Source organism: Lycium barbarum, chromosome 12, assembly GCF_019175385.1.
Source record: "Lycium barbarum isolate Lr01 chromosome 12, ASM1917538v2, whole genome shotgun sequence".
In the NCBI taxonomy this organism is placed as follows: Eukaryota; Viridiplantae; Streptophyta; class Magnoliopsida; order Solanales; family Solanaceae; genus Lycium; species Lycium barbarum.
The window spans coordinates 92272823-92343936 of record NC_083348.1 but is presented as its reverse complement, the minus strand read 5'-3'; the positions used below and the strand labels follow the sequence as shown (position 1 = coordinate 92343936).

The 71114-nt window shown below is 36.8% G+C and overlaps 7 protein-coding genes across 11 annotated transcripts in view; 6 read left to right on the top strand and 1 right to left on the bottom strand.

The window, feature by feature from the left end:
* The first annotated feature begins 4799 nt into the window (after positions 1-4799).
* On the top strand, positions 4800-6808 carry LOC132624782 (peroxidase 49-like). The gene is made up of 4 exons (XM_060339506.1): positions 4800-5272; positions 5647-5838; positions 5930-6095; positions 6222-6808. Exons 1-4 carry the CDS (start codon positions 5048-5050, stop codon positions 6635-6637), a joined length of 999 nt encoding a protein of 332 aa, XP_060195489.1. The 5' UTR covers positions 4800-5047; the 3' UTR covers positions 6638-6808.
* Positions 6809-11596: 4788 nt separating this feature from the next.
* Positions 11597-13482, top strand: LOC132623830 (peroxidase 49-like). Its single transcript, XM_060338645.1, has 4 exons — positions 11597-11911; positions 12278-12469; positions 12563-12728; positions 12855-13482. Exons 1-4 carry the CDS (start codon positions 11687-11689, stop codon positions 13268-13270), a joined length of 999 nt encoding a protein of 332 aa, XP_060194628.1. The 5' UTR covers positions 11597-11686; the 3' UTR covers positions 13271-13482.
* A 15473-nt stretch (positions 13483-28955) lies between these two features.
* On the top strand, positions 28956-32039 carry LOC132624984 (uncharacterized). Of its 3 annotated transcripts, none has more exons than XM_060339752.1 (2): positions 28956-29741; positions 31668-32039. In XM_060339752.1, exon 1 carries the CDS (start codon positions 29132-29134, stop codon positions 29738-29740), a length of 609 nt encoding a protein of 202 aa, XP_060195735.1. In that variant the 5' UTR covers positions 28956-29131; the 3' UTR covers position 29741; positions 31668-32039. The 3 variants fall into 3 exon arrangements, with proteins under 3 accessions (XP_060195735.1, XP_060195736.1, XP_060195734.1); XM_060339753.1 differs by lacking the exon at positions 31668-32039 and adding an exon at positions 30294-31042; XM_060339751.1 differs by having other exon boundaries at positions 28957-29741; positions 31586-32039.
* A 1101-nt stretch (positions 32040-33140) lies between these two features.
* Positions 33141-39426, top strand: LOC132624983 (folate transporter 1, chloroplastic). Of its 3 annotated transcripts, none has more exons than XR_009576601.1 (11): positions 33141-33355; positions 33432-33508; positions 34322-34398; positions 35289-35379; positions 35968-36058; positions 36317-36390; positions 36599-36712; positions 38019-38090; positions 38276-38296; positions 38391-38490; positions 38978-39019. XR_009576601.1 is itself a non-coding variant. In XM_060339749.1 (11 exons), exons 1-11 carry the CDS (start codon positions 33229-33231, stop codon positions 39105-39107), a joined length of 942 nt encoding a protein of 313 aa, XP_060195732.1. In that variant the 5' UTR covers positions 33146-33228; the 3' UTR covers positions 39108-39426. The 3 variants fall into 3 exon arrangements, 2 of the variants coding, with proteins under 2 accessions (XP_060195732.1, XP_060195733.1); XM_060339749.1 differs by having other exon boundaries at positions 33146-33355; positions 38423-38490; positions 38978-39426; XM_060339750.1 differs by having other exon boundaries at positions 33147-33355; positions 36602-36712; positions 38423-38490; positions 38978-39426.
* A 935-nt stretch (positions 39427-40361) lies between these two features.
* LOC132622766 (probable ubiquitin-conjugating enzyme E2 18) lies at positions 40362-44874 on the bottom strand. Its single transcript, XM_060337429.1, has 6 exons — positions 44714-44874; positions 44507-44610; positions 44197-44299; positions 43601-43664; positions 40931-41019; positions 40362-40731 (listed from the first exon to the last, which is right to left on the bottom strand). Exons 1-6 carry the CDS (start codon positions 44741-44743, stop codon positions 40636-40638), a joined length of 486 nt encoding a protein of 161 aa, XP_060193412.1. The 5' UTR covers positions 44744-44874; the 3' UTR covers positions 40362-40635.
* A 13765-nt stretch (positions 44875-58639) lies between these two features.
* LOC132621146 (CDK5RAP1-like protein) lies at positions 58640-64199 on the top strand. The gene is made up of 3 exons (XM_060335299.1): positions 58640-59031; positions 61686-62743; positions 63421-64199. Exons 1-3 carry the CDS (start codon positions 58742-58744, stop codon positions 63927-63929), a joined length of 1857 nt encoding a protein of 618 aa, XP_060191282.1. The 5' UTR covers positions 58640-58741; the 3' UTR covers positions 63930-64199.
* Positions 64200-66383: 2184 nt separating this feature from the next.
* LOC132621147 (3-epi-6-deoxocathasterone 23-monooxygenase CYP90C1) overlaps positions 66384-71114 on the top strand; it is a 9642-nt gene continuing 4911 nt past the window's right edge. Inside the window, exons 1-4 of the mRNA XM_060335300.1 lie at positions 66384-66983; positions 68924-69251; positions 70022-70171; positions 70333-70599. Of these exons, the coding sequence (XP_060191283.1) occupies positions 66748-66983; positions 68924-69251; positions 70022-70171; positions 70333-70599 (981 nt within the window). The 5' untranslated portion in view covers positions 66384-66747. The remainder of the gene's footprint in view (positions 66984-68923; positions 69252-70021; positions 70172-70332; positions 70600-71114) is intronic.

Sequence of the window (71114 nt, the reverse complement as noted above, 5' to 3'; positions counted from 1 at the left end):
AATCTGGCTTAGCTGTTCAAATGATTGACTCGGAATGATTGCTTGAGTACTGGTTTAGACCATGTGAGGTTTTGACATAACTGTCCTTAAACTAAGAGTCTATGTGAAATGTTATTTGCTTGTGTGCACTCTTAAGGTGATCAGTGATGCTTGATGATTTAAAAGACCTCTGATGACTGTTGTGATAACCTTATTTAGAATCATAACAGCTCAAGTATTTTGACCATGGAGTTTTGGTGACACAGTTTAGATAAATTGAGGTGCTCATGAGGAAATTTGGTTTATAAGACTTTCTTCTCTTATTCTTAAATAATCTGATCTGAGATTTATATATTGTCTTAGTCTGAATCTGTCTACTGCATTTGTCATGTTGACTTGTATGAACTATTATTGAGCTGACTAAGGAAAGTTTGATTAGGCCAGATTTAGCAAAGTCTGAGGCCTGCTTGTAAAGTCTTGTAATGTGACTAGGTTGTTTGGATGTGATTAAATAAGGCTTAACTGGTTTCAAAGAACATATTAGTTTATCTTGGTGTGTCTGCATCTGAGCCTAATAAGGTGGAAAAGTCTCAAGGAGTTAAGACATCCTCCTAATATGTACCAGGTTTGAGCTTTTCTACTGAAATAGTGAAGAAAGGGAACCACTTAGGTTAATATGAACTTTGTATGCATTAGGTGATTGACAGAGTTTAACCCTGAGAATTTAAATCAAAATCTGGATGATTGACTTGGAACTTATATGTGAGCATGAACATCCAGTTGTCTCTTTATTTATATACTTATGTACTATTTTAGAACTCATATAATGTGGGTATTCTGCTTCTAAAAACCTGACCATACTAGACTGGAGTTTAAGGGGTCAGTATTGCAAAAAATTGAATGCATGATTAAGCATTTTTTTTACTGTTGTTCTGTGTGTGTTCCTCATAGAAGTAGCATCAGAACCTTACACGATTACTCTGTTTCCAGCCCCTTTAACTGAATGAATAAACCCCCCTCTGTCCTGCCCCTGTTTGTCGCGATATTTTGGAAACTTGACTTAGTGAAATATGGTGACAATTGTTGTTTGACAGAAATAGATGACGTTTGTTCATCATTACCTGGAAGTTGTGACCTGATATTTATGATAATTTTGAATCAAAAATACAAATTCACGCAGTAGTACTAGTTGAAAGTTTTAGATTTACCCCTGCATATACAGGTTATATTCAGTCATGCATACGTTTGAATATGTAAATTGGTATATCTGATTATATAGGGTATATCATTCCTTACTTGGCTGATTGATAAGCTGCCCTTGTTTAAATTTAGACCATGCTATCATCATGTCATGCCCTCGTCTTATCCTGTACCTTTTTTTTATATCTTACGTGGCTGTCCGTTGCAAATATACCATGTGATTATATATATATATATATATATATATATATATATATACATATATATACATATATATATATATATATATATGTCGTAGATGACTAGTATAATCTTGATTTGTTGAGTTTAAATTTTATATGTTTAAATCTCATTCGTGGATTATATGCTAATCCTTTCCCTTTTGTTCTTATGCATGAATATCGCGTACGAGTGCGAGGGGACTCGCCTTCTTCCGCATTCGGTATTGGGCTAAGAGCCCAACACGAAATTCTCTCCCTATCAACCCAATTCACAGCCAAAGAAGAAAAAAAAAAAAAAAGGGGGTCTGGGCCGAGGCCCAACAGATGGTCAACAAACCACAGCAGTTTTGGAAAGTGGGCTGAGCCCATTTATATTATAGCTACTCTTCCATTTTATTTTTTGTGTGTATTTAATGTGTATTGTATAACTAACATTTTTGTTTGTTAATTAAGATCGAACCTTAGGGACATTAAAGGGTTCAGTTTAGTAATGGGTAGTTAATTCCACAAATTACATTCATTTCTATTTTTTAAAACTATTTATAGTACCTATAACATTTATTAGAATAATTGATTTTTTAAAGATAGCATGATTACATCTTTGGCTAAAGGAATAATAATTTATGCTCACTATCATTAGAAACTTAAAACATCACCAATCCTACACTAACGATTAGCTTAATCTAAGGAATAAAAGGCAAACTAATTCAACGAATAACTCTTTCACTTTAGTTTCTTTCCAACACTTGAAATTCATATTTGTCTAAACAACCTTTAAAACTTTTATTAAATAACTCTTTTAAATTTTAGTCATTTTTCTCCATATATATATATAAACATCACTCATCCCATTTCTTTTGGTTTATGTATAATTAAACTCTTATCAAATCACTACGTTTTCTACAAGTATTATTTTAAACATTATTATTACACTTTCGTTAAAAATTAATAACATTTATAAGTCGTGTTTACAAAGTAACAATAGACATATTTTTTTTATACAACTTATTATTTTACATGTCTTATTTCTAATAACACTATTACCTTTTACTTTAAAAAACTTTCCCAAACATTTATAATACTATATTTATCCTTAGCCTAATTAATCATAAGTCCGGTCGGTTAACCATTGTTAATGGGTCTTAAAGGGTGCCTAATACCTTCCCTTTAGACTAATTGAACCCTTACCTAGAATCTTAAGTTTCGCAGACTTTAAACACAGCTAACTTTAAACATAACTTTAATAAACTTTAGGTGTCCTAATTCACCATAAATAATTAGGTGGCGACTCCTTAACATAACAAAAACAGGAATCTCCAATATGTCGTACTTCTACTTTAACTCGGTTAAAATGGGGTATGACAGGCGTATGTGGTATAATCGCCTAAGTGAGTACTTGATAAATGAAGGATATATAAATGATGCCATTTGTCCATGTGTTTTTATTAAGAAAACAAAATCAGGGTTCATTATACTTGCTGTTTATGTTGATGACATAAACCTCATTGGAACTCCAGAAGAGCTCCAAAAGGCGATTGAATATTTGAAGAAAGAATTTGAGATGAAAGATCTCGGAAAGACAAAACTCTGTCTTGGTCTGCAAATTGAACATTTCGCAAAAGGGATCTTTATACATCAATCTGCCTATACTGAGAAAGTTTTAAATCGGTTTTACATGGACAATGCGCATCCTTTAAGTACTCCTATGGTTGTTCGCTCACTTGAAGTGAGCAAAGACCCGTTCCGACCTCAGGAAGAAAATGAAGAGCTACTTGGTCCTGAAGTACCATATCTTAGTGCAATAGGTGCACTTATGTATCTTGCTAATGCTACAAGACCTGACATAGCATTTTTTGTTAATTTGCTAGCAATATATAGCTCTTCTCCTACACGGAGGCATTGGAACGGGATTAAGCATATATTGCGATATCTGAAGGGAACTAGCGATATGGGTCTGTTTTATACTAACAAAGGTAGTACAGATCTTGTTGGTTATGCAGATGCAGGTTATTTATCTGATCCACATAAAGCTCGATCTCAAACGGGCTATCTGTTTACATGCGGAGGTACTGCTATATCATGGCGATCGACCAAGCAGTCTATTGTTGCTACTTCTTCAAATCATGCTGAGATAATCGCTATTCATGAAGCAAGTAGAGAATGTGTGTGGTTGAGATCAGTGATACATTTCATCAGAGAAAGATGTGGCTTGAAGTGTGATACAAAAATGCCCACAGTATTATATGAAGATAATGCTGCATGCATAGCTCAATTAAAAGGAGGTTTCATAAAAGGAGATAGAACAAAACACATTTCACCAAAGTTATTTTTCACACATGATCTCCAGAAGAATGGTGATATTGATGCGCAACAAATCCGTTCAAGTGACAATCCTGCAGATTTGTTCACTAAATCGTTGCCAACTTCAACTCTTGAGAAGATGATATTCAAGATTGGAATGCGAAGACTCCGACATCTGAATCTTGGTCTTCGTCAGTGGGAGTGAAATACGTGTTGTACTCTTTTTTCCTTAACCAAGTTTTGTCCCATTGGGTTTTCTTGGTAAGGTTTTTAATGAGGCAGCTCTCAAAGCGTATTTCTAGATATGTGCACTCTTTTTCCTTCATTAGGAATTTTTCCCACAGGGTTTTTTTTTAATAAGGTTTAACGAGGTACATCATCTATTAATGGACATCCAAGGGGGAGTGTTATAAATATCCCAAGTAGTGGATATCCATTAAGTTATAAATATCCCAAAATATCCCATGTCCTGTTGCTCCTATAAATAGGATGCACAAATGCAATGTTGAAAGAGCAGAAATAATATAATCTGATATCTCTCTACATATTTTCTCTACATATTTCTTCTATGTATTTACTTCATAGTTTTATTTTATAACAGAGTTCTTTTTTTGTCAAGAAAGCCGGTGCGGCTTCTGTGTATTATATAAAAAGTTCTTTTGTTACTTTATGTTTCATGCCTTGAGCAATCAAGGGCGTGAGGGGCTGGCCACATCAAGTCATTCTTTCATGCATAATTTTTTATTATTTCCATTGGAGATTTTCTCATATAGCTGAGTACAATTTATTAAGTTTGGTATTGGTTAGGGGAGGACTATTGGCCGATTTATGCATATTATTTTCAAATCAATTGACAAATAGATGAACTTTGACAATTGTCTCCCAAATTTTTTTTTTTTCGAAGAAGCCTTGATTCTTTTCACTTCTATTTCCTTTTGATTTGTTCTTCCGAAGTGGACCCCTTCAACTTTACAAAGGTTCGAAAATAACTAAGTCAACTGGTAGTAGATAAAGAGTTGTAATCAACCTCCTGTATTGCATAATTACACAAAATTTAAGTAGCTAGTGAAAGTCTTTTGTCTATCATGGACCAAATCAATCATCATTTACTTGTAGAACACAAGTGTTCTTCGCTTGGCAAATTAAAACCATGCAGAATTTGTAGTTATCCCAACTAAAAAGCTACCAACTCCATTTATTTGTCAATTCTTTGTAACACTTCTTTCACTGGACACACTATATATACACGTGAACTCGGTCTCAATTTCAGAACAACAAATTAACTAGCCTTCTTCCATAGTCAAATTAAGTTTTTTCTACTACACCAAGGTGCTTAGAACTTCAAAATGGCTCGGTTCATGAGCTTCTTCATTTTCATTGCCATCCTTGCTTTTGCACCAATTTGTTTCTCTTTTAAGAGTAACAATGGTAACCTATACCCCCACTATTATTACAAATCATGCCCAAAGGCGCAAGAAATTGTCAGGTCTGTTGTTGCCAAGGCTGTTGCCAAAGAAGCCCGAATGGCTGCTTCGCTGTTGAGGCTCCATTTCCACGACTGTTTTGTCAAGGTAAAACATATTTCCTGTGACAAAATATTCTTCACACCAAGTATAATGAGTCCCCTGGGCCCTGTCTATACCCTGTTAAATATATATGTAATAAAAAAAAATTATGCCATGACAATGTCTACATGGCAGAAAGTTATAAGTTGGAAACACTCTGAACAGGAAGGAAGTGCATTAGCATACCAACATGCAAGAATATAATACACACTTGCTAAAAGTTATTTTTGCACTGAGAGTATATACATTATAAAGCCTTTTTTTTTTCTTTTGGGATTTGAGGCATTGAACTTCTTAATTAAAGATTATTAGGAAGTGTGTATATGCTGATAGAGATGTGAAAACTGATGGCTAACTGTTTGTTTCACTATTTCATGTAGGGATGTGATGCATCTCTGCTTCTGGATAGCAGCAGAGGTATAGTATCAGAAAAAGGATCAAATCCCAACAAGAATTCAGCTCGTGGATTTGAAGTCCTTGACGACATTAAATCTGCACTGGAGAAGGCATGTCCTCAAACTGTTTCTTGCGCTGATATCTTGGCACTTGCTGCTAGGGATTCTACTGTATTAGTAAGTAGATCACATTTATATACTAGTTTTATCAGAGTGCCTCTTTAGGTGGGGAAAACACGACTTACCTTTTTTTTTTTTTTCCGTATAGGCTGGTGGGCCAAGCTGGGAGGTTCCATTGGGAAGAAGAGACTCCAGAAGCGCCAGTTTAAGCGGCTCCAACAACAATATTCCTGCTCCAAACAACACATTTAATTCCATTCTCTCTAAGTTCCAGAGACAAGGACTTGATCTTGTTGACCTTGTAGCTTTATCTGGTAAATGTTACTCTTTTTGCTAGCTCTTTCCCTCGGTCTAAGCTCTTTCCTAGACGTTACTTAACTTTTAGCCAGGCTAGTTATAACACGTGAAATCATAGTTAATCCTGATAAATTGTAATGCAGGGAGCCACACAATTGGAAACTCAAGATGTACCAGCTTCAGACAAAGGCTCTACAATCAGTCAGGAAATAATAAACCAGACTCTACTCTGGATCAATCTTATGCTGCCCAATTGCGCAATAAGTGTCCAAAATCTGGAGGTGATAACAACCTATTCTTCTTGGACTTTGTCTCTCCCACAAAATTTGATAACAGCTACTTCAAGCTCTTGTTGGCTTCAAAGGGCTTGCTGAACTCTGACCAAGTTCTTGCTACTAAGAGTCAAGCATCATTAGCCTTGGTGAAACAATATGCAGAGAACAATGCACTTTTCTTCCAGCATTTCGCCATGTCTATGGTTAAGATGGGCAACATTTCCCCTTTGACAGGTTCCAGTGGAGAGATCAGGAAGAATTGCAGGAAGATCAACTCCTCTTAAAAGAGCACATCAACTTTTATTTGCAGAAATAGAAAATAATAACTGTACCTTATATTGTTGTTTTGCTATGTATCTTTCTGTTGCTCTTTTTACATTCTTCAGTTTTCGTGATCTCATTGCTTGTACCATTTGTTTGGAAATTGTTAATTATGAATCTATACCATTCGTGGATCTTATTTTTAGCAGCTTTCATACTTCATTTTAACACTGGGCCAAATGAATTCAAACCAAGAAAAGAATCAGTAGGCAAACATAAATTGGTATAGAGACGAGGTCAAAAGGATAAGATAACACAGGAAATATATATAGTAATAATCTAATACCTTCAATGACCAATCAAATTAGAGAAAATTTTCTCTTCGGGAACTTTTACCTAATCCTATGATACGAGCTAATCCGTTCAAACTAGTTGAGAGTTGATTGATTTCAGTAGTATTGTTTGAAAAGTTTGTATCTTCCTAATTTGAGTACACAAAATATTCTCTTCGGGAACTTTTAGCTAATCCTACATTTCTCTTTAATTATGTTAATGATAAATGCACGTTGACTATACACAAATACATCATCATCATCTTACATTCTTACTGCACTTCAAAAAATAACAAAGACCACCTCAATCTTCCTGTTTCTCACTTTGGTCGAATTTTTATAAAATTAACAATGTATACTCTTATTCTGTTTGGGCTTTAGCCTAAATCTTTTCTGGTAAATACTTACCCATACCTGGTGTTTACAACTTGGTTAATGTTTCTTCACTAAATGCTCAAGGTTTAAAACGTGTGTTGCAAATAGGGATTAAAAAAATACACTACAAGATATTATTTACCAAAAAATTGTTTGTTGTTATTTTTGAAAGGCCATTCTAATCTTATTTGTATTTAGTCTACAATCCCTTTAAATACCACCTCAATTTCATTTTGTAGCCAGCATAAGTAAAGTGAAGTTGATGTAAGATTAAACGGGATTGTGATGCCCAAGGGCAAACAACTCAGATATCTAAACTTGATATTCCCAGAGATTGAATAGTTTGATAAATGAAAATGTAACACATAGAATCAAAGATAGGATTGATGTGTAAAATGAATATAGTGTTACTAGGGTGCTATGCAATAGGACATACCTACCTCAATTAAGAGAAGAAACATTTCTAATATGGAACATTTGTTATAAGATCGGACATGTTATACGAATATGGGTGTAAATGTTGGGTATCTAAAGTAACATATCTATAAGATGAGTGCTGCATAAATATGGATGTTAAGACTATACAAGACGATCATATTCTGCAGAACATGCACGTACTACACATGAAAAATAAAATAAGAGAATATTGTTTGAGATGATTTGGTTGTCTTACATTATTTGACCTCTAGATACACCGATTTGTAAGCATAGTGAAACCTTAATGATTGAAGGAGCTAAATACCGATGACATACACCTAAAAGCACATGAAAAAAAGTTGTCTCGAAAGACCTATAATTTCTTAAATTTCGTATAGACTTAACAAAACGAAGGAAAATAATCATCATTATATTGGACAAAAGATTCACATAGGCGATGCCAATTAATTGGTATTAAGGTGAGTTTGTTTATTCATTTGATTAGAGATTTGTTTGTCAGTAGAGAACTTCTATTGTCAGAGAATTTAAATTATTGAATTTCAAATTGAGACGTATCCAAAAAGAGCAACATGAATAGACTATAGAGAGGATTTATAAGTGGCCAACCTCAACTAGCTTAAAATTCATGTTTGCCTAATTAAGTTGCTCCCTTGTGAAAGTACAAGAGGGGGGTGAATTGTAAGCCTATTAAAAAAAATCTAGTCGACTGATAGCGAGACAGCCTGCATAAAATTATCAATCCTTCGATTTGCACAAGTATAAACCACAATAAATAGTAAGAGTGCAGAATATAATATGAGAGCAATAAAATAAATGACACCATGAATTTTTATACTGGTTCGGAACCAATGTGGTATCCTAATCCAGTCCCCTTGGGTTGCAAGGAGGTTATCTCTTTAAGCTCTTTGTAGTTTGAGTTGAGTACAGCCTTTGTGGTTTTCCCCGTTCACCACCAACGTTTACAAGGTTGGTTTTCACTCGCTCACCAACAACGACTCTTTGGTTTTCACTCGCTCACCAAAGAAACGAACAATGACACAACCTCTCAATACAAAGCCTCACCAACTATACTATATCTCTCCTCTCTTTTTTGTTTACACAGTAAGTCACTCAAGATTACAATGCTTATGAAAAGTAGAACAAAGAACTTGAGAAGGTTGAGACGAAAGTATAAGTGGCTGCGTACTGAACCAGTTCAATAATTCTTCTTTAAATAGTGGCTCGTTATGCTCCAAGGAATATTGTCTTGATACGGTGAATCTTCTATTTGAAGTAGTATCTGCATTCCTTGATGGATTTTTGCCTCAATTGATTGCACAAAATATTTGCTCCAAGGATTTTGCTGAACGTTCCTTTCTTGACCCAATTGATAAATCATCTTTCCTTCCATGATTGTTATACCCTTGTGATGTTGGTCTTTCCTTACATAGTACAATGTAATAATTTATCTTTTTCTTCCTGGCAATGCATTGTTGATATTGAATCTCATCATACGTGGCCCTTCATGTAGAGAATTAAATTTCCCTAGAAGCTTCTATTTAAGACTCATTGATTTTTCCATTTTTAGCTCCCTTGAAATTTGGCCAGCAATCCTCCTTGATCTTTTCCATTTTGATACCATAATATATGGCATCTCAGATTCATATTCATATTCAATTGACTTCCCCTAATTTTGTCCATAGAGAATATTCCCTTTATAACCAAAGCCAATCTCTAATTCCTTTTTTATCAATACAGTACTTCAACTTTCCTTTCCAATAATTCTTTTACCCGTGTTGTGCATTTGCTCTTTACATAGAAAAAATATTTCTTTCCTTGTAGTGAATCACCTTTCTTCCAAAGCTGTAGCAAAGTGTATTCAAATTTGAGATCTAAATTTGAATATCTCTTCCCTTTTATAGAATGTCTTCTTTCCAACATAACGAACATTCTTCCCATTAATTTCTCTAAACTCTTCTTCTGATTTTTACAAATACGAGCTTTTATTTAGGCAACCCAAGAGAATTTCAAGATCCTCTTCATTTCACCTTGGATCTTGATTTATATTAATTTGAATGTAATCACATTCGTCTTCTAGCATTTGGACTTTGATCACTCCGAACATGAACACTTTTGTGCACTTACGACTTTTGGCATATCTTGATACTCCATAGATTTGTGGGCCTTCCTTACGTAACAAATTGATCTCGATCTTTTCCTTTTCTAGAATATTTTTCTTTCATAGAATCGTAGTAAATATTTTTTCCATAATTCTTGCACCTTGATTTGAGTAAGTATTTTTCTTCCACATCTTCTTTCATAATTCCATCTCGTAATATCTTCTTTTCCTTATTTGATTAGATCTTCACCAAATCCCTCTTCATCAAATAAACCTATACCAAAAATAAATTTACCACAAGTAAATGTTCTTTTATTAAAACTTATGTTGGTTTGTTATCATCAAAATTAATAGGTGAAACCTTGGACCTAACACCTTGCAAATATGTCATAAAGGACGCAGGACTGTTCCTTGGGGATGATCATACATTTGAGATAGCCAATCATCCTAAACCACAGTTCTTTCGTATAAATGAAGCATAAATCCTATTCTGCTCATGTTTGAAGAGAGTAGCAGAGCCGTTCTCCTAACCCTTTTTACCTGAATATTTTTTTGTTCATTCATTATAGGACCAAAATAGGATTCATCTAATATTCGCTTTCACTTATCCATTTGTAGCTCACGATAGATTGCGGTGCACGAGAGCAGATAACCCCTACACAAATTCATTATTGTAGTTACTACTACTAAACACGTATTGCCGTTTCTATTAGAGAAGATACTGTCAATAACGTAGCTCAAAGTACGCAGAACAAGCATAGTACATTTGTCTTAGTCTTGTTTGATACATGTTTAAATTTCCCACTTTGATACGTTTTACAAGCATACTCTTTCTCAGTACGTAGCGGAAAAGTTGATTAAATTACGTAAATTATAAATCTTAGATTACTGTAAATTGAAAATATCCGTTTACTTACTAGTTACTAATGAATTGAAGTTCAGTACTTTCTCGGTTTTACCTAATACTGAAAAGAGGATAAAACAAAAGGAAAAAGTTGAGATACATACTCTTCTAATAACATGAAAACTCAAACATAAATAAATAATGTTGATGTCCTCTTTTGACAAGAAAGCAGGTGCGGCTTCTGTGTATTATGTTAACTCTTTTGTTACTTTATATTTCATGCCTTGAGCAATCAAGGGCCTGTGGGGCTGACCAGATCAAGTCCTTCTCTCGTGCTTTATTTTATTATATCCATTAAAGACTTTCCATATACCACTAAAGCCGAGTACAATTTATTAAGTCTGGTAGTGGTTAGGGGAGGACTATTGGCCGATTTATGCATTATTATTTTCAAATCCATTGACAAGTAGATGAACTTCGGCAATTTTCTCCCAATAAATATTTGTTTAAGAAGACTTGATTCTTTTCACTTCTATTTCCTTTTAATTTGTTCTCTAGAAGTGGACTTCATCAACTTTACAAAGGCTCGAAAATAACTAAGTCAACAAGTAGTTATAGTAATTACTAAGGTAAAGAGTCGTAATCAACCTCCTGTATTGCATATATAATTACAATTGTGTTAATGTTGGAAAATTTACGTAGCTGGTGAAAGTCTTTTGTCTATCATGGACCAAATCAATTATCATCAATTACTTGTACAACACAAGTCTTCTTCGCTTGGCAAATTAAAATCATGCATAATTGTAGTTATCCCAACTAAAAGCTGCCAACTCCATTTATTTGTCGGTCCTTTGTAACACTTCTTTCACTGGACACACTATATAAACCCGTAAACTCCGTCTCAATTTCACCACAACAAATCAACCGGCCTTCTTTAGTATTCAGATTAAGTTTTTACTACACTAAAGGTGCTTAGGACTTCAAGATGGCTAGGTCCATGAGCTTCTTCATTTTCATAGCTCTCCTTGCTTTTGCACCAATTTGTTTCTCTTTTAAGAGTAACAATGGTAATCTATACCCGCATTATTATTACAAATCATGCCCAAAAGCGCAAGAAATTGTCAGGTCTGTTGTTGCCAAGGCTGTTGCCAATGAAGCCCGAATGGCTGCTTCGCTGTTGAGGCTCCATTTCCACGATTGTTTTGTCAAGGTAAAACATATTTCCTGTGACAAAATATTCATCACACTAAGTATAATAATTATGAGTCCCCTGTCTATACCCTGTTAAATGTAAATGTAATAAAAGAAAATTGTGCCATGACAATGTTTACATGGCAGAAAGTTATAAGTTGGAAACACTCTGAACAGGAAGTGCACTAGCATACCAACATGCAAGAGTAAACACTGGGTAAAAGTTATTTTTGCAGTGAGAGTATATACAATATAAAGCCTCATTTTTCTTTTGGGATTTGGGGCTTTGAACTTCTTAATTAAAGATTATGAGGAAGTGTGTGTATACATGCTGATAGAGATGTGAAAACTGATGGCTAACTGTTTGTTTCACTATGTCATGTAGGGATGTGATGCATCATTGCTTCTGGAAAGCAGCAGAGGTATAGTATCAGAAAAAGGATCAAACCCCAACAAGAATTCAGCTCGTGGATTTGAAGTCCTTGACGACATTAAATCTGCACTGGAGAAGGAATGTCCTCAAACTGTTTCGTGCGCTGATATCTTGGCACTTGCTGCTAGGGATTCTACTGTATTAGTAAGTAGATCACATATATATACTAGCTTTATCAGAGTGCCTCTTTAGGGTGGAAAAACACGACTTACCTTTCTTTTCTTTTTTTCCATATAGGCTGGTGGACCAAGCTGGGAGGTTCCATTGGGAAGAAGAGACTCCAGAAGCGCCAGTTTAAGTGGCTCCAACAACAATATTCCTGCTCCAAACAACACATTTAATTCCATTCTCTCTAAGTTCCAGAGACAAGGACTTGATCTTGTTGACCTTGTAGCTTTATCTGGTAAATGTTACTCTTTTTGCTAGCGCTTTCCCTTGGTCTAAGCTCTTCCCTAGACGTTACTTAACTTTTAGCCAGGCTAGTTATAACACGTGAAATCATACTGAATACCGATATATTGTAATGCAGGGAGCCACACAATTGGAAACTCAAGATGCACCAGCTTCAGACAAAGGCTCTACAATCAGTCAGGAAATAATAAACCAGACTCTACTCTGGATCAATCATATGCTGCCCAATTGCGCAATAAGTGTCCAAAATCTGGAGGAGATAACAATCTATTCTTCTTGGACTTTGTCTCTCCCACAAAATTTGATAACAGCTACTTCAAGCTCTTGTTGGCTTCAAAGGGCCTGCTGAACTCTGACCAAGTTCTTGCAACTAAGAGTCAAGCATCATTAGCCTTGGTGAAACAATATGCAGAGAATAATGCCCTTTTCTTCGACCACTTCGCCAAGTCTATGGTTAAGATGGGCAACATTTCTCCTTTGACAGGTTCCAGTGGGGAGATCAGGAAGAATTGCAGGAAGATCAACTCCTCTTAGAGAGCACAGTACCTTCATTGCAGCAGCAGATATCAATAATTTTGCCTCTATTTTAAGCTGTTTTGTATTTTCTACTTTGTTCTTTTTCTGCATTGTTCTTGCCTTTTATTGTCCTTGGGGATTTCCCTGCTTGTGTCCGTCCTCATAGACCCCCTTTTGTTTGAGGTGTACTTTGAGTTTCTTTGTTAAAAGTGTGATAAAATTATCAACCATCAGTCTGTAACGTCTGCAAATCTTATTTTCTAGCACCATCACACTTCATCTTAGCATTGGACCGAGGGAATCAAACCATCAGAAGTTACAAATATTTATATTAAATCAGTTGAGAAACAAAACTTTGTAGGGCTGAGGTCAAAAGGATTTAAATAATTAGTGAAGAATTGTAATAATATAAACGCCTGCATTGACCAACTAACTCTGGATTGCAAGAAAACAAAGCATAAAGCAAAAACTAACTCAAACAATGAGAAAATGCTTTACATAAACTAAGTAGTTTGGCCATCCAATTTGGAGCCCAAATTTAAAAACAGTGTTTGTTTATGACATTTGAATTAAACTTTAACTTCAATTTGAAATATGATTTCAAATCTCAAATCCTATTAAAAGGCAGGATTTCAATTTTTTTTTTTAAATTAAAACTTGACCCATTTATATTTTGCAAACAAAAGACCATAATTTTAAATTTGCCAAAAAAGACACGTGCTCCACGTGAAGAGATTGTTCATACTTTGTGAGAGGATTATATTAAACAATAGCTAGTTACTACTATTGTTGATTCATTGGACCAGTAAATATTTGTAAAATGATGTTTATTTGAAGTTTGTAACAGCGTGTAATCGCAAGCATTTATCTATAAAAGGAATATAAAGATATGCGATTTGTTAATGCAATGTCTTAGGATATTCTGGTACCTTGTTTATGAACTATATGTCACGACCCAACCCCGTAGGCCGTGACTGGCGCCCTAGTTGGGCACCCTGACATACTTATTCAATCGAATCACACACACAAATAGCATATACGGCCATAAATACTATATGCCGTCTAAAACCATATCAAACTGTTCAAACACATCTCAACGCAACCGTATGCGGATATATATATATATATATATATATATATATATATATATATATATATATATGTCAAAAAGCCGGCAAGGCTATCAAATGTATCAAAAGCCGACAAGGCTAATAGATGTATCAAAAGCCGACAAGGCTAACGGATGGCGCAACGACCCAAAACATATACAAAGTGCACGCCGACAAGGCTGCCATAACGAATAGGGTCACACGAACACATCTGTACAGAAGTAGGCACACACACCCACAAATACGTCTACAGACCTCTAAACAGACCAACAGAAACATATGGCGGGACAGGGCCCTGCCGTACCCCTGAGCAAATATATACGTACATAGCGAACAAAATATATATATACCAAAAGTGTATGCTTCGAAATGAGAAGAGCACTCCAAACGGCAGAAGAGGGTGTCCTAGACTGGTGGATCACCAAATTGTGCGTCTGTACCTGCGGGCATGAAACGCAGCCCCCGAAGAAAGGGGGTCAGTACGAAATATGTACTGAGTATGCAAAGCAGAATATACAGAAGCAAACCTGAGACATAAATGAAATAGTAGTACAGAGAATAGGTACAAATCCATCGTATCAAAATGTTTACTTTAAAAAAATGTAAGTCATACAGAAGGTACAGAAGAATATGGTCGCCCGCCCGTCGATGGCGCCATACACAGCATCACACCAGAAAGGTTTCAATCTCCGAATCCCCGTCACATATCATAACCCAGCATAACGCCATACACACCATAACATCATATATAAGTGGAACCCGACCCTCTTTGGCGAGTAGCTCGGTGAACCATAAGCACAGCATAACTCCGGAGTATATCAAAGTGCGCACGACAACAGAACCTGTCACGACCCAACCCCGTAGGCCGTGACTAGTGCCCGATCTGAGCACCCGAACCCATCTATTAAGTATTATCTCAAATTCCATCAACTCATTCTAGTATATGGCGGAAGCCGACAAGGCTTTATTTCAAATTTAAGTAATTTCCAGAAAAATTTCGGCAGAGTTTCCTTTGTTTTACGGACTATCCAATATACCCTGCACGCAGAAAATACCAACAAAAGCCACACAGGGCTAACCAAGCAAGATATAAACATATGCGGACCGGCCGCCTCGGCGTATAGGATCGCCCAAACAACATATGCGGACCGGCCGCCTCGGCGTATGGGATCACCCAAACGACATGTACATACATCCATACAGAAAGACCCTAACCCACAAACATGTCCACAGACCTCTAAACAGACCGACAGAATCATATGACGGGACAGGGCCCCGCCGTACCCATGAACGAATATATACAAATGCACTAATAAATATATATACCAAAAGTATAAGCTCCGGAAAGAGAGGAGCACTCCGAATAGCAGAAAGGGTGTCCTAAACAGGTGGATCACCAGGCTGTGCGTCTGTACCTGCGGGCATGAAACGCAGCCCCCGGAGAAGGGGGTCAGTACGAAATATGTACTGAGTATGCAAAGCAGAAGGTACAGAAATAAATCTGAATAATAATCGAATCAGATATATAGAAAATAATACATATCAAAATGTTTATTCCCAAAGTATAAATTATGCATAGGGCACTGGAAAATGTGGTCGCCCGCCTGTCGATGGCGCCACAACACAGCATAACACCAGAAAGTTTCAAATCTCCGAATCCCCGTCACACATCACAACACAGCATAACGCCAAACACAGCATAACGCCAAACATAAGTGGAACCCGGCCCTCGAGCAAGGAGCACGGTGAACCATAAACACAGCATAACACCGGAATATATCAAAAAGCGCACGACAACAGAACCGGCCCGGGAACCGGCGAACGATATCATAGTAGGCACGAGCGGAGTAGTGAGGAATCATATGCATAAAATCATTATTATAAATCCGAAGGATAAGTAAAATAGTCATATTTGAAATCGGAGTAATAATTATCACTTTTTGATTCAAAGTTGTCGAATTTACATAAAGGGCGTCGCGGGACCCACGGACGAGTATAGACCCGAACTGAGTCCGCCTATGAAAAACATACCCATTATACATCAAGCAAACTCCTATAAAAATTATTGGAGCGATCCGAGCCTCTATGCGAAAAATATGGCATTCAGAGATTACAAAATTCCTTAAAGCGAACATTTTCCATGCGAATTTCGGAAAGCGATTACTTCAAATACATCATGGTTCATATTTCATAAAAACATACATAAGAGTGCCAAAGAATATATATATATGGATCATAACATGCTCGGATCTCGAATTTGGAATTCCCTTAAAGCTCCAATCTAGCCTATGTGAAACTAAGGCACGCCAAAAGAAGGAAGGTTGCTTTACATACCTCAAACGCTCTCCAATATGATCCAACTCCAGCTAAGTCCAAACTATGATTCGGGCTGCCCAAGGTCTACAAACAAGCCATAAAATGCCAAACATTAGCTAAAGACTTTTTGGGCATTAAATTCCAATTTCGCCCTTAACTCTACGGAAATTTGGGCGGCATTTCCCCTGTAAATAGGCTACCCCGAGAATTTAACTCGGCCATATCAATCAACAACAACAGCAACAACCAACCTAACAACATCAACAACTAATTCGGAAAGCAATACAACAACAATAGCTTTCTTTTTCCACTATTCAACAACTTACATAAATTCAATTCGACAACTTACCTTCAAGCCAAAATCGACGCTTATACATTCACATACTAACCCATGCCCCTACCAACAATATTTAAGGACATTCTAAGCAATTCATACAACATTTCCAATAATCCAAATTTTTCTCCAGCTACCCGAAACAGCCCCCTAACCGAAACAGCCCCTCTAACTTTTTCTTCATTTACAAATTATGGTTTGTATTCACAATTCACCTTCTAACAATACTATCTCGCCCATATACCAATTACATTAAATATACAAAAGCCCCCAAATCAGTCCGCAACATCTACAACCTCAATTTGAACCAATGAACATTCATTTCCAGCATAAAATTCAAAGCGACGACGATTAAAACATTAAGCGATATTCATTCGCTCATTGTCATATAATGTGAACCATTTCAATCAACACTACACATACACATATATGGATGATTCCCAATTGTTCTTCACCTTACAATGATCATAATCAACTAACTAAACATTAATTCATAATTTCAATCACAACACAACAACACCCATCACACGCCCAACCCTCATACATATGGCATCCACTTCACCATTCTTTATTTCATGATTTTTAACCATAATAAGATACTACAACATGAATATAACCATCATAACACAAGAACAAGATCAAATCTTACCTTTTTATCTTCAACTTCCACAAGCCTAGGGTTTCCACAAGATGAGAAATAGTGGATTGATCGCTCCCACAATGCTTCCACGCTACTTAGGGACCTCAATATAGTTGATTTGTGCCAAAGAAATAATTTTTGGAAGGCTAGAATTGATCTTGATTTTTTTTTCAACTTGGCCGTGAGGTTGGGGGTTTTCTCCTTCAACTTTTAGATATTTTTTTTTTTGTGGGAAGTGAGAAAGATGAATACATGGTCATCTTTTAACTAATATGAAGTGCATTGTTGTCCCTTGGCCCACATTAAATGAGTTGGACCACTTAAAAGATGACACCAAATTGTGTGGGCACCACATGGAATTTGTGGATGACTTTCCACTTCTAATTTTATCACTTTTGGTCCCAAATTTTTCCTAATTGATCCATACCAATAAATTCATGCACAACTTATATCTCAAAATAAAATCGAAGGTCAAGAATCCCGACTTTGTATCCCGAAAAAATTTTGTCCCTAACTTATCGTAATTAATCCAGATTATTCCACTGTACAAAAATACGGGTTCTAACATCTTCCCCCCCTTAAGAACATTCGTCCGCGAATGTTAGATTTATCTCACGGGTCATACAAACAATTTGGGGGAGTTTCCTTCTCAACTATCACAACCATACATTTATTGATCAAACAACAAAGTCAAATAGAGAATTGGATTACCTGTAGGTTCCGAAAATAAATGAGGATACTTCTTCTTCATATGCTCCTCAGCTTCCCAGGTCATTTCCTCTCGGTTATTGTTCCGCCACAGCACTTTAACAGAAGCCATATCTTTGTTCCGCAACCTTTTTACCTGACGATCCAATATGGCTATAGGCTGCTCCTCATAAGATAGCTCCTCTGTGACTTGAATATCATCTACAGGAAAAACTCTGGAAGGGTCACCAATACACTTACGAAGCATAGAAACATGAAATACCGGGTGTACCGCTCCCAAATCAGCTGGCAGATCTAATTCATAGGCCACCTTGCCTATTGTACGAATAATTTGATACGGCCCAATATATCTCGGACTGAGCTTCCCTTTCTTGCCGAATCTCATAACACCTTTCATAGGCGACACTTTCAGGAACACCCAATCGCCAATCTGAAACTCTAACGGTCGACGTCGTTTATCAGCATAAGATTTCTGTCGACTCTGGGCCGCTAGCAATCTCTCTCGAATAAGTCTCACCTTATCCACGGCCTGCTGGACCACATCTGGACCGATGAACTGAGTCTCACCCACGTCAAACCAACCAATCGGAGATCTGCATTTCCTGCCATACAAAGCCTCATAGGGTGCCATCTGAATACTGGAGTGGTAGCTGTTGTTATATGCAAACTCAACAAGCGGTAAATGGTCGTCCCAGCTACCCCTGAAATCAATAACGCAGGCACGCAACATATCTTCCAATGTCTGAATAGTGCGCTCGGCCTGTCCGTCAGACTGGGGATGGAAGGCTGTACTCAGGCTCACCTGGGTTCCCAATCCTTCCTGAAACGATCTCCAGAACCTAGCTGTAAACTGGGCACCTCTATCGGAAATAACAGACACCGGAACTCCATGAAGTCGTACAATCTCCCTGACATAAAGCCTGGCATAATCCTCAGCTGAATAGGTGGTCCGAACCGGAAGAAAATGGGCTGATTTCGTCAGCCGATCAACAATAACCCAAATAGAATCATACCTCCGTGGAGTGCGAGGTAGACCTGTAATAAAGTCCATATTAATGATCTCCCACTTCCACGTCGGTATCTCCATCTCCTGCAATAGCCCACCGGGCTTCTGGTGCTCAATCTTAACCTGCTGGCAATTTGGACACTGAGCAACGAACTCTGCTATATCTCTTTTCATACCGTCCCACCAATATAGGCATCTGATATCATGGTACATCTTCGTCGACCCTGGGTGAACAGAATATCGGGCGTAATGTGCCTCGCCCATAACCTGTCGCCGCAACCCTGCAACGTCAGGTACACACAATCTGCCTCTGTGAAATAACACTCCATTAGGTGAAATCTCAAACGGAGTCTTCTCCTGTGCCCGCGCTGCGTCTCTGTACTTTGCCAGAATAGGATCCTCATACTGATGCCGCTTAATATCTTCTGTAATAGAGGACTCAGCAATACCTCGAACAGAAACCCCAACATCTCCAGAATCAGCCAAGCGAACTCCAAGACTAGCCAACTGATGAATATCGCGAACCATTTCTTTACTCTCTGATGGCACGTCTACTAGGCTGCCCATAGACTTGCGGCTGAGTGCATCCGCCACAACATTAGCTTTCCCAGGATGGTAGAGAATGTCAACATCATAATCTTTCAGCAACTCTAACCACCTCCGCTGCCGCAAGTTCAGCTCCTTTTGCCTAAAGATGTACTGAAGGCTCTTATGATCTGTATAAATGTCAACGTGAACCCCATATAAGTAATGTCTCCACATCTTCAAGGCATGAATGACCGCGGCCAGCTCCAAATCGTGAGTAGGATAATTCTTTTCATGTTTTCTGAGCTGCCGGGAAGCATAAGCTATCACCCTGCCATGCTGCATCAACACACATCCCAAACCAATACCAGAGGCATCACAATAAATCACATACCCATCTGGACCCTCCGGAAGAGTCAGGACTGGAGCCGTAGTCAACTTCTCTTTCAGCAACTGGAAGCTACGCTCGCAAGCATCTGACCACTGAAACTTAGCTCCCTTCTGAGTCAGCCTTGTCAAAGGCGCTGAAATGGAAGCAAACTTCTCCACGAATCTCCGATAATAACCAGCCAATCCCAGAAAGCTACGCACCTCTGTCGGCGTCGTAGGTCTAGGCCAATTCTTTACGGCCTCGATCTTCTGGGTATCCACCCGGACGCCATCAGCCCCAATAATATGTCCCAGAAATGCCACTGAAGATAACCAGAATTCACACTTAGAAAATTTAGCATATAATTCCTGGTGCCGAAGTGTGCCAAGTACCGTCCTCAAATGGTCTGCATGCTCTGCTTCTGACCGAGAATAAACCAGAATATCATCGATAAATACGATCACAAACATATCCAAGAACGGTCTGAATACCCGATTCATCAGGTCCATAAATACTGCTGGGGCATTTGTCAGCCCAAAAGACATAACTCTGAACTCATAGTGCCCATATCGGGTCCTGAATGCTGTCTTGGGAATATCAGCCTCTCGTACCCGTACCTGATGGTAACCCGATCGCAGGTCTATCTTCGAGAAGTACCTGGCACCCTGCAGCTGATCAAACAAATCATCAATCCTGGGGAGGGGATATTTATTCTTGATGGTTACCTTATTCAACTGCCGATAATCAATGCACATCCGCAGCGAGCCGTCTTTCTTCCTCACAAATAATACTGGAGCTCCCCAGGGTGACGCACTAGGCCGAATGAAACCCTTCTCCAATAAATCTCTCAGCTGCTCTTTCAATTCTTTTAATTCTGCAGGTGCCATTCTGTACGGAGGAATAGAGATAGGCTGAGTGTCTGGCAACAGATCAATAGCAAACTCTATCTCCCGTTCGGGAGGTAGACCCGGAAGCTCATCTGGGAATACATCTACAAATTCATTAACCACTGGGACTGACTGAAGAGTCGGTGCCTCTGCCTCTAAATCATGAACACGGACCAGATGATAAATATACCCCTTTCTGATCATTTTCTCAGCCTTGAGGTATGAAATAAACTTACCCCTCGGCGATACTGTATTACCTGCCCACTCTATAACTGGCTCCCCTGGGAATTGGAATCGGACTATCTTCTTTTGACAGTCAACATTAGCATAGCAAGAAGCTAGCCAATCCATACCCATAATCACGTCAAACTCGATCATATCTAACTCTACCAAATCCGCCTTAGTGCAGCGGCCACAGATAATCACGGAACAATCTCTATAAATCTGACTGGCTATAACAGAATCCCCTACTGGTGTAGCTACCTCAAAAGGCTCTATCGGTTCGGATTCTATCCCAATTTTATCAGCAACGAGTGGAGATATAAATGATAATGTAGAACCAGGATCAATCAATGCATACACATCACGAGAGAAAACCAGTAATATACCTGTGACGACATTAGGCGAAGCCTCCTGGTCCTGTCTGCTGGCTAAAGCATAAATGCGGTTCGAAGGACCGCTAGAACCCGAAGCTCCGCCACGACCCCTGCCGCGGCCTGCTGGTGCTGGAGTACCTCGCCCCGCAGGGCGCATCGCCACCGAGGCTGAAGATGAACCACCGGCTGACCCGGTAGACTGAGCTGAACTGCCTGTACCACCTCTAGCCGGACAGTCTCTCATCTGATGGCCCTGACGGCCGCACACAAAGCATGCACCCGTAGCTCGGAAACACTCTCCCGGGTGCTGTCTCCCACAGTAGGAACACAAAGGTCTGGGTGGCCTCATCTGACTGCTGGAACCTCTGTTCAACTGTGAACCTGAAGCCCTGGAGCTCGGGCCTGCCCCTGAATATCCGACACCCTCAGATCTCCTGCCGGTAAACTGTGGGGGTGTACCCCGGCCTGACGGAGGAGGATGTCTGCCTGACTGCTGCTGCTGAGGCTGTCCGCCTCGAGAGTCTCCAGAATAACCTGCGAATCTGGCCCTCTTGGGCGGCCTCCTGTCCCGATCTCTGCTAGAATAATCAGCTCTATGTCGGTCCTCCATACCTAGGGCATAAGCCTGTAGTCGGGCAATATCCATGTCTGCCTGCAATGCCACCGCCATACAGCCATCAATCAAATAGCGGTCTAACCCCATCACGTATCTGTGCATCCGATCGGCCATATCTGCTACTATGGCAGGTGCATACCGGGCCAAAGAATCAAACTCCATATTATACTCACGGACGCTCCGACCCCTCTGCTGCAGATGCAAAAATCGGTCAACCCGCGCTCGCCGTAACTCTGGGGGCAAAAAGTGGTGAGTGAAAGCAGTCACGAACTCGTCCCAAGTAGCTGGGGTAGCACCCTCACCCCTGGATAGCTCCCAGGACTCATACCAGTGAGCAGCAACATCCCGTAGTCTATGCGAAGCCAACTCAACAGACTCAGTCTCTGAAGCCCTGACCAAATCTAGTGAGCGCCGCATCCCCCGAATAAAGTCATGGGGGTCCTCGTCGGGCTTAGACCCGTAAAACTCTGGAGGGCCACATAATAGAAACTCTCGAACCCTCAGGCTGTCACGCCTATCGTCATCATCATCATCTCTCCGCCCGCGTCTGCGAGCCTGTCCCGCTACCAGAGTGGTCAATAACTGCACAGCCTCTCTCAGTGTCCTGTCCTCCGCCCCTTGCTGAGGAGCTGGAGGCGCGGGAGCTGAAGCCCCTGGAGCTAATGGTGAAGCTGCTCCAGACTCCTCTGACGATGAAGACGTAGCAGAGTCGGCTGGCCGGGATGTAATATCACGCATCATCTGAGCAAGGGTCCGAGTACCCTTCTGAGCCCGGCTGGTCTCTCCTACTACGCCCTTTTTCTTCTGGGCGGCCGTCGCCTTTTTCGGAGGCATCACTGAAAGAAAAACAACAACAGATCAAAACAGAATCATCCTAATAGCACAGTTCTATCGCACGATCTAAGATCAGAAGAAAAGACAACATCCTAAATGTCCTGTAGCCTCCTGTTTATAGATGTGGTGCACAACACACCGATAAACAAGACTCTACTAGACACGATCTGTGGACACTCCGAGGACAAACCGCTCTGATACCACTTCTGTCACGACCCAACCCCGTAGGCCGTGACTAGTGCCCGATCTGAGCACCCGAACCCATCTATTAAGTATTATCTCAAATTCCATCAACTCATTCTAGTATATGGCGGAAGCCGACAAGGCTTTATTTCAAATTTAAGTAATTTCCAGAAAAATTTCGGCAGAGTTTCCTTTGTTTTACGGACTATCCAATATACCCTGCACGCAGAAAATACCAACAAAAGCCACACAGGGCTAACCAAGCAAGATATAAACATATGCGGACCGGCCGCCTCGGCGTATAGGATCGCCCAAACAACATATGCGGACCGGCCGCCTCGGCGTATGGGATCACCCAAACGACATGTACATACATCCATACAGAAAGACCCTAACCCACAAACATGTCCACAGACCTCTAAACAGACCGACAGAATCATATGACGGGACAGGGCCCCGCCGTACCCATGAACGAATATATACAAATGCACTAATAAATATATATACCAAAAGTATAAGCTCCGGAAAGAGAGGAGCACTCCGAATAGCAGAAAGGGTGTCCTAAACAGGTGGATCACCAGGCTGTGCGTCTGTACCTGCGGGCATGAAACGCAGCCCCCGGAGAAGGGGGTCAGTACGAAATATGTACTGAGTATGCAAAGCAGAAGGTACAGAAATAAATCTGAATAATAATCGAATCAGATATATAGAAAATAATACATATCAAAATGTTTATTCCCAAAGTATAAATTATGCATAGGGCACTGGAAAATGTGGTCGCCCGCCTGTCGATGGCGCCACAACACAGCATAACACCAGAAAGTTTCAAATCTCCGAATCCCCGTCACACATCACAACACAGCATAACGCCAAACACAGCATAACGCCAAACATAAGTGGAACCCGGCCCTCGAGCAAGGAGCACGGTGAACCATAAACACAGCATAACACCGGAATATATCAAAAAGCGCACGACAACAGAACCGGCCCGGGAACCGGCGAACGATATCATAGTAGGCACGAGCGGAGTAGTGAGGAATCATATGCATAAAATCATTATTATAAATCCGAAGGATAAGTAAAATAGTCATATTTGAAATCGGAGTAATAATTATCACTTTTTGATTCAAAGTTGTCGAATTTACATAAAGGGCGTCGCGGGACCCACGGACGAGTATAGACCCGAACTGAGTCCGCCTATGAAAAACATACCCATTATACATCAAGCAAACTCCTATAAAAATTATTGGAGCGATCCGAGCCTCTATGCGAAAAATATGGCATTCAGAGATTACAAAATTCCTTAAAGCGAACATTTTCCATGCGAATTTCGGAAAGCGATTACTTCAAATACATCATGGTTCATATTTCATAAAAACATACATAAGAGTGCCAAAGAATATATATATATGGATCATAACATGCTCGGATCTCGAATTTGGAATTCCCTTAAAGCTCCAATCTAGCCTATGTGAAACTAAGGCACGCCAAAAGAAGGAAGGTTGCTTTACATACCTCAAACGCTCTCCAATATGATCCAACTCCAGCTAAGTCCAAACTATGATTCGGGCTGCCCAAGGTCTACAAACAAGCCATAAAATGCCAAACATTAGCTAAAGACTTTTTGGGCATTAAATTCCAATTTCGCCCTTAACTCTACGGAAATTTGGGCGGCATTTCCCCTGTAAATAGGCTACCCCGAGAATTTAACTCGGCCATATCAATCAACAACAACAGCAACAACCAACCTAACAACATCAACAACTAATTCGGAAAGCAATACAACAACAATAGCTTTCTTTTTCCACTATTCAACAACTTACATAAATTCAATTCGACAACTTACCTTCAAGCCAAAATCGACGCTTATACATTCACATACTAACCCATGCCCCTACCAACAATATTTAAGGACATTCTAAGCAATTCATACAACATTTCCAATAATCCAAATTTTTCTCCAGCTACCCGAAACAGCCCCCTAACCGAAACAGCCCCTCTAACTTTTTCTTCATTTACAAATTATGGTTTGTATTCACAATTCACCTTCTAACAATACTATCTCGCCCATATACCAATTACATTAAATATACAAAAGCCCCCAAATCAGTCCGCAACATCTACAACCTCAATTTGAACCAATGAACATTCATTTCCAGCATAAAATTCAAAGCGACGACGATTAAAACATTAAGCGATATTCATTCGCTCATTGTCATATAATGTGAACCATTTCAATCAACACTACACATACACATATATGGATGATTCCCAATTGTTCTTCACCTTACAATGATCATAATCAACTAACTAAACATTAATTCATAATTTCAATCACAACACAACAACACCCATCACACGCCCAACCCTCATACATATGGCATCCACTTCACCATTCTTTATTTCATGATTTTTAACCATAATAAGATACTACAACATGAATATAACCATCATAACACAAGAACAAGATCAAATCTTACCTTTTTATCTTCAACTTCCACAAGCCTAGGGTTTCCACAAGATGAGAAATAGTGGATTGATCGCTCCCACAATGCTTCCACGCTACTTAGGGACCTCAATATAGTTGATTTGTGCCAAAGAAATAATTTTTGGAAGGCTAGAATTGATCTTGATTTTTTTTTCAACTTGGCCGTGAGGTTGGGGGTTTTCTCCTTCAACTTTTAGATATTTTTTTTTTTGTGGGAAGTGAGAAAGATGAATACATGGTCATCTTTTAACTAATATGAAGTGCATTGTTGTCCCTTGGCCCACATTAAATGAGTTGGACCACTTAAAAGATGACACCAAATTGTGTGGGCACCACATGGAATTTGTGGATGACTTTCCACTTCTAATTTTATCACTTTTGGTCCCAAATTTTTCCTAATTGATCCATACCAATAAATTCATGCACAACTTATATCTCAAAATAAAATCGAAGGTCAAGAATCCCGACTTTGTATCCCGAAAAAATTTTGTCCCTAACTTATCGTAATTAATCCAGATTATTCCACTGTACAAAAATACGGGTTCTAACAGAACCGGCCCGGGACTCGGCGAAGGGAATAACAGAATGCACGAGTAGAGTCGTGAGTAGTCCATATGCATAAAACCATTATCATAACCTCAAACATAAGTAAAATGATCATACTTGCAAATCGAAGTAATAGTTATATCAAATTCTTTCAAAAGTTCTCTGAATTACATAAAAGAACGTCGCGGGACCCACAGTCGGGTATTTATCCGAGTCGGGCCCGCCTATAGAAATCATACTCATCATAGGCCATGCAAACTCATACGAAAATATCAAAACAATCCAAGCCTTTATGCGAAAGATATGACATTCAAAAATTTCGAAATTCTTTAAAGTGAAACCTTTTTATACAAAGTTCGGAAGGCGATTATTTCAAAGACGTAATGGTTCATACTTTTATCAAATCATACATGAGAGTGCCAAGGAATATATATAGATCATACCGTGCTCGGATTTCGAATCATAGGATTTTCCTAAAGGTTCGTAATCTAGCTTATCCAAACTAAGGCATGCCAAAAGAAGGAAGGTGGGAGCTTTACATACCTCGAACGCCCTCCAAGCTAGCCGATCTAAAGTTAATCCCAATCTACGCCTCGGGCTCCCCAAGGCCTACAAATATGCCAACGAATATCCAATATTAACCATAGGCACTTAAGCAATTTATTTATTCCAAACTAACTCTAAATTCTACAGAAAATTCGGCAGCATTTCCCCTGTAAATAGGCCAACCCGAGAATTTATCTCGCTCAAAATCAACAACAACAACCACAATAACCAACCTAGCAACATCGATAATCAATTCGAAAGGCAATATTACATTAATACTCTTTTTTTCATCATTCAACAACATTCATAATAACTAACTCGACGGCTTACATTCAAGCCACAATATCGCTCGTACATCCAATTATCAACCCGAATCTTTACCAACAATATTCAAAGACATTCTAAACAATTCACAAAATTTTTCCAACAATCCGATAATTTAATCCAATGTGGCCGAAAACAGCCCCCAAAAACCGAGAACAGCCCTCCTTTCACATTCCTCAATTTCAATTTATGTTTTGTATCAACAATCCACAATATAACAATGTCATTTTCATAAATATACAAATTACGTCAAACGCACAACAAGCAAGCAAATCAGCCCACACAATCTCAACATCAATCTTGAGTCATTAAAATGCTCATTTTCGACTAGAATTCATAACGGCGACAACTAAAACGCTAAGCGATATTAATGCGGTCTTCGGCATATTATGTGACCCACATTCGTCCACACTACACATATACATATGTTGATGGTCCTCATAAATAAAGATTACATTAAGTGTGCCAATTCTCCAAATCAGTCCGCACATTTACCATATCAATTTTGGGACATTAAACTCTTATTTCCAACATAAAAGTCATCACAACAACCATTTCGACGCTAAGCGATATTAATTCATTCTTTGCTACAAATTGGAGGCTATATACACAGCTACATACCCACCTATATACATACATCGATAGTTCTCATTCATTTCTTCACCCTACAACAATTAGCATACTAAATAGAGTTAATTCTTCACTTAGTCACAACACCCATTTACACAACTTCACACACCATACACGACCCAACTTCCAACATACTACATTTCATGATTTTTCATCCATATTGACATACTATAATATGCATACAACATTTATAACACATAGACAAGATTAGAACTCACCTTTCTTCTTCAATCCACAAGAAGGCTAGGGTTTGCAAATGGCCACAACGAATAGTTGGGTGACCCAAATAACACTTCCACGCTACTTAGGGACCTCAAAATAGTTGATTTGTACCAAGGAAATAATTTTGGAACGGCTCAATTTGGATTTGGTTTTTCTATGGTTTGGCCGAGAGCCATGGGTTTTGTTTCTCCAACTTCTTGATTTTTTTGTTGGCTAAGTGTATAATGAAGAAAGATGACTTGAAAGTCATCTTTTAAGTCCCACAAAATATCTCCACTTGTTTATGGCCCACACATGTGTTGGACCAATTAAAATTGGCCACAACAATGTGTGGGACCATTCAAGTCCACACGGCCAAGTGCCCCTTTTTGCAAGATTTTTTTAATTCCAATTTTATGAATTGTGGTCCCAATTTTTCCTAATTGTTCAATGCCCACAATTTCATATATAACTTATGTCTCAAAATAAAATCAAGGGTCAAAAGTCCCGACTTCAAATCCCGGAATAGTCTTGGCCTTAATTTATCATAGTTAATCCGGGTTGTCCCAATGTATAAAAATACGGGACGTAACACTATAGTTTGCTCATTTAGTAAAATCATAAGCATTGATGAAGTTTTGATAAACTGCGGGGTGTTTATGAGAAAAAGTATAACTTCTGAGATCCAAATTGCATTTTCAAATAAAATTTCAAACGTCAAATCAACATGATTTCAAATCATGGCCGGATGGGCAGGAATTTTGGAACAAAATCATGATCTATTATCTTTAGTTGACGGGAATATCTGTAAAGTCTCAAACTTATAAGACATGAAAAACATTTCCACAACCTAAGGGGCCCAAGTTAATACTTCCCATGTATTAGGCCTAAAACCTCACTTCCCCAACCTTCGCGTTTCTCCCATATTCGGGTCGCCACCGTAATCACCATCTCCGGCACTATTACAAAGTCCAATCAATTCCCTAATAATCTCTTATGACATAAAGCTCTGCACTAATCATGAGGTCCTTCAATCGATTAATCTCTCATTCTTTGTCTCGCCGTTCCAGAACCATTTCCACATATCATCAAACACCTTATGTGCATTCCCACTCCAGACCATTTCCGCATTCCAAGATTCAAACTTTCTCCAAAACCCACTGTTCAAATTTCACAACGGCTGCTCAGGAATCAAAGCCAGCCCCGTCAGAGAGAGTATCAGCTATAGTCAATGAGATTTCAGGTCTAACATTACTGGAAGTATCTGATTTGAGTGAGGTTTTAAGGAAGAAAATGGGTATTGAGGAAATGCCTGTAATGGCAATGATGATGCCTGGAATGGGATTTAGCCCTGGAGGGATGAAGGGAAAGGGTGCTGGAGGTGCTGGAAAGACGGAAGAAAAAGCGGAGAAGACTGTGTTTGATTTGAAACTTGAAGGGGGATTTGATGCTGGGTCGAAGATTAAGATTATTAAGGAAGTGAGATCTTTTACTGATCTGGGACTTAAAGAGGCTAAGGAGTTGGTGGAAAAGGCTCCAGCTAGTTTGAAGAAAGGGGTTACTAAAGAGGAGGGGGAGAAAATTATTGAGAAGATGAAAGCTGTTGGAGCGAAAGTTACAATGGAGTGAGGTAATTGTTTATGCCATTTGAATTGAAATGTTGCTAATGAATTTGAATCAGGAATGGAGCTCTTGTAATAGGGAATTAGCCAAGGTGGACCGATATTTCTTACTGTGTTTTGTGTTGCTGTGATATAGAGACTGTGAGATTAAAGATTTTTGGTTGTGTTACATATATTTGGAAAATTGTTATGTGTTCTAAAGCAAGGTTATTGCTTTCTAATTGGTTATGATGTTTGGCGAAACACATGATACTTGCTATATTTCTTGCTCTCCTGAGCAGTGTGATTCTGTTATCCCACATGTTGGTTACTTGATGTGTTTTTTTGTATGACAATTTTGAAGCATGTCCATTCAATGTCCTAATATCAGCCCACGGTAATATAGGGGGTTGCCTGTATTTTTAGCAATCCTTTGTATCTCATGAATTAGTTTAAAATTATGGTACAAACCTACATGGAAGCATAAGTTGGACTAGTGCTGAAACTTTGTTATACAATATACATTATGGAAGCATAAGTTGGACTAGTGCTGAAACTTTGTTATACAATATACATTGTAGGTACAATTTATTGTTATCGGGGTGGGGGAAGCTTGAGTTTACTAGAGTTGTCATCTTCTTTTCTTTTTAGCACGTTACGCATGAAATGTGGATCTTCCTTGGCATAATCTGCTGGCTGATGGAGAATTAGTGGATTTTTTGTGATGTGTATCTTGTAAATGTATCTCAAAGGGGCTGATTACACAGCTTGGGTGGTTTGAATTTCTGTTAAATAAGAAGGCACCCGATGCCATAAACTCCGTCTATGCATCTGGGAACGACAGGAGTCTATTGTAGACATCGTTTAACTTGCATTTCTACAAGTGGTTGTTTCCACAGCTTGTACCCATGATCTCCTGACCTCACGGCAACAACTCTTACTGTTGTGCCAGTGCTCCCCTTTGGTCTGAAGCTCTCTTTCATGTTTCTCAAGCCCATCTTGAAGTTGAAGACAATGCAAGGTCTTCGATTACCTGGGGATTCTCTTATTAGTTTTAGGGGAAAATAGTTGAATGGGACTGGCTGAAAAAAAAAGTGAATGGTGGAAATATTATCAGAGTTCCAAATGGGAGAATTAAGAGGGTGATGACTTCACTGTGCATGTTCCGTTATTTGATGTTTTGGAACCAAAAGAAATTCTACTTCCCATGTGATTAAATTTACTCAGTGTGTAGCTGATGTTTACTATTGGACCATCAATATCTATCTAATTTGATTTGTTTAAAGATGGTCACGTTTATCTTTTCTTTAAGAGAACACACTGTTGATTTTTTATTTTTTTTTGCAAAATACCGTGTAATTAGTCATGTAGATATCTACTTGTTGTGAATAACATCTATTAACCTGCACGTCTTAGATACTTAACACTAAGATATAGTCTCATGGAGGATTAACCTTCGTCTATCAAACTGTTTGAGATGGGAGTGGGAAGATGAGATAAGATTTTTTTTTATTTTTTTTTATGACATGGGAACCTGCAGCGGCTACCTTTGAGTGCGCACAGGGTAAACCCAGCTCCTGTGCAATAGCTTGCAAACCACACAGGAGAGATAACCTGCACTAGGCAAGCCTCGTGCGACGAGCTCGACCCAGAAGGAAATCCCCTGCTGTCGTAGGCAGGTGGTTTCGAACTTGAGACCTCCATATGAAAACCCCATGCTCAACCAACCGAACCACATTACATTTTTGTAGTTATTTTGTGACGCAGTTCATTGGCCAAGGATTTTACTTATATCATTCATTTCCTTTATGAGATTAAAGATGAATGACTTGGGAAGCACTAGTGCTTACGTTTTCTTTGCGTGCTTATACAGATTCCTTGATTGTATCTTTGCAACGTTTGGGAGCTTAGAGGTCATGACTTTGTAACAGAATCTGCATTTGGTGATGCTTCAGGATGGGAGATTCATGGTTACTGAGCAAGCATATTAACCAGCCCAGTGGCTATCTTTTCTATTTCAAATAAAGGAGACCTTGAAGGTTCCTGGGACATTGTAGTGCTGTTTGGTTGAACTGACATCTTAATATGGATGCACAATGTTATAGGTTTGATAGGTTATGAGCTGAAAAAACTACCGTTTATTTTGCGACCATGCGTTAGTTTTCATTCCAGTAGAGACCAATTTGTACTTTTTTATTTAAGTTTTTTAGGCTCCGGAGGTTTGAGATTATCATGACAAGGTTGACACACAGTGAAAGAATTGGACTTTTCTGTTTCTAATTCACATTTCAAGTTAATAGACAGGAGTGATGATGATTGCTTGGTTGTGATCCTTTGCGATTATAGACGAGGAAACTGACAACATTGTAGATGAACTTATAGTGTCTTGCCTCCCGCCATGATCTTCTTGTTGAATTCTTGAATTGTCTAGTTATCAATGTCATTCTTACACTTTTTTTCATGGTATTCTAACTCAATGCATGGACAATTCTCATTATATCCGAAGAAATTAAGGATGGGTTGTTTCTGTATTTTGAACAATACACCAAATAGAAATTAATGGTTTGTTTGATTAGATTAGATGGTCTAAGTGGTTCGCAAGATTTAGTGATTTGCTACCAAAATGCAAGATAGTGCAGTTGTAAATATTCAAAAAATTGCGTGGATTCCCTTCATACGTACTGGTCTTTAATTTTTGTCCCTCAATTCGGACGGATCTTTAATTTTTACCTCTACTTCTTATTTAATGAAAATTTATGGGCTAAAGTACTCTGTTCGCATTAGAGATTTTGGGTTCAATCCCTACCAGAGTCGAAAACTAATAATTTAGCAAGGCATATATTTCTATGAATCTATGTCTATTCGGCGAAGTTACATGGAATCTATGTCATGTCCGGTAAAGGTTTGTGGAAATGAAGTTTTGCCTTAATTTCACAACTATGCCTTAGGCATAGGTTCTATGTAGTTTCACAGAAATCTTTGCCGTGTCCGGCATAGTTTCTAATGTATCTACATAGTGAATAGGCATAGTTTCTAATGTAACTATATAGCAAATAGGCATAGTTTCATATAAACTTATGCCTTGCGATTTTTTTTTATTTTTTATTTTACTGAGCGGTGTTCGAATCCAGAACCTCAAGATATTTTTGATCACCTTTTTAAGCAAAGGATAAAAAATAAATACCAGCAATTTGAGGGACAAAAATTAAAGACCAGCGCCTTTGAAGGACAATTGTGCAAATTACCCTATATTAGTTGCTATGTTTCGTTTTTTTAAGAGTCAAACTATATGCACTTTGATGAATATTTTAAAATATATTTTTTATCACATAATTATAACTTGTAGTATCTACTGGAGTAGTACTTTTCATTAGTTTTTAAATTTTAATTATAAACACTATTGAATTAATTTAATCTAATTTAGTTTAAAAAATTAATAAATGAAGACGAGAGAGTAGCAAAATTTCCCACAATTTCTGAGGAGGCGTGACCGCGTAGCCAACGGTAGACGAAGGCATGAAAAAGATGGCAGGTTTGCCGTCGGCAGACTGGCAATGGGAGAACGCGACCGCCGGCGCTGCGGCTGGCCTCGCCACCGTTACTTTCTCACATCCCCTTGACGTTGTTCGTACCAGGTTCCAAGGTAACTACTCTTCTCCTATTATTGCTAATGAATTATTCTCTATATATGGAGCTTTGATTCGTTGTAAATATCATAGTCTACGACGGAAGAATCTCCAATGTCCCCGCCTATAGGAACACTCCTCACGCTTTATTTGCCATTGCCAGAACTGAGGTTTCTTTCTTCTTTCTTTCCTACATATGTATTTCCTTCTAGTTCTTGATTCGAATAACAAATCATATACTCCAATTTGTTATGGATGCGAGTTTCACAAACTTTGACTTCCGAAATTGGTAATATCAGCTTCAGGAAAAAACAATGTTCAAACGAATAGGTTCGATTCTCTATAAGGATTCGGCACATAGTTTAATGTATCTAAATAGCTTGTTTTTGGTAAGCATCCTTATAAGGAGAAATGAGGCCATGTTCGTCTGGACGCTAGTATATTTGATAACTATGGAGTTTTATGGTTGTTTTCGTGAATTCTCCACATTATAATATCCAATATCCATTTTCTGACTCAAGAATCATTTTGGAACCGTTGAGAGGAAGTATATCCTACTACAGTTTGTATATGGCTACTCCAACTGGAAAGATAGGTTAATTGATTTCTTATAAATATGGTTAAGTCCTTTATTTGAATGTCAAGAGTGGAGTGAGATGGTGGTGCTCACACCAGCTTGGACACGCCGGTTTTACTGCAAATCTTGACTGAATGCTTTCTTGTTTCATTTACCTGTTCTCACTGGTAGAGTTAATTATTCAGCCTTATAACATAATCATAGTAAGAAACTCCATCACACTCTGTCAATCACAATCAAACATCCCACTGACATATGCTTTTGAAGATGAAGCTCCTTTCCTTGCTGCCCACTATTGAATTTTTATGCTGCTGATTGTTGAATGTTTACCTTATTGCTAATATATGTGCTCATGTTTCCACCAATATGACCGATTTGTTAAGTTATCATATTGTCTTTGCATCAGGGTCTTAGAGGACTTTATGCTGGCTTTTACCCTGCGGTTCTTGGGTCAACTATTTCATGGGGTTTATATTTTTTCTTGTAAGTAACATCTTTTTTTTTTTGATAAAGTTCTTGTAAGTAACATCTTCTACTAATGTCCTTGATAATACTATTTCATTGGAAATGGTTAAATACTGAACTTCATTTCCCAGATTTCCAAAGCGCCTTTGGAACCATTTCTGGGAAACATAATTTCCTTTTGCATGTTTAGCTGTCTTCCTGTTCGCAGTAGGCTTCTCTGTGAGTCTCTTTTTTTTTTTTTTTTTTTTTCTTTCTCCTGTGAAGTTTTTGCTCTATGCAAGTTGTGTAGGAGTATGCAAAACAGCATTTAGTCTCATTCAATACCTGAAGGGATTTCCCCTTTTCAGTTTGGTCTATTTTATTATTTTTATTTGGGTTCCCCTTTGTGAAGCAATAAAAAGGAGATAAAAATATCAAAATATAGTGAAAGAACAAATCTCGATTTGATAGAGCTTGTTATTATATCTATGAAATCTATTACACTTAGAAATGATAACATAGGGGTATCCCATTGAGTCTTTCAGTATCAGTGGATTGATTGTTTCATTTGGATCTCGTGTAGTCAATTAATGATTGACAATCTGTAAGTATTATTCTGCTAACATAATCCATTGACTTATCAATTAACAGAAAAATGATTTCTTAACATACATTTACTTTACTGTTTTTCACACTGAATTTACAGCACTTAATATTAATATCTACATCCATTACATGTAAGTTAGAGACTTAGAGGTAACAGTCATTATTTCATACATGGGATTGCTTGTAAGAGACAATGTTCTCCTTGTTAGAAGCAGTCAACATATTAGGTTGCTCTCTCTTTGATGCTTCTTACATTCTAGGCTTGAGAGACATCTTTCTCTAACTCATATATTTTTATTTTTTTTGAAATTTTCCTTCTGTAGCTATAGCAAGGCTAAGCAAAGGTATCTGAGAAACCGGGAGAAGCTGAGTCCAGGCCTTCACCTTGCTTCAGCTGCAGAAGCAGGAGCACAGGTCAGTAGTCACTGATGCTTTAATGAAAGAACAATGCATGTTCATGGGTTCAAATGTTCAGCATTCAATTGACCAGTTTTTGGAAGGGGTGTCAAAGATAGATAGTTGGAGGATCTGATTCTTTATTTGCTGTAATAGTCCTTGTAGGCGTGCAATTATAGTTGTCTTGCTGGTAATGAATCCCTTACTTTCACTGTTGTTAAACGAGTTACCAGTGTAAAATCCTTTTTTTCTCAAAGATAGGCAAGGTCGAGTAATAAACCTATTCTTTTGGACTCCAAGAAAGAAAAATAGAACTTATTGATTCCCCTCGATCATTGGCAAACCAGAAAATGTGTGTGCTTAGGTGTTAGTTAAATAGAGGAACTGGAGAATCTTATAAACAAACAAATTTGATTGTGTTGATCCTTTTATGGACAACATTTCCCCCCTTTTTCAGTTATGATGACAACGGATTGATCACTTAGTAGGTTGACATGCTAATCTTTAGGTGAATGAAATATGTCATGCTTATTTCAGTAACTTTAAGACATCCCTCTAATATGAAGACTATATCATGTCTTAAAAGGTGTGCTTGTTGGAATTCAGGTCTGTTTTTGCACCAACCCTATTTGGCTTGTGAAAACAAGATTGCAACTTCAGACTCCGAATCAGATACGTCCATACACCGGATTTCATGGTCTGTTTCACTCTTGTATTAACTTGTCAACATCGTGTTTCATTGTGTATTCATCTAACTTTAGCACTAGGACCACTTCTTTCCATCTTAATTTTGTATAAGAATTCCTACCTTTGTATCCTCTTTTTGTAGGTTCCATTGCAATTTCTGCCATATTTTCTATGTGCATGCACATTCAGTTATCCAACTGGCCTTTTTTGTATTTACTATCCTACTTATTAACTTCATAGGAATTTTGTTGTTTATGGATTGATTCAGATGCTTTAAAAACCATAATCAAAGAAGAAGGATGGAGAGCACTTTACAAGGGGCTTATGCCAGGCCTATTTCTGGTTAGAATTCCATTTTCTTCAGTTCTTGCACATATTTCATTCTGTAAAGGCTGTAAATGAATGTGTTCTTATCTTGACGTAAATTTTCAAAGTTAACCCTCATAATTTATTTAACTTTTTGGATAGATTATCTAAACAATATACAACCAATTTAATGCTGAAATGTAACCCTTCATTCATGAAACATGCTGGTCTGTTGTTGCTTCAGCAGGTTACACATGGTGCTATTCAGTTCACGGCATATGAAGAATTTCGCAAAGTTCTTGTTAGCTCGAAAGCTCAGGAAAATGAAAACACTCTTGCGACAGCTGCTGACTTGTTGGTAAGGCTCTAAAAGCAATGTTTATTGCTTTCTTTGGATGTAATTCCATTAGATAGTTGTTTTTATCTTTGGATGACCAGCAAAAATGATCCCTGTATGTATTATTAGATATTGGAATTCAGATGTGGTTAGACTGATAAAGAACGAGTACAGATTGGGCAGGATTTTAAAGTTAATGGGTAAATGGCCTAGATGAGAATACGCTGTCCAACTCTTAGGGGTTGTTTGGTTTGAAGACAAGTTATACTGGGATGAGTTATGTTGGGATTAGTTATGCTAGGATTAGTTATACTGGGATTATTTCTTATTCATTGTTTGGTATGTTGTATTAAAATTAACATGCATTGTTTAATTTCTTAGAAGAAGTTGTTTGTTTACAAAAATACCCTCCACCCTATTTAACCTAAAATGCCTAAATTTCCCCTCTTCTTGCTCCTTTATCCGTTTGAAACACATCAATTAATTTTTAAATATATCTGCTGACTTCTTTCTTCTTCTTTTTTCTTTTTTCTTTTCCATGATACATTTTCCCTTATCTTTTTGTCAATTTGATGCCCTTTATAGTTCTTTTATGATCTTAAGTTTGCATTGTTTTGCATTAGAACAAACCTCTTTCCCTTTACTCTTTTGGATTTATATGGTAGGCAATCTGAAATATAACCATTCCAAATTCAAGAATCCAACAAACATTGCACAACTATTCGCAACATTTAGAGGAAGAGCAAAAGGGATCAAGAACCTGTAATTTGCCAAGTTGCTAAGAACATGCATAATGTGTTCATTACGCAAAGGCTTCAATTGTTAGTCATTACAGATGAAGCTCCAGGAACTAGTTTTAAAATAAGATAGATTCAACAAGGTGAATAGACAGAATGGAAAAAATAGACAACGAAATGAGGAAAGGGAAGGATTATTATTCAACCTCGGGGCTATTTTAGTCAATTCGTTGTTTTATCCTGCGATAAGTTATCCCGGGATTATTATTCCACCCTCTGGTGGGTATAAGTTATCCCAGTACTATTTTTAATACTGGGATAACTTATCCCAAGATTAGTAACCAAACAAAGGATGAAGTGGTACTAAATTTTTGTCCCATCACTATTTTTGCTTATCCATCATACCAAACCATCCCTTAGTATTACATTTCCCTTGCCTCGTTACTTGGCCATGGTACTTGTGCAAAAACATTAATTAGGTGTCTTAGGAAATCTTGTAAGCAAAAACTTTTCTATTCAGTTGACTATGCAACACTAGGAGCTTCTTCAACATAAAGCATTTCATTCTGATACCCTAGTTTCTTTCACAGAATTCAGTTGACTATGCAACACTAGGAGCTTCTTCTAAGCTGGCAGCCATTCTTACGACATACCCATTTCAGGTATGTTAGGGGTGTAAAAGTTTGTTCTTTTCTCTATTGTTCGGAACATGGGTTCGGGGACAGATGGTTTTGAGAGCATTATGGAGCACCCGCCTAAAAGTGCCTATTTGTTCCAACAATCTTTTACCCTGTGCCCCCTCGCTTCTCTCTTTAACTGATAATGAATTTAAATGCAACCATTTCAGGTTGTGCGATCCCGATTGCAGGTAACTGCTTTTCATATTACTGCCTTATGTGACACTTGATACAACTCTTCCCAGTAGACAAGCATCTAGTGGCTCTTGATTTTGATTTCTGTAGAGTAGCTAAAGGTCTATCTTCTCTTTGAATAGCAACGACCAAGTACAAGTGGAGTTCCGAGATACATGGATAGCTGGCATGTTGTGAAGGAAACTGCAAGGTCAGGATGATTTTCAGCCTTATTTACAGCTGATGCACTTGATTACCTGTACACGAACGCCAAGCATTGAGTTGCTTTATATTGAAATGCTTTCAGAATCTAAATACAAGTACATCTAATGCTCTTAACGTGGCTCGGTATCAGAGAAGAATCAAACTGAGAATAAACAAAAGCTGAAGAAATTCAAAATTCCTTTGGTTTAATTTTTCTATGCTGACAGTGTAATTCATTTTTAAGACCATTAAGTTTAGAAAAAGGTTTTCAGTCAAATCAAACTCTTTAAAAGCATACTTCAATTCAAAAGGATATGCAGGGGAAGCAAATTAAATGTTTCAAATTTTCTAAGTCCTCTCTCAATCCTAAATTTCTTCCATTCTGCCTCTTCCCTTCATCTAAAAATCGTAAAACAAGAGAGAAGTAGAACCCCCTTATTGGTAAAAATGCTCCTTGATTTTTTATCCTCTTATTCTTTTCTTTGAGCTTGCAGGTTTGAGGGCGTACGAGGCTTCTACAGAGGTATCACCCCAAACGTGCTGAAAAATGTCCCTGCAGCTTCAATTACCTTCATTGTCTATGAGAATGTCCTAAACCTGCTAAAATTTAGGAGAGAGTATTAGTTCTTTTACATCCTTTTTGCCTCCCATTCATGTTGTAGCCATTAGGATTCTACACTAGTGAAACGATATCTGGAAAAAGTACTCACAAGTTTGACAGGAGTACAAATAGAATCAGGATCAGGAGGATGCTAAGGAGAATGTAAAAAGGAGACCATTTACTGGCTGATGTACAATATTCTAGTCTTTGTAATTTATCAGAAAAGAAATATTCTTTTTGAGTCTTTGTTCAAGTACTCATGAAGCTACTGCTGTAGCAAGAATAATAGATGGAAGCTATCTTTGACATCTAATAATATTGTATGTGAACCTTGTTACTTAATGCGTGTTTGTGGCTGTTTGAAAGGGAGACTCGAAGAGATGTATCAAAGTTTGCTCTCTCGCTTGATCTTCATTCTTAGGGTGTGTTCGGTACAAAGGAAAATGTTTTCCAAAGAAAATGTTTCCTGGAAAATCTCTTTTAGTTGCTATTTCCTCGCAATATTGATGCCTTTTAATTTCAAGCGAGAAAGGAAGTCTTAGTTGCATTGTACATGCCACCATTTTTGGGGGGGAAAAGAGTGTCGAGGAATGAACAGAAGGGAAATCCTAATTCTGAGTAGTAATTTCATTCCAGCCTCAAAACTTCAGTTGTCAGTTCTCTAATGTTGATTTTCTTGGATTCTGACTAAAGTAGCTATTATTATATTGGAATAGACAGAAGTATGCATGTTTTAGCAACTTTAACAAATTAATGTGTTGGTTTAGGACGACACATTTACAAATATTGACATCAAACTAATCATGCATTTTGCTTAGAGATTTGTATCTTTGCCGGTACAAGTACGAAGAAGATCAAACTATTCAGATTTCAGATGAGTTTCTGCGGAAATAATTTTTTTTTCCCATTCCCTTTTTCCCCTTTTGAATACGACAATATCGCTTATGCTAACCTCAACTGTTTCATTGAATACCTACTGCCTACCACTAGCACAAGTATTAGATAACTTTGCGCACCAAGACATAGTCGATGAGAAGAAATCACCTAGTATTTCTCATCTCTATTGATTTTTGAACCCTTATTTCCCATGATTTTTACCCACTTTCATTGACCAGTAAACGACACTATTGGGTGCACATAAGCATAGCTGTGTTATTGCAGACAGAACTGACGACAGGAGGAGGGAAGGTCCAAAGAACTAGATACATTCCTATCATTTACCTGATGTTACTCAGCAGGCTCAGGAAAAGACAGTCACCAATCAGAACAAAGCAAAGTAAATGCAAACTTGCAGTTTAGATGCCTGAAGAAAACTCTTCATGAGGTATCAATTAGGCTGTAGTGTATTTTCATAAGAGTACATAATGTTGCACAAGGAGCTCAAAAGGAAAATCATCTCCATTTACAAATATTGGACAGTAGAGGCCAATTTGCTACACATAGGTTATGCATTTGCAGTGGCCACGGATATGTAGAATTGTTTGTCCATAAGCATTTGATTTAAAATAAGCCCAAGCAACAATGTTGGCTTAAGGGTCAAATGGACACCCTTCACACCTTATCATCATGGAACCACCACCTGGTTTCCTTGGGAGATCTACCGTTTCTGCAGTTCTTCACATAGCGGTCATTATCTTCAGGGCGTTGCTGCACAAGTGATGGGAACCAATAAGAACTAAAACTAAAATAAAGCAAGAGAAGCTTGGCAGAACAATGTGGTGCATCACATAATTAAACAGACAAGGAAGAAATAGGTCCTGACATATTTGGAATAAAGGTGCTTTTCGCATGGTGCATCTTATCAAATCAACTCAAATTAACATTAATATGAATACATGAAAGGCACCTTCACAGTTGAACTTGACAGCATGGAGAGAATGCTGATGCATATAGAACTGACCGTCATGGCAGGAGACCATGAATCATACAGAATATCTGCAAGACATGAAGAAGCTGTTGTCAATTGCTGGTTCTGATGATGCATATCCAATTTCTATGAGATGTCAAAAAAATCTTTCATGAAATGTAAGCTTAGCGCTAGCACACCAATTAGCAAACTGCACATGGATTTTTTAAGTGTTCACTTTTCACCGAGAATAAACAAAAAGACTGCCATATAACAGCATCACAGGAGAAACTGTATGGTATGGGACGTTTATGCTTTCACTTTTTACCCAGAGGATAAACAAAAATCAGCTATGTAACAGCATGACAGGAGGAACTACAGAGAGAAACTAAAGATGGTATTTCAAAGTTTTCTTCTTATACGCCTTGCGAATCCAAAGGTCACTTAATATGATTTCTGCAAACCCGCATGACAGGAAGAAACTACAGAAAGAAAAAAAAACTGAAGAAGATGGAATTCAAAAGTTCTCTTCAGCACCATACTAATCCAGAGGTCACTTAAGGATGGTTATGTGAATATGATTTCTATAAAAAATTCCCAGTGTATTTGAAAAACCTTTCAGTTTGAATAGGGTAATATGTGATAAGACAATGACATCACCGGCCATGTCAACACAAGAGAATTTAGATTCAATATTATTTGTTAAACATAAATACAACTTTAACTTAGAGGTGAACAAGAGTAGGTAGGTGAATGGGTTCTCTAATAGATATTGAAGTTTATTTGGTACAAAATTTCATTTCAGGCAAGGAACTTTGGATTTAGCCAATGCTTTAGTTAACATATGCACAAGAAAGTTCAAATTTAGAAAGAACAGATGAAACATATGAGAAGCTTATTTAGAGATTAATGCGGTCGTCTCTATCAGGCTCGTGAGATTAGGGTGGGGTAAAACCAAGGAGCAATTTGTTAATGTTCAAATGTTGTGTACCCAACAAAGAAAAGAAAAGGGTTCGATTACTTACTCATATCATTTTGATAAGTAATGGTAATTATATTTAAGCAAGTACCAAGAAGGTACAGCAAAAGATTAGTTACTCATATCTTTTTTAACTTAAAACACACAGACCTCTTTCTTCATCAGAAACAAAACACACACACAGAGACCTCCTAATCTTATCTGGAGCCATGATACTTAAGAAACGAAAGCAAATTGAAGCTTTGAACCACATTTTGTCTGTGATTCAAGCTTCATAGATAATGACCAGAACCATGTGCGTAGCCATTAATCCTCGTAAATTTCCAGACGATATCTCAGTTTTTTTTTTTTTTTTTTGGTTTATTCAGTCGTTCTTGTTTCGCTTCCCCTTTCTGAAAACTGATAACCAAGCCAAAAAACCTCAGTTTCACAAATGTTACAGAAATAAGAATGTTACAATAGTTATCTTTGGTAGTGATAGAACTATTAAGGAAGGAGATCTTGTCAAGTGTTGGGAACCTAGGATACATAACATGAAGCCACCTGAAGCCTTAAACCATATCTTGTTGGTGATTCAAGCCGCAAGGACAAATGTTACAATAGTTATCTTTGGTAGTGATAGAACTATTAAGGAAGGAGATCTTGTCAAGTGTTGGGAACCTAGGATACATAACATGAAGCCACCTGAAGCCTTAAACCATATCTTGTTGGTGATTCAAGCCGCACGGACAATTTTGATCAAGTAATCCTAGATAAATTTTGCATACTATATCTCAACAATTTTGATTTTTCAATTTGGTGGGTTTTTTTCTTTCTTTCAGAAAATCGAAAACGAACCTAAAAACTGAATTCTCATAACAGAACTCTGAGAATAAGAATGTATATGTTGGTCGAGGTGCGCACAAGCTGGCCCGGACACCACGGTTACCAAAAAAATAACAATAAGAATGTACACGTTGTCGTTGGTAGTGATAATGTTCTTAAAGAATGGGATCCTGTCGAGCGCTTAAACAATTGCACAGCATTACATTAAAAAGAAGGAAAAGAAAAAGATTTTCCTACCAGAAAGAGCATCACAGAAGCAGTTATTACACGCACAATCCAATGAAAAGGCATACATATACATAAGTAGTACGAATCTCTTTCTCTTTGCTTATGCAGTTTCAGAATTGTAATTTCAGCCTATTCAGATACCAAACTGGATCTGTTCAAAGGAAGTACAAGAGATTTCCCCGTGACCCAGGGGATGCTCTTTTTGACCAAGTTTAAATAACATTCTACTCAGAGTGTTATCAACCCTAGCAAAGAGAGTTTTACATAAGAAAAAGATTTATGTTTTAATATCGGATGTTGACTATTGTTCCCTTAGGGTACGGATAAACAAATAGAACTGGACTTGAATCAAAATCAGTCAATAAAAAGAAAAATCCACTGAGACGATGCAATAATGTCATTGACATTGACCAGCAATCTACCATTCACACCAATTCTTAGAAAAAAGATCGTTAAACCACTTCGCACACCATAATACCAAGCATCTAAACTTTAACAGTGAAACAAGTATGCACCACAAATCATTTACCACGTGACCGTGCATGGAAAATCGAATGTTTAAACAACATACAATGACCAAATTAATAAACTACTCATGGTAGTAAGAATAGATGATATTTGGTTACATATATAACTACCTAAGCAAATGTGCCCGTTGCTATAGATATGAGGGTGTAGCGGAGCTGGTGGCACAAAAATCACCTGCATCAATATAGTCAGCCAAAATAAGTAGGATATGAGTTTCAATCACAATCTTAATAAGAAACAATGATATTTAGACCCCCCATACGAGAATAACATCAATCGGTATCAACCATTAAGTAGACAAAGGAGTGATAGCATAGTGTAGAGGGCCCTACATCTCCAACTATGAGGTTGGTTGTTCAAGTCACAGAGTAAAATGGGCAGCCCGGTGCACAAAGCATCCCGCATTAGCAGGGTCCAGAGAAAGGCCACACCCCAAGGGGAAGCATCCCGCATTAGCAGGGTCCGGAGAAAGGCCACACCCCAAGGGGTGTGATGTAGACAGCCACGCAAGCATTAGTGGCTAACCCCACGGCTCGAACCCCTAACCTATAGGTCACACGGAGACAACTTTACCGTTTCTCTGAGGCTCCAAGTCCCCAGGAGTGTGAAGTGGGAAAAAAAAAAAAAAACTCTTTGGATCTGGGTTGGTAGATTTGGGGTGGGGGGCTAGGGTTACCATATCAAAAAAGGTACAAAGTGTACTCACCTGTGGAGCTTCCATAGGATAATGTTCTGGGAAATCAACTTGAAGCTGATAGGTTTCATTAGCATACAGAGTTCCAGGAGCACCATTAACTTCAATTACCCACCTTTTCACCAAAGAACCACATCAATCAAAACTTATTCTAACTCTATACCCTCTACTCGACATAAAGCAAAAATTAACAAAGAATCTTTACTGACCACAGATCATAAATTCCAGTGGGCTAAAAGGGTAACCAAGAAATTCAGTGAAAACCATAAAAAAATAAAAAAAAATAAAAAAAAAACCTAATAAAAACAAGAATAGGTTATACCTTTGAAGATTATCAGTGACTTTATGTTTGAAACCAGCAGGGGGGTTGACCTGCCACTCCACCAACTCTTTCTGGAGTCGATTGCATGCTATCTTGCTTAACGTCTGATCAAGAATCCAACAAAAACCCCACATCCACAAACAAAGGGTCAAATAGAGGGAAAAGATCATATATACATATGCATAAAAGGAAAAAGAGAAAGAAAACCTTGCGAGAGGAGGCAGAGGAGCTGGTCATGGCTAAGACGAAGTCGATGAGAAGAACTGAAGGAGAGAAGAATAGGAAAATCAGGTATTCATTGGCCCAGCTTCCCTTTGGTTTTTTCTCTGGCACTTGTATTTGTGTTTTTTATTACTTTCCGCCTTTTTACTTTTTTCTTCCTTTATTTATTTAGTGGATTAGCTAACTACTTAAAAATTAATGTGAAAGGGATGTTAGTAATATTTAATGATATAGTATTAGTTAAGTTACCATGTAAATATATTGGATTTCAGCGTTATAACAAAAATTCTTCATATTCGTAAGTTAATAATATTTTCGTTGTCCTAGTTTATGTGTATGTGTAGTAATTTTACAAAAAAAAAAAAAAAAAAATCCTTAAAAAGAATGTCATATTCAATATTTAAAGATAATTTGATTTTGTGATTCTCATTTTAAGTTTAATGAGATTATTAATAATCATGAAAATATTTAAAATTTATTTTAGACGATAATTTTTTTTAAAAAGAAAAAGCTTTCTCAAATTATGTATGTGATCAAACGGTGTCACAAAAATTAGATTGGAGGAAAAATATGTTTTACTCCTTTTAATTATGAAATTATTGTCTCTATTTTTTTCTTATGCGAATCAGGTTTTTTTTCCCTCCGATCAGAAGCTCTCCTTTTGCTCCCTTAATCATTCGAACTCACAACTTTCGGATTGAAAATGGAGGGTGCTTATCATCTAAATTTAAGAAATTAAGTTCAAATGAGACTTAAACTAAAAAACTATGAAGCACTTAAGGGATAAAGAATGATATGTGATTTATGCTTTGATAAACCAAACAATATGAGCAATATTTATTTATCCGGCAAAACCGTCTAAGTACACTATATTACTCCGTGCTCTTGTTTTTTTTTTTTTTTTTTTTGGAGAAAAACACAATTCCTATTTCTTAAATTATTTATTTTGATTACTAAAAATAGTATTATCAAATTATTTGTTATTTTAAAAGTTTAAGGCATAATTAATTATTTTTTCTTTATTTTATATTTAAATTTTTTTATCAATAAAAATGACACATAAAAAGAGTAAACATTTAACGAAAAAAATATTATAATTTAGACATAAATAAAGATAAACTAGATCAAATATTTGTTCTAATTAACAATTCTTATGAGGCGTGTAAAGCAAAAAACCAACAAATAATTTGAGACAGAAGGAATCTTGTTCTCCCCTCACCCATAGTCGTCCCTCCCCCCCCACCCCCCCCCCCCACCCCCCCCCCCCACCCCTTTGTTTTTTATTTTTTGTTTATTTGAAATAATCTACAACTATAAATTAGATAGTTTAAATAAAGATGAGAAGAAAAAAGAGCATCTCAATACAGAAACTTCAGAAAATGAGAACGTGACATGTGGGGAGAATCCGTCTTCTGTAGAATGTGTGTTTGAGCATGTCTATTCTTCGGTAGAAGTTTATTTTCCATTTTGTGGACACAATAAAAAGTATAAGTTGACCATTTAATGAAATGACAAAGGAGAACAGAACTTGTCCCACTTAAGTCCGGTCCCGCTGCACATAGCATAAGATCATCAACTTGCCGATTGGAATTGGTGAGAGTCAGAAACAAAATTAATACTTTAAGTTTATGAGTTTTTGATTATTTTTTTTAAATAGATACTAAAAAAAAACATTTTAAATCAAAATACCCCAATAAAAAAAAAAGTTACATAACTATCTTTAGCGCAGTAAAATAATGCGCTAAAGCACTTAACCGTGACAGAGCTGTTAAGTGCTTTAGCGCAGTATTTTACTACGCTAAACCAAAATTTCTCTTACCTATAGCGCAGTAAAATATTGCGCTATATCACCCAACATAAAATCCCATCAGGTTCCACACTGGTCCCTCCAGTGGCAAAAACAAATAATTAAAAAACGCCATTGGAGGCGATTTGAAGGTGGTTCCCACATCAAAAAAAGTCGTTTTCTATTAATTTTCGTCGGGAAAGTTTAGATTCTCGGTATATTCAAGTCGAGGAGCAAGATTCTAAGCTCGAATTCTGGGAAAAAGCGGCGTACAGCTCGATTAACACAACTCTACAAAAAAAATTCGATTAAGGTTTTCTACTATGAACTTTTGTTATTAATTTGTTATATACATTATATTGTACGCATGTTTAACATTTAATCGTCGTTAATTTTCAAACAAAAAATAATAATTTTTTTTTTGTTTGATCGAACTGGGCACTGGCTTTTGCCACTGTTCCCTTTTTTTTTTAATTCATTATTTGTTAAATGTTTATGAATTGTTAATTTGTTAAATGTTTATGAATTGTTAATTTGTTATATGTTTATGAGTTGTTAATTTGTTAATTGTTAATGAATTATTATTTTGTCAATTGATTTTTTGTTAAATATTGATTATGAATTCATTAGTTGTTAAATATTGTTTATGAATTGAAAGAAGTAGATTGGTAATGAATTATTATTTTGTTAACACTTTGTTTGGATGATTGTTATGTATTGTTTCATAATGTATCGTATTGTGTTGTATTGTATAGGACCAAATCAGTCGTTACATAAAAATAGGACCTTTCGTCATTACATAACGATGTATTTAACGATACGATACAATAAAATTAAAGTAACAATCAAGCAAACATTGTATTTAAACTAACAACACAATATAATACAATAGGTAACAACCATCCAAACAAGTTGTAAATGATTATGAATTGTTAATCTATATTATTTTAAAAGCATGAATATATATGTTAAATAAAAAAAGATTATCTAAAAAAGAATAGTTAAAGTTCTTCTTTTCATAAATACATAAGTTAACGATAAAAATGTAAAGTTTGTAGAAAAATATGTGGTCGACGAATATGCTCTTTTAGTCTAATTTTAGCGTAGTTGTGTTGGCTATTTGGTCAACTAAAAATACATCACATATTCAAAATAGAATTCTAAACAAATATTACTGCTCAATTTCGACTCCCAAACTAATTAACTTAAAAGTCTTTGCCATCACATAATTCAAAACTAATTAACTTAAAGGTCTTTGCCATCACATATGTATCTTTCCTATCACATATTAAATTTACTGCACATTTAATATGACGAAAGTTATATTGAAAATAATTATTTTTATTCCAGTATTTGGTTGGAGAGTGAAAATAATTTTTGGAAAAGACTATCTAATAAAGATTTATACATTCAAAATAAATATTGTATTCAAGATAATAAGTAGATATTTTTTTTTTTCAAGTTGCTTATCAATAGAATATAAATAATATTATAAAAATCGACAAGAAATATTCGTGCAACGCACGTACATAAAGACTACATACTCCCAAAATATAGTAATCTCCTATTATGTTAATTATGCCATTGTTATTTTATTTATTTGTGAAATTATTTATCCCATATTAATTATTCACAAGATATAATACTACATAATTCACATATTTCCTACAAATTATTAATTAATTAATATAATTTATCTTTCGTTTCAAGAATAATGACTAATTTAGTTTGTACAAACCGGACTCTTTCATGGATCCGCATGCTCCCCCTGGGCCCGATGATCACTCGGGGTCCGCTGTTCACCGGGGCCCCGCTGATAAATCAGTATTGTCTTTGCAAGGCAATCATAAGTTAGAGTTATTATGGGCTGGTACTATAGGGACATTGACTAGGCTCCGTCCCCGTAGGCTGCAGAGAGCGTGGATTCTTTTACACAAGCGCCCCCCACACCCTCGCATCTTGGAGATATTGTTTCAGGGCGGCATCTATCGTTGCGTGTCTGTTGGTCGGGTACAGCATGGTTGACCGGTGAAGGCTGGAGACACATACCTTTCAACTTCGCACTGGTGAGGCTACGATTACACTGCAGGATGTGAAGGTCCTTTTTGAATTGCGGGTAAATGGAGAGCCACTATACACTCGGTACGAGCCTCCTCCTGGTCAGACGTGGGTGACAGAGTTACCGCAGCCCAGATATCAGGACATAGTCGGGTTCATCTTAGTGCACTCTACACTTATTTGGAGAGTCTGGATCCGGTTGTGGACGGCACCCCGTAGGACGATATTGATCGTCATGCCCGTTTGTACCTGCTTATTATATTCGGGGGCATCTTATTGTTGACACCCAATTTTGTCCCGCCTCTCCTCCGAAATACCTATTTACGCTTCTAATATTTTGGGAAAATTAAAAAAAATATATATTTATATTTTACTATAATTTTTAGCCTCTTATTAATACTCACGTTTTATTATTCTATTACAGTTACTATTATTATTATTATTATTATTATTTACTATTATTATTATTTTATCATTTTAGCACATTTTACCGGTTTACGCACTCACATCGCATTTATCTTCGTCTAATTAAATAATAATTTTATTTACTGTGGATTTTCGAAATATTATTGCACGGCTATTACAACGCCATTTTTATTATCTGAGCACTAATAATTGCATATTTTATATTAAGTAATATTTTAACACAAGTTATTTAAATAAGTCTTTTATTTAAATGTAGTAGCCCAATCAACTCATATTATTTTCGGATCAATTCACAATACCAGTCCACATTTTAATTTACCTGGTATCATTTTAATTTACCAGCCCAACTTAATTCACCCCAGGCCAAATAATTAACCAACACTTCGGACTAGCCCATTCATTTAATACCAGTCCAATAATGACCAACCCACATTTTTCAGATCAGCCCACAACCCAAATCCTACCCAGTCCAAAAATGGACCCGACCCGTTTCTTAATTGAAGAAAACAGGTAGGGTTCCCCCCCCCCCTTTTATTTTCCTCCGCCGCTCCCTCCGCTCCTCTTCCCTTTCCTTTCTCCCTTTCTTTTCCTCTTTCATCGTCATCTTCAACCCCACCACCGCCGCTCCTTTTCTCATCATCGTCCCCACCACCGCCGCCTGCACCCCGCTCCCACTTCCCTCTGTTCCCCACCTTCGTCTTGTCCCCCCGCTCAACTCTCCTTTTTCTTCAACTCAAAAGAACTCCCAAATCCCCATAAATAGTAGGGTGAGAATGGCAGGAAAGGACGGAAGAATCACAGTTCCTGAACCCCAAAAAACCCCCCTATTGTGGTAGCTTTTTTTTGAATCACAGAATCCCCTGAAAATTTAAGGTTCTGAAACAAAATTTTGAAACCCTGAAAATCTCTAAGATATAAGTTCTTTTAGTCGCCTATAATTCCTTAAAACACGATTTCTGTTAGCGGTTATAATCTCGTTTTGTTGTCGACTCAAAATACTACATCAATTTTGTTTTGTTTACCTTGGTGTTGTTGCGAATCTGAGCATCACAAGCTCGGATTTGGTGGTTTTCAAACAAGATCTTGAACCTCAAAATTCCCTAAAAACATATTAATCCTCAATAGTTGCAATATTTCTGAATATCGAGTCAAAAAAAAATTAAATCATTTTTTTTTTTGCCCTTGGTATTTGTTTGATTCGAGTGTATACGAATTCGGGATTCGTGGTGTTTCGAGGTAGATCGAAGGCTCCGTACCCACTTCGCTGCACTCAAAAAAGGTAATATCCCCTTTCGTCTTAAGTTTACTTGTTTAGATTAATTCAGTTAAGATTAATGTTGGGTTGCTGATTTGTAGTGTATGATTCTCTTCTTCGTCTTAACATTATGTTTATCATTTTAATTCTGTATTTCTCAATCTGTGCGGAATATTTAGTTGTAATTTTATTAAAGTTAAGTAATTAATTGGCTTTACTCTCATATGTCAAGTCTGCTTTGCTGTTTGTTCAGTTTGAACAAGTTTAGTTTAAGATGGTATAGTGTCAAGTAACTCAAGGATAGAGATTAAGGTACAGTTTTAAGCTTACGTATTGGTTTAGTAAAGCTATTAGAATGTAAAAGCTCTAGTTTGGATAAGTGTATTCATATGAATATATCCAAGGGCTAGGTGATTTAAGTTCCAAAATGATCACTGCTGAACCATATTTATATCCCTATAATCAAGCAGGCATGTATGTATATGTGTGTGTTATTTGAGGATTTTGAAGCCCATGATAGTGTTCTTTTCCTCTGTTTTGAAATGGCTTCTTGTGTTTTCCCTTAAAAGTTAGCGGCTAAACGACTACTTTGGTTTTAGTTTCGGGTAAGCATTAGAGTTCTCCAGTGCTGAAAATTGAAGCATTTTAGTGCTCTGTTGCTTTTTCTTGATATATACCCTTACCATTAAACGAGCTTAGGGCTGTGCGTGTTTTGTTTTGAAGCCTCACCATAAAGCTATTTTTGTCGTGCTTGAAATGCTTTCTTGTCTCGAAAATGTCATCAGCCAAACGATTACTACTTTAGTATTAGTTTGGGTAATCATTTGAGTTATCAATGCTGAAGAAAAAATGAGATATGGGAAGAGCATTGAAAGAAATAGTCATTATTGTTGCCTTTGTGATTGTGAATTATGATCCATGAAACTAGGATATTTTGATGGGATAAGGAATATTGAAGTGAACAGGTGAATAAAAATAAATGAAAAGAAACTAGAATTGTCTGGCTGGTTCTTTCTAAACCAGTGTGTGTCAACTTTTTCTCTTCTCTCAATCATGGTTGTAAAAAGCTTATGTTTTCCTGGAAATCTGAATATATATGAATCTGCCCTTTTAGCAAATGTAGGGATGTTGTTCTTGTCAAGATTTGTTCCGGTCTGGCCTACTTGCTTCCCCTTCTTATTTCAAAACCAAGTTTAAAAAAAAATATTCAGTTAGCTTCCAGTTCGAATAAAGTAAGGGTCAAAATGAGTCTAAATAGGACCAACAGAATCTGAAAATAATTTCGAAATCAGTCTATTTTATTTGATATTTAGAATAATCAGTAGCTTTCATTGGGTTATAATATGTGCTTTAGTTTGATAGCTTAATTTGTGTAAGAAAAGGTAAATTCTTATCTTGTTCTTAACCCTGTTTAGTTTGCCTTTTATTCAAATAGCTATGGTAACCTGTTTGCTTAAAATGTGATTAGTGTCAACTTTTTTTCATTTACTGCTTTCGTAGATAGTTGTGGTAAGTTGTTGGGTTGGAATGACTAGTGCTAATGTTGCTGGTTTGCTGCTTATTTGAATAGTTATCATGAGTTGTTTAGTTAAATATGATAAAGTGTTAATCTTGTTAGTTTGCTATTTACACAGTTATCATTGTTTAGTTATTATTCATGATGATTTGGGAATCCCATAATATTAACCCGGCTAGGACTAGCTCATGGACCACCTGAAAGTCGAACTTATGCTGTGTGGTGTCTTCGCAAAATTGAATGTGCTATGAGTGCCATAGCGACCTATTTGGTTGTTTAGATGGGTTCCATGATAGACTGTCGCTGTGTGGGCAGCTTCTTCTTGGGCCAGTCTTTGTGTTAATTCTTATATAATTGGAATCCCCGTACTATATCTTTGAAAACTCGAACTGTGACTTGAAATCTCAATAATACATATGCTGTATCGGACTGTTTTTGGTGTCATGGTTTCAATGTCATTCTCAAATTCAAAGCATGGTATGTATTTTTTATTCGAAATACCAGATCGCGTCCAGATGTTTTCTGCCCATATCTAAGGCGAGCTGGCTACCTCTATATGCCACACATATTTTATATTGTTGTGTGATGCCTCGCTACATATCTCATAATATCAGTTTGCTCTCCTTATGCCTATGCAATGCCATTGTTCTGGTACTTCCCCTGGTTGTTCTAGTTTCTACATGCTCTGTCCATTTTTTTTGACATTATTGTCTAATTATCGTCTTCCATAGTTGTGTGTTATCTCTTAAGTTACCTATTCTGTTTAAGTGTGATAGTGAGGTTACGAATCCGAATTCTGTGACTATGTGTAAGCTTCACTTTTGATAGTTTCCTGTGATAATTGTATGAAATCTTTCCAATATTAACCTTCTATATATTCTTATGAATGTGTATACACTGAATTTTATACATAGTATATACATAATCCCCTGGTCTGTTTTAAATCTACATTGTATATGTTTAGTCGTATTTATTTAGTACTGATCCTTTTCCTCTCATATTTTTTGCATGACCATTGCATACGAGTCCGAGGGACTGGCCTCCTTTTCTGCATTCGGTGTTGGGTCAAGGCCCAACATTACCTCCTCTCGGGTCAATCTACACCTGCAGTAGATTAAAAAATATTCTGGGCTAAGCCCAACAGCAGCAACGGATCCGCAGCAACGTATAAAAAAATCTGCTGGGCCGAAGCCCAACAGCAAACAGTTTCCAGCAGTCCCAAAATGGGCTGACCCATTTGATTCCATACCGGCTATTTTATTTTCCTCGTGTATTGGATTGTTTGGCTAACATTTTGTCTTCTTTTTGTTTCTTTAGTTTAGACGAACCGTAGCAAATTAGTGGGGTCAGTTTTAGTAATGGGTAGTTAGTCCAAGGAAACTAACAATTAATTTCATAAGTTTTATTCTCTTCTTTCCATGTTAAAATTATTTACAACGTCTAATATTTATTTTATTTGGAACAATTGATTTGTAAAATAACATGACTATATGTTTTAAGTAAAGAGAATCATATTTTATTCTTACTATCATATACATTTTAAAACGTCACTAATATGCAAATATAAGTTCAAATACATTCTATGAATAATTTTTCAAAGTTTATCCAATAATCTACTTCTTTTAGCCAAGTATAGTTAATATAAAAGAACGAAAACTCATACCCTATCCATCACATTTTAAAGAAAATAAGTTTAGGTATTTTACATCACCATATTGATATAATACAAATTTTGTTTAAAGTTCACATTCTGCTATAGCGAGTTATATTTTTGCAAGTCTTATTTTCAAGAACATTATTACATTTTCATTCAAGGTTTTAGCATGTCCAAGTTTTATTTTAAATAGCCTTTAAAATCTTCTTTTATGCAATACATCATATTTTCTACAAGTATTATTTCAAACGACATCATTATTACTTTCATATAAAGCCTTAGCAACATTTTAAGCTTTATTTAAATTGCATCTAAAATCCTCTTTTATGCAAACTATCTTTTATAAGTTTTATTTCTAAATAGCATTTGATTTAAAGTCTTAGTAATATTTACGAGTTTATTTAAAATGGCATTCAAACTCCTCTTTTACATGAATTTCCATTTTTATTAATTAACCTAAGTTGGCCGGATAACCGCAAGTTAACGGATTCTAAAGGATGCTTAACCCCTTCCCTTTAGGATAATATAGAGCCCTTACCTAGAATCATCCTTGTTAAGCAGACTATTAATTGAGGTTTAGTTTTACCTTTGCCTTAGTTAACCTCTAGGTGTCCTAATTCACCGTTAAATTAATTAGGTGGCGACTCCTCAAACAAAATAAATGGGAATCACCAATACGTCTACTCCTTAATTTAACCCGGTTAAAAGGGGGTGTGACACTTATTCCCGAACTCATCGGGTGCCTTTGTCAGTTTACGTTATTTAGTTTTATTCAATATAAGGTCAATATTTAATATACATATTTGATTATTTAAAGTACTTATTTTAAATATGTATGTTACTTATTATTTCGTTTTTTTTCATATTGTAGGATTCGGAGCCAGTGGGTCCATAGGAGCGACCCATTCAAGAGCATTCTCATCAGCCTGCCGAGGCAGAGGTGTCTTCTCATGAGACTACCGAGGCGCAGGTAAGATTTTTACTTAAAATTAATTTTAATCAATATAAGGTAAATATTTATTTAATTTTTATAACCTTTATTTGGACTTCGAATAGCATTTCGTCCAGGAGACTATCTCATATTCACCACCAGACCCATCTCAGGAGCTTACAGACCCATCTCAGGATCAGGCGCCCGTTGACACATAGGTTTGGTTATTTAGCAAACGTTAATGTATTCAATATAAATAAGAAATAATACTAATTATTATATACTTTTCAGGTTCATCCTTCGGCGCCTGCGGTGGCGACTCCCGACGAGAAAGAGGTCGAGTTTCTGCTCGTGCTAGCGGGATCAAATCCCAAGAAGAAGCACATTCTAGTCAAGGGCGCACGAGTTAGGGAAAGAGGAGATGATCATGACTTGGAGCGCCCGGTTATTAAGAGGAAAAAGGGCGATGGAGACGATGGCGAGGGCGGTGGGGATGGTATGAGCCTTAGGCCTAAGGATAGTCTCAGGCATACCACATGTGGGACCCATCCACGATAGTGTATATACATTAGTGTTGTACAGTTTATCGTAAATATTATATATTTTTTGCATATTTATAAATATTATCTTAGTCTTTATTATTGTTTATAGTTTCACATCCTAAATTGATAATTAAAAAAAAAACGTGACACATTTGAAATAAAGTTAAGCATTAATTTAAAAATAACACGAAACCCTAAAAGATAAATAACGTAAAGCTAATGACTACAAGTCTTCAAACAAAAAATGGCTTCGAGCACTTTTCAACCACTAAAACAACAATCCAAACTTTTGCGTATCCTTGATGTATTGAGCCTAGCTTATTAATTATACAAATATAAGTAGGGTTCTATATAAAATATTGAAGTTCCGGAGTTCAAAGCATGATTAATATACGGCTAACCTACGTAAAAAAGAGTGAAAATTTAATAAGAGGCTGTTTTTGGAAAATGGTGGACTCCTATAGCACATTATTTTACTACGCTATAGGTGAGCGAAACTTTGGTTTAGCGCAATAAAATACTCCACTAAAGCACTTAACGGCTCCGTCACGGTTAAGTGCTTTAGTATGTAACCTTTTTTTTTTGTTAGGGTATTTTGATTCAAAATGTTTTTTTTTTTGGTCATTTTGGTTCCGGACTCTCTCAGTGTCATAATAAATGTCACCTTAGCCAAAAACACGCATATTAAAAAATTAATAATGCAATATGAAGTTTACCAAATTATCCCTATATAATAAAAATAAATTACTTTTATCTATTGATTAGAGCATACACAAGAAGTAAACCTTTTGACATTGAGAATCCAACAATACCAAGTTACTATGTGGCTTTTCCAATCATCATTTAGATGTTACTTTATTGTCTAAGGATAAAATTGGAAAAAAACTAATCACTTTATATCTTGATTTTTTAAGATGACACTTATTATGGGATAAATATTTTTGGCTAAGGTGACACTTATTATGGGACGGACGGAGTATAAAACTAGACTCCCTAGAAGTTTAAAAAAAAAAAAAACTCTGAAAAAACTGTGTAAATGCAAAGTGTCAACAGCAGAGGGGGCAGATGATGCTATATTCAAATTCCTTCTCAATCAAGGCATGGAAAGCACAATTTTGACCTCAAGGAAAAGGATTTTAGCACTTCATTGGGAAGTAAAGAATCTGAATTAGTTCTCAATTAAGTTAATACAACAAGTTTTAGTGTAATCTTCGAACGGCAAACTTGGAATCCCATTACTTGTAACCAAAGTTACTATTAATCCTAGTTTTCACTTCCTATCTAATGGATAATATTGATGAGAACTTTCTTTTCCTAAATCTGTTGCATATTGAATTTTAAAAAATATTTTTTTCGGTAGGTTGGGGACTTTGGGTTGGGCTTAGTCTTATGTTATCGGGCTTCGAGTATGAATAATTTTTGGGCAATTTGTCGGATTCGCCTCATTTTTTTGCGCGGATTGCCCTTCTTTTGGGGTGGTCTTTAAATTTTGCCCCTCATTTTTGTGGTCTTTAAATTATGCCCCTCATATTGCTGGTCTTTAATTTTTGCCCTTCGCATTGCAACACTGAGCGTTCACGCAGAAATCATGAGGTTCTGAGTTCGAACCCCCGCTCAAGCATAAATTAAAAAAGAAAACCGCAAGGTAAGGTTTGGGTCACGTGTATGCCGGACCCGACATAAACTTATGAAGGAATTACCAAAGTTATGCCGGACCCGGCATACTCATGCCTTATGGGAAGACTTGGCATAAGTATGCCAGGTCCGACATAACTTTGGTAATTTTTTCATAAGTTTATGCTGGGTCCGGCATAACTTTGAGATCTCATGTCAACTTTTTACAGATTTTTAGTGATATCAAAATGCTCTATTAAAATTCAAGTGATTTTTGTGTCAATGTGGCCTAAAGACTTTCTTTGCTACATTTCCTGTATTGGATATATTATAACTGCTCTTGTTAATATATTATGGGGTAGTGTTAGAAAAGAGTAGTTGTCGTGATTTTGTTCCATTATATCTAAGCCTAGTTTTTCATGAGTATTAACACTATGATAATTTTTGACAGCATTTGCATGACAATGAGTGGAAGAGGCCACGCACAAAGTTTTTACCATGAAGCCTTTTAGTTCTGTAATAATATTGGAAGGAGGACAATGAAATTCTTCCTAGGTACCCTCATCCGGTGGGGGCATACTTTTAATGGGCAAACTTTTATGCCGGATCAGGCATAAACTTGTGAAGGAATTACCAAAGTTATGTCGGACCCGACATACATAGCCAAGTCTGCCCATAAGGCATAAGTATGCCGGGACCGACATAAGTTTGGTAATTCCTTAACAAGTTTATGCCGTTGGGGGCATACTTTTAATGGGCAAACTTTTATGCCGGATCCGGCATAAACTTGTGAAGGAATTATCAAAGTTATGCCGGACCCGGCATACTTATGCCAAGTCTGCCCATAAGGCATAAGTATGCCGGGTCCAGTATAACTTTGGTAATTCCTTCACAAGTGTATGCCGGTGGGGGCATGACGAATTTAAACTCTGCCTTGCGATTTTTTTTTAAAATTTTGACTGTGTGGGGGTTCGAACCTGGAGCCCATGGGATTTAGCCGAAGGGCAAAACTTAAAGATTTCAAATATGAGGGGCAAAATTTAAAGACCACCCCAAAAGAAGGGCAATTTTGCGAATTGCCCGATTCACCTTCGCTGGGGTTGTCTTTGATTTTTGTCCCTCAAATTAGTGATCTCTAATTTTTTTCCTTCATTTGGGATTCGAATTCTTGTTTAGTCAAAAATTAAAAAAAGATTCGTGAGGCATAAGTTGGGATTAGCAGGGCATACCAACTTATGCCTCATTTCAAACTCTACCTTAAGGTAAAAAAAAAAAATTACTGAAATTTTCCGAACCTCTGCCTTAAGTAACTTTGGGAAAAAGTTAGACTTTAAGGCCTAATTTACGTAAAAGTTTGCTTTAAGCATAAGTTTGTGAATCACAAGTCATGCTGTGCGAATTTCTTTTTGACTGAACCTGAATTTGAACCCAGAATCTCTGAGTGTTAAGTGAAGAACAAATATTAACGATCATCAATTTGAGGGACAAAAATTAAAGACAGGATAATCCGCACAAAAAAATGCTAATTTTTGAAGTAGTCCGGGAGTACCATAACGCCTACAAACTTTAAGATGGTAACTGTAAAACAAGATTACTAGATTAGTTTAACGTTTTTTAACGCATAGAAAATGACAAAATGCTCCCTTATTTTTTGTAAGAGATTCAAAGTAGTTTTTAAGTATCATCTAAGCATTTTTGACCCTTATATTTGTCAAAAGTAAGTACTTTTTGCATCTGTTAGATATTTATAAAATTGTAATTGTTCAACTTAAGAAACTATTAGCAAAAAGATTTAACTAGAAACACAATTTTTTTTGTCAAAACATCAGAAACTGCAACATAAAAAAAAATTACACCAACGCAAGAAATAGATAAAAGAAAACAAATCGCACCTTAAAAAGTTGCACCAAGCTCCAAAATAAACAAAAAATAACATAAACTCAAATGTGAGTTGCCATTCCATATTTTCAGAGTTTTAATTAAATTTAACACTCAAATATTAAACGGAAACAAAAAATGTTCACGTTTATCAAACTTAAAGGGCCAAATTTGTTCAAGTAATACTTAATGGACTACTTTAAACCTACCTCCAAAGATAAGAGACCATTTTTTATCATTTTCTGGAAATACTAGGAGTATCAGGGGTTTGGTTTTTGGGCATCGAAAGCCGCGGAACCCAGCTCGGCGGCCCCTATCTGTCTATCCACACTCTCCTCTTCAACCTCAACAAAATGGCGTCTTCCCTGTCTTCTCTCTCGACCATGTTAAGTCAACCTCACTGTGCCGTTCGCATCAAATTCCCAAGACAATATTCTGTCAGATTCCTTTCCTCGAAGCTTGTACAAGTTCAGTCTACCTCCTGTCGCAGGTCAGTCGCCCTTCGAAGGACATTCTCTGTAAAGATATCCAGGAATTTCTCCCAGTGTCATTCTTTACCGAGCAAGGACCAAATTCCAAGCCTCCGTGACTTCATACCCAAAGCGACTACTCACACTCCTTCTGCTTCCGATGTTCAACAAGAGTAAGTTTCTTTTCTTTCCCTTTTGTGTGATGAACGTGCTAGCATTCTATTCTGGCTATAGAAACAATATAGACTGGTTTTTAGGTGATGGAATAGCAAGGAGTGGTGTTAACATTCAGCTATTGCACCCACTGCCTTCGGCTTAATCCATAGATAGAGTCATTCAATTTCTTGAACAAAGTTGCTCCTGTGTATTTTACTATTAAGTTACTAAGAGAAGTACTTGGCATCCACTATCTTGGATTTGCTTCTCCTTTTCCCTATTAGATCAAAGTACAAGCCTTATGTTGGATTACAAGCATTGCAAACGTATTAAGTTCATGTCTGAGTGGAAAGTCAATCCATTTAATAAGCACGGTCTCTTTAACATTTCACATAGTCAGGAATGGTCCATTGCTTCCACTAAGTTGTTATAAAGCCGGTATCTGATATGAATTTTGTTGTTGCCAACCCTGTAAATTTTGTAGCTTCAGTTTGCTCTATTCTTAAGCTTGGTTGAGTTCTCCAGTTTATTCAATCTTTTCCACTGAAATACAAATTGTGAAAGAACATTCAAGGATAGAGATGATTGGCATTCGTCTTGGCAACCTTTTTGAGGTTGGCAACGGGCAATTAACTTAGTGAATATTGCAATGCCTTCCTTTTTCCAGCTTTTCGTGGTCGATGACGGCCGTTTTGGTAAATATAAGATATCAACTTTGCAATATTAGTCAGATATAAAAGATGCACTGTACTCAAAGCATCTTTCTTGTCTTCTTTGTTGCTCTAGCTCATCTCAAACTATTTGTGCAACTTGTATTTACAAACTCATGTGAAAGAAAACTATGTTAGACTAGCTGAAATTGGAGGCAGTTCAAGGAAAGTCTACGTAAGGCCAGTAGGTGGGTGTAAAGGTGGCTTTCTGGTTCATATCGGTATCTTGCAGCGGCAAGTGAAGTTTTTGATTTCGTGTTTATGCGAAAGCAGATCAATCCCGACCACCAACTTGCTTGATTTGTCATGCGTCTTAAATCATAATAGTTCAGTGTTCTCAAGGAGCAAATTGACTCGCCAGATACAGTTGTTGACTACCCATGGTAACCTAATGGCTCTAGGACTGATAGTTCACTACATTGTGAATGGCATGCTTTAAGCAGCCTTATGTTCTGAGGACTAAAGGGCTTGCATGGTTGGTCTGGTTGAACCTTTGAGTCGGTTTGATTGGAAGAAGGGGAGGGGAAAAATAACGGAGAGAAGTTTGACTGATTTACTATGCTCCAGTGACTTGTTAATGATTTACTTCCCATTGTCTGGTATAGTTGAAAGATAGGAAAAAACTGTATTCCTTATCCCTTTCTGTTCAATTTGGAAGAATTTAAAAAGCAATATAGGAGGTGTGCAAGTCCAACATTCTCAAGTTTATTTTGTGGCTGACCAAGTGATACTTCCATTCATCTGAAATCTCCCCTTTCCACTTAAACCAAACTCGCAGTTACATGGATCTCTACTTCAGCCTAGCTTCTATAAGTTGTTCCTAGCGCAGAGGTAGCGTGTGTTATTTACCGTCCTAATTGATCTAAGAGGTTACCTTTGAGATGTTAGGCTCAAACTTATTTGGGTGTAACTGAAGTCAAATCATTTGCTGTCGCTGCTTGTAGGGAAAAAAACTGTCTCAAAACTACTATATGTCCTTAATATGAACCTTTTCGGTCTTTGTTATGGTGATGCTACCTTGATCCATTGGCTGCATTAAGGAGAACCAACAGTGACACCACCCTTGTCTAGGACCTCACAAGTACCCTTGAGGTTCTTAACTACCATAATAATATGTCGCATTTTGGTCAATAATTGTCGATACATATTTGGCATTTCTGAAAGTCAGCATATATGTATGATAATCACGTTCATCAATGCTAAAGGGCATCACTATGACCTGCTAGCTCATCTCTTAATGATGCTTCTGATCCTGTTGAAGTAATCAAATCTTCTTTATCATCTTGCCCTTCATCGCAATTTAGATTTTCATCCTTACCATCAGAGTCCAAAGTTGCTAGTGCAAGTTGAAACTACGCTATATTGAAATTGTGATCAGATGAAAGCTGTGAATAGGAATTGAAAAAGGGAAGAAGAAACAGGGGCACAGAAAAATTATGAGACGATCTCCTTCTCAAGTTTATTATGCCTTCATACGAAGAAATTGAGGTCATCAGTGCGAGCAATTTATTTACTAGAGTAGAATAAAGGTATTGAACAGTTTCTTTGTGGTGCTGTCGTCTGGTTGCACTTGTCTTTGATATATCAGGCTCCATAAAAACTTGTAGGAGCTATTCATGCAAATCCAATTATTCAAACTGAAGGGAAGCAGAAAGTCCAAGAGTTGATCCAAAACTATCTAAACCTAGATATTTGTGTTGAATTGTATGGTAGCACATTTTGAAACATTCTACTTTTCTTGCAGTGTTTTGCCTCGGAAAATTCCAAAATATGTTGTTCTGTTTCAATCAAAGTGGGATAATTCAATTAGTTGGTAGAGCTACAAAAGTGTTATCTATCAGCAATATGTATCACATTTTCTTGTGTCACTTAAGGATTTGTAACTTCATCTTCACTGATAGTGCCAAGTTTGCGACCTTAGTTTTATCAGAGAAAACTGATATTTGGTTCTTTTGCTGTAGGCATGCGATGATATCTGATGTTATGCCTAGAGGTCGCATCTATCATGAAACTTATGGATGTCAAATGAATGTCAATGATATGGAAATTGTTTTATCTATCATGAAAAATGCTGGATACACTGAAAGTGTGGAAGTCCCAGAGAATGCTGAGATAATATTTATAAATACTTGTGCTATAAGGGACAATGCAGAACTTAAGGTTTGGCAGAGGCTCAATTATTTTTGGTTTCTTAAGAGGCAATGGAAGAGCAATGTTGCGAGTGGAAGGTCACAGTCCGCTCACCCTCCCAAAGTAGTTGTGCTGGGGTGTATGGCTGAGAGGTTGAAGGACAAAATATTGGATGCAGATAAGATGGTTGACGTGGTTTGTGGACCTGATGCTTATCGAGACTTGCCGCGCCTGTTGGAAGAAGTGGACTATGGTCAAAAAGGTATCAATACTATACTTTCACTTGAAGAAACTTACGCAGATATTAATCCAGTTCGCATCTCCAAAAATTCTATATCTGCATTTGTATCTGTGATGAGGGGTTGCAATAATATGTGCTCATTCTGCATTGTTCCCTTCACTAGAGGGAGAGAACGGTCTCGCCCAGTGGAATCGATTGTGAAAGAGGTTGCTGAACTCTGGAAAGAGGGAGTCAAAGAGGTTACGGTTCTTGGCCAAAATGTAAATAGCTATAATGATACATCTGGAGTTGAAAATCCGGCTGAACCAGCAGTCAGTTGGGAACTTAGTGATGGATTCTCCAGCATGTGTAAAGTAAAAAATGTGGGTCTACGGTTTGCTGATCTCCTCGATAGACTTGCAACAGAATTTCCTGAAATGCGGTTTAGATACACTTCCCCACATCCTAAAGATTTTCCAGATGATTTGCTGTACGTAATGCGGGATAGGTACAATATCTGCAAAAGCATTCATCTGCCAGCACAGTCAGGCAGCAGTGCTGTGCTTGATAGAATGCGTCGTGGATACACTCGACAAGCATACTTAGATCTTGTGAAGAAGATAAGGGGTATAATACCTGACATAGGAATAACCAGCGACTTCATATGTGGTAAGATTGTATTCATTGTATGTTACCTTATTCAAAAAAAAAAAGATTGTATTCCATTGTGTTTTCTTAATTACCGGGACCTCACTTAAGGCTGACCACGCATGATACACTATGCTATATTTGGGCACCCTAAGGTGTGGCCTAGTGGTCAATGAAGTGGGTTGAGCACCCTGCGGTCTCAGGTTCAATTCCCAGTAGAACACTGGGTGAATTCTTTCCATCTGTTCTAGCCTCGGTGGACATAGTCACCCCGTACTTATTGCTGGTGGGAGGTGGCAGGTATCCCGTGGAATTAGTCGAGGTGCGCGCAAGCTGCCCTGGACACCACGGTTGTTAAAAAATAGTATGCTATAATCGGACATGGTCCGTTACTTCAGGTTTTTGGGAAATATTTGTACTTCTGTTTTCTAGTTATTTTATGACACTTCCTTGTTTTATTTTATTACTTTTTCAAGAATGAGAGTTGACTATACAAAGAGGTGCTATTTTGTATTTATATAAGCCGAGCTGACTACTTCTGCTTCCTGACTTCTCGCATTGAGAAATTGATATAGGAGTTCTTGAATTATTCTAAATGTCATGAGAGGTTAAGCTTTTCACAGTTAATAAGCAGATGGCATGGGAGCTATACAATATCAGTTGTTTGGCTCTTAATGCTTTTGACGCATTCCTTTCAGGTTTCTGTGGAGAAACGGAAGAGGATCACAAAGACACACTAACCCTTGTGGAGACTGTTGGTTATGATATGGCATACATGTTTGCTTACAGCATGAGAGAGAAAACACATGCCCACAGAAAATATGTTGATGATGTTCCTGAAGATGTCAAGCAGAGGAGGCTCACAGAATTAATTGATGCTTTTCGCGGGAGTACAGGTCAGTTCTACGATGCAAAAATTGGTACTCTCCAACTTGTGTTAGTTGAAGGGCCTAATAAGAGAGCCCCAGACACAGAGTTAATTGGCAAGAGCGACAGAGGCCATAGGGTATCATTTACTATCATGCCTATCCCAGATAACGTTGATAATAATGGGAAGCGAAGTCCAAAGGTTGGTGATTATGTTGAAGTACACATAACGAAATCCACAAGGGCATCACTGTATGGAGAAGCACTCGCTATAACTAAATTGAGCTCATTTTACAATGCTTCACATGAAGAAGCTGTTGCCTTTGCCAGCAGAACTTAAGCTATTATTAAAGCTTCTGTACTACAGTTTGCTCTTCCATCTTGCCTTTCTTTTGAAATCAGAGAGTATTGTTAATAGTGTAACATTCTTGATAGCTTAAAGATTTTTTGCTTTCTTACTGGAGTTTTATATCTGGCTGTTTGGGATAGCTCCGGCTGCATATATCAGTCATTTTTGAGCTGGTCAATTTTCAGGCTCCGATGTACTTGCTCTAGTGTGAGAGTAAGCCTCTATGGCTTATTAAGAAAAAACAAAACCTTCAATCAAGAACTCAGAGCCTCTCTTTCCTTATTAATATTTGATAATCTGTTGATATTCACTAGTTGGGAGGGGACTCCGAAAACTGTGATCTCGATAATGGTTATGGTAACCTTATCCACTGTCTTCACATGTTGAAACTTTGTCTCGCCATTAACAGTCCCTTACATATAAAAACTAAATATTCATCAAAGTGAACTATGCTATCGTCACATGTTGGGTACAAGGCTTTTGTTTCACCTCTCTAAATTGATGCACATTTTGCCCTGAAACACCAGTATCAGGGTAGTCAATAGATGCATTGAGAAATTAAATTAGACTCGGTCTATTCACTCTGTTGTCTAACATTTGTTCTTGGTGTGTAACAGATAATTAATCAGCAGCAAAGAAATAAAAAATCATAAATGTGGAGGAAAATACTAAAATGCACATCATATGAGTGAATTATAGCTCAGTCGACACAACAAGAAGCAGTGTGGACACTTACATGTACTAGCTACTATAAAAATTATCAGTCGGTAATCATCAATAATGTTATGGTTAGGTCCGCATCTTGCTTTCACCCGTCTCTACTCTCTTCTGTGGGGGTTTATAGGCCCACTATTTTTTTTAGACATGCGGCATACATACATCGATTGAGGTTAACCTTCCTCACCTATACTTATTTGTACCAAAAAAAAAAAAAAAGTCCGTAGGGAATGCTTTATCTCTAAAGTGAGCTTTTTTGGCGTGAATCCAAACTAATAAGCTTGAAAATTGATATCGGACACTGGGTGAAAAAACGGAAAGAATGTTGAGAAGCGCGCATTGTTCATAATTGTATAGTGTGTGTTTAGAAGCCCGTGGGCCTCTTAAAATTTTGTGTGCTGGGGAAAAACTATGGATCCCTTACTACATTATCCATACAAAAACAAAAACAGAAGGGGAAGTTGAGCTACTACAGTATAAGATAAGAGGGAGGCAATGATAATACCTCAAAAAAGAATGAGGGAATTTGAAGTATGATGATTAAAGTACTTATGTTTGGTGTGAATTCTTCAACTTTTGTGCAATAAAGTATCAAAAGTTAGTATTACAGAAATTATTCACAATTAAAATTACTAAAAAGATTAATACGTGTTAAAGCAATATTTGTTTGACTCTAAAAAAGTAATGACGTGATATATAATTGGATAGAGAAAGTAATTGGGATCATCATTATCTGTATGTTAATTAGAAATTTCGAATTCGAATTTTAGGAATGAAATTTTTTTTAGACCGAAAATGATTTTCCCTTTTAATTTTTTGATGGTATACAATGCAAATCTGAATTATTTAAGCTAGTGTGTTTCGAATATCAAGTACTTATATAATAATAAGAATAATATTTTTAAAAAATTAGCTCATAAAGACTTCCTGGAGTTTTTCTCAAACTTTCTCAAATACTCAATTTATGTATTGGAAGAACAAAAGATACGTCTCATAAATCATAATCCAGACATGTGATGCAATTTAACTAAATGATGAAATTCTGCTTTTATTAAAAGTAATGATAATTTGACTCATTGGATCCACATATCTCTGGATTTTGACAACTTTTAATTACAAGTGGAGTTCCCTTTTTAATATGCCAAAACGTTCATTATTAAGGTAAGTTCGGTGTATATACATATGGAGAAGGAATAATTAGGCGCAATATCATATGTCATGATTACTATTAAAGTAATTAACCATACAAAGCTGTTGAATAACATGTGAAAGTGTTGAAAAACTTGCATATAAACAGAGCTTTAGTGATTTTTTTTTTTTATTATGGCTGTTAGTTGTACATAATCCGATTCTAGTATTAATAATCTGATTTTGTTATTAAAAATAGTACCCCACAAATATTGAGGCAACAACTTGCTCTAAATTAGTGAATAAACAACTATAATCTGACCTTTTTCATTTGTTTTGGTAAAGTTATAATTTGACTTGATCTAGATATTAAGATTAAGAATTTGCCAAGGAAAAGAATTTAAAAGCAGTTAAATTTCAGAAACTACTTAATATCAGTCTGAATTAATATATCGATAATGTCAACTACAAATCTGATCAGAAAAGGGAACAAACGAAATACTCTATCAAACAACATCAAATGCACTTCCATGTTTAATAGGGTTGTCAATACAGTTTTTTTTTTTTTTTTTTTTTGTTTTAAAACATGGATCATAAAGATATAGAATTAGTAATTTGTTGTCGTTTTTATATTATCGAAAAGTAAGGAATGAAGACAAAAGGAATACTGCTGGACCTTATACAGTAGCCTTCCCATTCTCATTATTTATGGTAATAACTTGAATACAAACACATCAGTTTCATCTCTGTGTTATCCCAATCGAAGATCCTCTGTTTTTTAGTATTTTCTTTTTAAAATCCGCTGTTTATAAACTCATCTCTCTTCCACCCTCCAAAAAACCCATCACCTCTCCCTCTCTCGGTATATATATGCAAGCAAAACTTTATAACTAATCTGAGGACTACTCGAGCCAATTTTTGTTCAACTCAAACACACAAAGATTGTTCCTCTGTTGTTGTGAAAATGGAAGTTCAAATAACAGGGGAAGCAGAAAGTTGGATTTGGATTGTTATAGCAACAGGGGTAACAGTTGGATGGTTAATTTATAAGTTGAGAAAAAAGCAAAAGGAAGAGGAAGAAAGGGAGAATGGAGTTCCAAGAGGAAGTTCTGGTTGGCCTTTAATTGGAGAAACTCTGGATTTCATTGCTTCTGGTTACACTTCTCGACCTGTCACTTTCATGGAGAAACGCAAGTCTCTGTAAGCATACATATATCCCTTTTCTTATCTTTTCATTACAGGTTTCAATTCTTTCTTCAAGTTTTCTGGCTGATAATTTTTTGGAATTGCTATCTCTATGATTTCAGAAAAGTAATTAACAGTAATTCTTGCTTTTTTACCAGTTGTACAGTCCAGTAAAATCTTTTTCATCTTTCTTTCTAGTAAACAGGGGGAAAAAAAAAGAGTTTTTTATGTGTTAGAAATGGATTATTTGAGCCTTTGTTTAACGACGGATCTTTACCTAAAGATGTGGTGGTAGTTTTAAATTCTTAAAGCTTCGTGTTGGTTTGTTAAGATCGTAATTTAAAATGTTTTTTGTATTGTTTGGAGGAGTTTTCTTCTCTTAAATAAAAAGTGTCCTGGCGTGGTCATTGCACGTGGGCCTCAATCAGTTGACTCAGTTCAGCTGCACGGCCTTTTGATAAAATACTAGTAGTAGTAGTACAATTAGCTGTCTTTTTCATTTTTCTAATTTGAAGAAAAAAAGGAGTATTGAAAAAGTAATACTCCTAGTAGTAGTACCAGTTGTTGACCGGAGAGAAACCTAATCCCTCTACCTCTTTATCAAAAAAATTATTCTTTTTCTATATTTAGAATATATTTAGAAGTAATTTAATTTTATGAGATGATTTACAGTCACATAAATATTTAAAAATTATTTTAAATTACACATTTTAATTTTATGTCAAATCAAAAGAGCACAATTTTTTTGAGAAGGAGGGAATGGTACTTATTTAAATGAGTTAATATTCTCATGGGATGATCACTTTCATCTTTATATAGGGATAATTTAATAAACTTTACATTGCATTATTGATTTCTTAATATGTGTCTTTTAGCTAAGGTGACACTGGACGAAGGGAATATACAATTCCAAAATTTGTCGGCCCTCAGTTATAATTCGGGTCCTCTGTGGTTTCTATCTTGCCTTCATGTTGTGTTGTATAGTGATCGAGCATGTTTTCCAAAAATTTCATTAGAATCTCAAAGTTCATAATACTTCATATCTATTACAATTCTGTCTAATATAATATTTATACAATCAAATTATTTATATGGTAATTAACAGTTAATTTCTGTGATAAAATAATCGATAACTTCATAAATGATCATTATTGTAACTTATTATCACAAATTAAAATATATTACTAATATAAAAAATTATACTATTATCAGTTTATATTAGAGTTCGTACGTATATGAGAGTTCTACTTAGTTGTATTTCCAAGAGAAGCTATAAGGCAGCCAAGGAAGATATATTGCCTTTTGCAGGAAGAAACATATCGTCGTTTTATTGCAGCATATCATTATTCATACCGCTCTTTTAACCAATGGTACCATGTCATATGCCTTAGCCAAGATCATGAAAAGAGATTTGGCAATCAATTAATTAGCTGCTAAAAGCTGCCATCTCTCTTTTGAACTATACCTTTCTTCCCCTCTAGCTTGGAAGTAGGAACTGAATTGCAGAGCCTAATCGGGCTTCCTCATTAAAATTCACTGACCCCTTTTTAACCCACAGTCCCACTTCGCACATATACGAAACTGACTAAAGTAAGCGTGGATATCTGAAATTTTATCGGATTTAAATTGTACCCGCAATATTTATTTATTGTATTAATAAACAACGTGGGTACAATTTTGTTTATTTGGGGACTATTTGTAGCGCATTTTTCGAATGTGAGATGATTTGGACGTCCTTGAAATATATTTGGTCACCAAGAACGTTGGGCAACATTGTGGTATTTCGAGTTGAAATATCATATTTGATGTCTTAGTTTCTTTGTGAATACCCATGAGATTTGTAAATGAACTATTGAACTCGTTTTGGAGAGTCTCGTTATAAATTCAATAAAATTTCGATGTCTACGATAAGTACTCCATACTAATAACTCTTTTTTATTTGTTTAATTTTAAAGGTACGGAAAAGTGTTCAAAAGTAATATACTAGGAAAAGGAATAATAGTATCAACGGATGCAGAGGTGAACAAGGTGGTTCTACAGAACAACGGGGATGTATTTATACCATGTTATCCTAAATCAATAACAGAATTGTTTGGGAAGAATTCAATATTGCAAACGAATGGACCAGTACATAGGAGAGTGCACGGACAAATTGGGAGCTTCTTAAAATCACCACAACTCAAGGCCCGTATTACACGAGACATCGAAGCCTCCGTCCGCCATTTTTTGTCAACATGGCTAGAAAAACAACACTGTGTCTACGTCCAAGATGAAGCCAAAAAGGTCTCTCTCTATCATACTCTTAGTGCTCGTTTGGTTGGGAAACAACTTATCCTGGGATTAGTTATTTCACCCTCAAGGTGAGATAAAATAAGGCTACAATCCTGGGATAACTAATCCGGAATAACTGGATTAGTTATCCCGGATTTTTATTCCAACTAAACGTGGGATAAGAAGGTATTAAAATTTTATGCTGAGACTATTTTTGCTTATCCTTCGCACCAAACGACCCCTTAGAGTCTTAGTTTGTTGCTGCACATGCATGCATTTATATTATGTCTGCTCGTACAACATTACCACTTGTAGTATCTATCATTTGAGCCCACTCCGCTCAATGTCAGACTCATACGGGTACCTTTCCACCCGTGCGAGTTTTGTGGTTCAACTGAATACAATACGAGTAGTTTTTACTCAAATAATTTATATTATATAAAATAAATTAGAATGTATATGTACAATACTATAATAGAGGACAACACTCATCCTAAATTGACCAACTCTAAATTTTGTACGCAACTTTCATCATTCAATTAGCAACAATATGAAATATGACGACTAAATTGGGATTAGTACAACCTGAATTACTCCGTCTTTAATTCCTAAATGACGTGTTCTGTTTTGAGATTCAAAATTGTGAAATTTGACAATTGTTCCTAAAGAGTTGTTGTCTTTAGAAATTTAAGAAGAGATAATAGTATTTCTATAGCATTATTTATCAATCTCCAGGTCCATTTTCCTAATATATAGTTAGTTGCTGTTGTTGGACATGGAAGATTGCATTTGAGGTACTAGTGAAGCTGATACTAAGCATAGGCCCTGGGGAAGAATTGGACTTGCTCAAGAAAGAATTTGAAGAATTCACCAAAGGCTTGATTTGTTTGCCCATTAAATTTCCCGGAACCACACTCTACAAATCTTTAAAGGTAATTTGTCGTTGGTTACTAAGTATAATAAATTTCTTTTTGAGTTTTAAATTATATACATTTGACATTATAAAAAATATTTACATTATGAGTACATATAACTTAAATTCATTACTTTTTTGCACGTGTGTGTTGTAACACTGGTTTTAGGGTTTGTGCAGGCTAAAGAAAGGTTATCAAGAATGGTAGGGAAGAAGGTAGAGGAGAGAAAATTGAGCATAGAGAAAAAGGAAGAGAAGGGGTTACCAAATGATGCAATTGACGTGCTCTTAGGGAATGCTGATGGGGCAAAGCAACCTCTGCCGTCCGATTTCATCAGTAGCAACTTGATAGAGATGATGATTCCCGGGGAAGAGACCGTGCCAACGGCGATCACATTAGCTGTCAAATTTCTAAGTGACAACCCCGTCGCTCTATCTCGCTTGCTGGTATGATGTCGCCATCCTCTTTTATTAGTTTAGAATTTATCTACTCAGGGGGTAAACTTTAATTTTAATAAAATAACATGTACTGTAACAACAAGCCGATATTAGCGAGCCTTATATAGTAACCAGCAAAATAAGATAAATAGGTAAAAATATAATTTTTGAAAAGGGCAAAAAATATCTCTAACTTATGAAAAATTACTCACTAAACCTCCTTCTAAGTTCTAACTTTTGATCTAATCATACCCTTTGTTTTTTATCAAGGATATCCTCCCTCCACCTTTTGATCTAAAATACCTTTGTTTTTTGCTCAAAGTTTACATGGGTCAATATTAGGAGTCTATTTAATTAACTTAAGATAAAATCTTAAATATATATATAAGCAACTAATTTTTGGTAAATAAAATTAAAAAATGTGTTACAGTATCCTTTTTGAATAGACAGAAATTATTGCCATATAAAAATGAAATGAGTAGCTTACGGTAAAAGTGGCTCTTTTGGGATACAATAAATGGACG

Coding starts and splice junctions, on each gene's coding strand:
- LOC132624782 (XM_060339506.1), top strand. CDS start 5,048: ATGGCTCGGTTCATGAGCTTCTTCATTTTCATTGCCATCCTTGCTTTT. Junction 5,839..5,929: donor CTAGGGATTCTACTGTATTA/GTAAGTAGATCA, acceptor TTTTCCGTATAG/GCTGGTGGGCCAAGCTGGGA. Junction 6,096..6,221: donor TGACCTTGTAGCTTTATCTG/GTAAATGTTACT, acceptor ATTGTAATGCAG/GGAGCCACACAATTGGAAAC.
- LOC132624983 (XM_060339749.1), top strand. CDS start 33,229: ATGAAAAAGATGGCAGGTTTGCCGTCGGCAGACTGGCAATGGGAGAAC. Junction 35,380..35,967: donor CTGCAGAAGCAGGAGCACAG/GTCAGTAGTCAC, acceptor GTTGGAATTCAG/GTCTGTTTTTGCACCAACCC. Junction 38,491..38,977: donor GTTGTGAAGGAAACTGCAAG/GTCAGGATGATT, acceptor TTGAGCTTGCAG/GTTTGAGGGCGTACGAGGCT.
- LOC132622766 (XM_060337429.1), bottom strand. CDS start 44,743: ATGACCAGCTCCTCTGCCTCCTCTCGCAAG. Junction 43,665..44,196: donor ATCCTATGGAAGCTCCACAG/GTGAGTACACTT, acceptor ATATTGATGCAG/GTGATTTTTGTGCCACCAGC. Junction 40,732..40,930: donor TGTCAAGTTCAACTGTGAAG/GTGCCTTTCATG, acceptor TCACTTGTGCAG/CAACGCCCTGAAGATAATGA.
- LOC132623830 (XM_060338645.1), top strand. CDS start 11,687: ATGGCTAGGTCCATGAGCTTCTTCATTTTCATAGCTCTCCTTGCTTTT. Junction 12,470..12,562: donor CTAGGGATTCTACTGTATTA/GTAAGTAGATCA, acceptor TTTTCCATATAG/GCTGGTGGACCAAGCTGGGA. Junction 12,729..12,854: donor TGACCTTGTAGCTTTATCTG/GTAAATGTTACT, acceptor ATTGTAATGCAG/GGAGCCACACAATTGGAAAC.
- LOC132621146 (XM_060335299.1), top strand. CDS start 58,742: ATGGCGTCTTCCCTGTCTTCTCTCTCGACCATGTTAAGTCAACCTCAC. Junction 59,032..61,685: donor GCTTCCGATGTTCAACAAGA/GTAAGTTTCTTT, acceptor CTTTTGCTGTAG/GCATGCGATGATATCTGATG. Junction 62,744..63,420: donor AACCAGCGACTTCATATGTG/GTAAGATTGTAT, acceptor CATTCCTTTCAG/GTTTCTGTGGAGAAACGGAA.
- LOC132624984 (XM_060339752.1), top strand. CDS start 29,132: ATGAGGTCCTTCAATCGATTAATCTCTCATTCTTTGTCTCGCCGTTCC.